The sequence below is a fragment of the Entelurus aequoreus genome, linkage group LG26, assembly GCF_033978785.1.
Source record: "Entelurus aequoreus isolate RoL-2023_Sb linkage group LG26, RoL_Eaeq_v1.1, whole genome shotgun sequence".
Taxonomy (NCBI): domain Eukaryota; kingdom Metazoa; phylum Chordata; class Actinopteri; order Syngnathiformes; family Syngnathidae; genus Entelurus; species Entelurus aequoreus.
Genome location: NC_084756.1, coordinates 17,435,105 through 17,507,193, shown reverse-complemented (window position 1 = coordinate 17,507,193; position 72,089 = coordinate 17,435,105). Strand labels below are relative to the sequence as shown.

The window sequence follows — 72,089 nt, the reverse complement described above, 5'->3', positions numbered from 1 at the left end:
TTGAATTTAAAAAATGTTCACAGGGGTACATCACTGAAAAAAGGTTGAGAACCACTGTCCTAAGGCAGTGGTTCTCAACCTTTTTTTAGTGCTGTGAACATTTTTTTAATACAAGTAGACCTCCATGTCTTCATAACAGGAATATCCTGAATTCTCAAGTTGCATATCACAATAGTCATCATCAGTGTTAACAACACAAGAGCTGCATGGATTTGCTGTTGATCAAGTCAAACTTCGTTCAGTGTAGCCGTAGTGCTTCCTTGACGCGTGCGATGTGAAAGTAGACTTAACTGTAAATCTTTTTTCACATTGACTGAAGGGGCACGTAACTGTCCTACCTTCGGTAATATGACTTTTCAAATGCAGGAGAAGGGCCCGTATATCATTGCACTTCGCGCTACATGAGACAATATTACAAGGTAAACCTTCTGCGCTATACATATCAGTCCTACTCTTGCCATATTTATGACGACGGCTGTGAGTTTTGAAGGCTGAGAAGTTGGTGGTAGCGGGGGTGTATTTTGTAGCGTCCCGAAAGAGTTAGTGCTGCAAAAGATTCTGGGTATTTGTTCTTTTGTGTTTATGTTGTGTTACGGTGCGGATGTTCTCCCGAAAAGTGTTTTTTATTTTTGTTTGGTGTGGGTTCACAGTGTGGCGTATATTTCTAACAGTGTTAAAGTTTTTTATACTGGCACCCTCAGTGTAACCTGTATCGCTGTTGATGAAGTATGCGTTGCATTCATTTGTGTATGCGTGCTGTAGCTGCACATATCTTGTGACTGGGTCTGAATGATGTTAGAATTGGGTGTACAAGATATGACTGTTGAACATCTTGTTCGATAATGAAAGTTGCCTCAGCTCAAAGCCTGAGCCCCGACATTAAAGAACTAGCATCTAAAAAAAGATGCCAGGTATCTGGCTTGGGCACATCAAATTAGATCAGTGTGTTGCAAACTGAGCAGTTTAAAGTCCTGTTTGGTTGTTTTATTCATTGTTATTTTATTTTCAAATTTATTAGCCTGTGGATAAAGTTAATGTTGATATATACCTCAGAAGGCTGCAAATAGAAAAGAGGCATTCAATTTTTATTTAAATTATATTTGATATGCAATTGATATCTTTTAATGATTATTATTATTATTTGAAACTCCATTTTGCATGTCACTATAAAGTTATATAAGCCTTGCTTGTTCAATATTCAATGCAAAACTTGTTTGGGTCCCTATTAAAAGGTTAATTTGTTCAACCTTGGCCCGCGGCTTTGTTCAGTTTTAAACTTTGGCCCACTCTGTATTTGAGTTTGACACCCCTGGTGAAGGTGAAGCTCTGTCATCCTGGAGGCCACAGGGAAGACCCAGGACACATTGGGAACATTATGTCTCCCGGCTGGCCTGGGAACGCCTCAGGATCCCCTGAGAAAAGGTCCTAGGTGAGGGATCAGACAAAGAGCAGCTCAAAGACCTTTATGAAAAGTACAAATCGAGGACCTAGATTTTTTCTCGCCCAGGCGCAGGTCACCGTGGCTCCCCTGTGGAGCCAGGCGCAGAGGTGGGGCACGATGGCGAGCGACTGGTGGCCGGGCCTGTCTCCATGGGGCCCTGCCGGGCTCATTTCGAAGAGGCAACGTGGGTCAACCCTCCAAAGGGCTCACCACTCATGGGCCCATTGAGGTCATAGAGGTCGGATGCAGTGTGAACTGGGCGGCAGCCGAAGGCAGGGCACTTGGCGGTCCGAATAATCGGCTACATAAGCTCGCTCTTGGGACGTGGAACGTCACCTCGCTGGGAGGGAAAGAGCCTGAGCTGGTGCGCGAGGTGAAGAAGTTCCGGCTAGATATAGTTGGACTTACTTCGACGCACAGCAAGGGCTCTGGAACCTGTTCTCTCAACAGGGGCTGGACTCTCTTCTACTCTGGCGTTGCAAGCAATGAGAGGCTGGGGTGGCAATTGTTGTTGCTCAAAGCCTGCACGTTGGACTTTAACCCAGTAGACGAGATGGTAGCTTCCCTCCGCCTTCGGGTTGGGTGACGGGTCCTGACTGTTGTTTGTGTTTACGCACCAAACAGCAGCTCAGAGTACCCACTCTTTTTGGATTCCCTTGAGGGAGTACTGGAGAGTGCTCCCTCGGGTGATTCCCTTGTTCTGTTGGGGGACTTCAATGCTCATGTTGGCAAGGACAGTGAAACCTGGAGAGTCGTGATTGGGAAAAATGGCCACCCGGATCTGAACCCAAGTGGTGCTTTGTTATTGGACTTTTGTGCTCGTCACGGATTGTCCATAACAAACACAATGTTCAAACATAAGGAAGAACTTTGAACATGTCACGAGGGAGGTGCTGGACATTGAGTCTGAGTGGACCATGTTCCGTGCCTCTCTTGTCGAGCCTGCTGATTGGAGCTGTGGCCGCAAGGTGTTTGGTGCCTGTCGTGGCGGTAATCCTAGAACTCGCTGGTGGCCACCAGCAGGGAGGGATGCCGTCAAGCTGAAGAAAGAGCCTATCGGGTCCTTTTGGCTCATGGGACTCCAGAGGCAGCGGGCATACCGACAGGCCAAGCAGTCCCTGGGGAATCTGTGGTGGACTCTCCTATTTCTGGGGCTTAGGTTGCCTAGGTAGTTAAAAAACTCCTCTGTGGCAAGGCCCCGGTGGTGGATGAGTTCCTTAAGGCTCTGGATACTGTGGGGCTGTCTTGGTTGACAAGACTCTGCAACATCGCGTGAACATTGGGGGTGGTACCTCTGGATTGGCACACCGGGGTGGTGGTTCCTCTCTTTAAGAAGGGGAACCGGAGGGTGTGTTCCAACTATCGTGAAACACACTCCTCAGCCTTCCCGGTAAGGTCTATTCATGTGTACTGGAGAGGAGGAAACTCGGATCCAGGACGAACAGTGTGGTTTTCGTCCCGGTCGTGGAACGGTAGACCAGGTCTATACTCTCGGCAGGGTCCTTGAGTGTGAAGCGACTGGGATGAGAATCAGCACCTCCAAGTCCAAGTCCACGCAGGAAAGGGTCGAGTGCCATCTCCAGGTTGGGGAGGAGATCTTGCCCCAAGTGGAGGAGTTCAAGTACCTAGGAGTCTTGTTCACAAGTGAGGATAGAGTGGATCAAGAGATCCACAGGCGGATTGGTGCGGCGTCTTCAGTATTGAGGACGCTATATCGATCCGTTGTGGTGAAGAAGGAGCTGAGCCAGAAGGAAAAGCTCTCAATTTACCGTCGATCTACGTTCCCAGCTTTGGGTTATGACCGAAAGGACAATCGGCCGAAATGCGTTTCCTCTGCCGGGTGGTGGGTCTCTCCCTTAGAGACAGGGTGAGAAGCTCTGTCATCCGGGAGGAACTCAAAGTAAAGCCGCTGCTCCTCCACATTGAGAGGAGCCATGAGGTGGTTCGGGCATCTGCTCAGGATGCCACCCGAACGCCTCTAGGGAGGTGTGGCAGGAGGCCACGGGGAAGACCTAGGACACATTTTCCCCGGCTGGCCTGGGAACGCCTCGGAATACCCCAAGAAGAGCTGGACGAAGTGGCTGGGGAGAGGGAAGTCTGGGATTTTCTGCTCAGGCTGCTGCCCCCGCAACCCGACCTCGGATAAGCGGAAGAAAATGGATGGATTTAGAATGACAGTTATACTGTCAGATTGAGTACAAAAACTAACTAAACCTTACCCAATATAATGTTTCTAGTAAAACTCACAAAGATACATATCTCCAGGCATTATTAGCCATTTTGCATGTGTGGTTTAGGAGTTATGTTTAAATAAATAACTGTCAGATTGAGTGTGACTGTAAACTGTCATAGTGAGTAAAACCCTTATTTTGTATTTGCAAACCTTACAAAAACAACTAAATCTAGTTAAACTCACACAGATACAATATTACAGGCATTTTTAGACATAATGCATGTTTGGTTTTAGAGTAATGTTTATATAACTTTCATATTTAGTATGACAGTTATACTGTCATATTGAATAAAAACAACAACTAACTTGTGTCTTTGCAAACCTTACAAAATACCATTTTTCTAGTAAAACTAACTAAGATACATGCTCCAGGCATTATTAGCTATTTTGCATGTGTTGTTTGAGTTACGTTTAAATAACTGTCATATTGAGTGTGACAGTATACTGTCATAAAACCCAATTTTTGTATTTGCAACCCTGATTCTGGTAAAACTCACATATATACAATATTACAGGCAGTTTTGGACATAATGGTTTGGTTTTGGAGTTATGTTTATATAACTTTCATATATAGTATGACAGCTAAACTGTTATATTGAGTAAAATAACTAACTTGTGTTTGTCATAAAACCCAATTTTTGTATTAGCAAACCATACAACTGATTCAAATAAAACTCACATGGATTCAATATTACAGGCATTTTCAGACATTTTGCATGTTTGGTTTAGGAATTATGTTGTAATACATTTGTATTGCTTTTTTCACATTATCTCAGGATTTTTAGAACATTACTGTCATATTGAGTAAAAAAATAATGTTTGTGTTTGCAAGCCTTAAAAAAAGCATATGTTTCCAGTAAAACTCCCAAAGATGCATTATTTCAGGCATTATTAGCCATTTTTCAGGTGTGGTTTAGGAGTTATGTTTAAATAACTGTCATATTGAGTGTGGCGTTATACTGTCATATTGAGTTAAAAAAATCTAATTTGTGTCTTTGCAAACCTTACAAAAGAAAATGTTTCTAGCAACACTCTCAGAGATAATTTTTTTCACGCCATTAGACATGTTTCATGTGTATTTAGGAGTTATAATTAAATAACTTTCATATTGAGTGTTAAAGTTATAATGTCATTATGTGTAAAACCTAATTTTTGTATTTGCAAACCTTACAAAAACAATTGATTCTAGTAAAACTTACATAGATTCAATATTACAGGCATTTTTAGACAATTTACATGTTTGGTTTAAAAATTGTGTTTGAATACATTTGTATTGCTTTTTTCGCATTATCTCAGGATTCTAAGATAATTACTTTCATATTGAGTAAAACACTACTTTTTGTTTTTGCAAACCTTACAAACTCACATAAATACATTATTACAGACATTTTTAGACATGACACATGTTTGGTTTTGGAGTTATGTTTATATATTTTTTATATTTAGTATGACTGTTACACTGTCATATTGAATAAAAAAAACTAGCTTGTGTCTTTGCAAACTTTACAAAAGATCATTTTTCTAGTAAAACTAACAAAGATACATGTCTCCAGACATTATTACCCATTTTGCATGGGTTGTTAAGAAATTATGTTTAAAGACATTTTTATTGCTTTTTTCGCATTATCTCAGGATTCTTAGATCATTACTTTCATATTGAGTAAAACACTACTTTTTGTTTTTGGAAACCTTACAAACTCACATAAATACATTATTACAGATATTTTTAGACATGACACATGTTTGGTTTTGGAGTTATGTTTATATAACTTTTATATTTAGTATGACTGTTATACTGTCATATTGAATAAAAAAAACTAGCTTGTGTCTTTGCAAACTTTACAAAAGATCATTTTTCTAGTAAAACTAACAAAGATACATGTCTCCAGGCATTATTACCCATTTTGCATGGGTTGTTTAGGAATTATGTTTAAATACATTTTTATTGCTTTTTTCGCATTATCAGGATTCTAAAATCCTTACTTTCATATTGAGGAAAAAACTACTTTTTGTTTTTGCAAACCTTACAAACTCACATAAATACATTATAGGCAATTTTAGACATGACACACGTTTGGTTCTGGAGTTATGTTTATATAACTTTCATATTTAGTATGACTGTTATACTGTCTTATTGAAAAAAAACAACTAGCTTGTGTCTTTGCAAATTTTACAAAAGATACATTTTCTAGTAAAACTAACAAAAGATACATGTCTCCAGGCATTATTACCCATTTTGCCTGGGTTGTTTAGGAGTTATGTTTAAATACATTTTTGTTGCTTTTTTCGCATTATCTCAGGATTCTAAGATCATTACTTTCATATTGAATAAAAAAAAACTGGCTTGTGTCTTTGCAAACTTTACAAAAGATCATTTTTCCAGTAAAACTAAAAAAGATACATGTTTCCAGGCATTATTAGCCATTTTGCATATGTTGTTTAGGAGTAATGTTTAAATACATTTGTATTGCTTTTTTCGCATTATCTCAGGATTTTAAGAACATTACAGTCATATTGAGTAAAAAAACTACTTTTTGTATTTGCAAGATTTAAAAAAGCATGTGTTTCGAGTAAAACGGCCAAGGATGCATTATTTCAGGCATTATTAGCCATTTTTCATGTGTGGTTTGAGTTATGGTTAAATAACTGTCATATACTGTCAGTTATGACATAGTAAGTAAAACTTAATTTATGTATTTGCAAACCTTACAAAATCATTTAAATCTAGTAAAACTCACATGGATTCAATATTACAGACATTTTTAGACATTTTGCATGTTTGATTTAGGAATTATGTTGGAATCATTTTTATTAATTTGTTCGTATTTTCTCAGAATTTTAGAACATTACTGTCATATTGAGTAAAAAAATAATTTTTGTGTTTGCAAGCCTTAAAAAAGCATATGTTTCGAGTAAAACTTACAAGAATGCATTATTTCAGGCATTGTTAATCATTTTTCATGTGTAGTTTAAGAGTTATGTTTAAATAACTGTCATATTGAGTGTGGCAGTTATACTGTCATATTGAGTAAAAAAAACTAACCTGTCTTTGCAAACCTTACAAAAGAAAATGTTTCTAGTAACACTCACAAAGATAATTTTTTTCACGCATTATTAGACATGTTTTATGTGTGGTTAGGAGTTATAAATAAATAATTGTCATATTGAGTGTTACAGTTTTAATGTCATTATGTGTAAAACCTAATTTTTGTATTTGCAAACCTTACAAAAACAATTGATTCTAGTAAAACTTATATAGATTCAATATTACAGGCATTTTTAGACATTTTACATGTTTGGTTTAAAATTTGTGTTTGAATACATTTGTATTGCTTTTTTCGCATTATCTCAGGATTCTAAGAACATTACTTTCATATTGAGTAAAAAACTACTTTTTGTTTTTGCAAACCTTACAAACTCACATAAATACATTATTACAGGCATTTTTAGACATGACACATGTTTGGTTTTGGAGTTATGTTTATATAACTTTCATATTTAGTATGACTGTTATACTGTCATATTGAATAAAAAAAACTAGCTTGTGTCTTTGATATCTTTACAAAAGATCATTTTTTTAAACTAACAACGTTACATGTCTCCCTAGGCATTATTAGCCATTTTGCATGTGTTGTTTAGGAGTTAGGTTTAAATACATTGTTATTGCTTTTTTCCCATTATCTCAGGGTTCTAAGAACATTACAGTCAAGTAAAAAACTACTTTTTGTGTTTGCAAAATGTAAAACTCAGTAAAACTCCCAATGATTCATTATTTCAGGCATTATTAGCCATTTTTTTGTGTAGTTTATGAGTTTAAATAACTGTCATATTCAGTGTGATTTTGTCATTGTGAGTAAAACCTAATTTTTGTATTTGCAAACCTTACAAAAACAACCGATTCTAGGAAAACTCACATTGATACAATATTACAGGCATGTTTGGACATATTGCATGTTTGGTTTTGGAGTTATATTTATATAACCTGCTTTCTGAGCCGCCACCTTTGTGGTTTGCGTGTCCCACTGATCCAGGAACTATGTTGTCCGGGGGCTTCTATGGTCTCCCAAGACAAACAGCTCCTAGGTGAGGGATCAGACAAAGAGCAGCTCAAAGACCTTTAATAAAAGTACATTTGAGGACCTAGATTTTTTCCTGGCCAAGATCTTCAGCTTTCATTGGATCGGTTCGCAGTGAAGCGACTGGGATGAGAATCAGCACCTCCAAGTCCGAGTCCATGGTTCTCGCCCGGGAAAGGGTGGAGTGCCATCTCCAGGTTGGGAAAGAGATCTTGCCCCAAGTGAAGGAGTTCAAGTACCTAGGAGTCTTGTTCACGAGTGAGGATAGAGTGGATTGTGAGATCTACAGGCGGATCGGTGCGGCGTCTTCAGTAATGAGGACGCTATATCGATCCGTTGTGGTGAAGAAGGAGCTGAGCTGGAAGGAAAAGCTTTCAATTTACCGGTCGATCAACGTTCCCATCCTCACCTACGGTCATGAGCTTTGGGTTTTGACCGAAAAGACAAGGTCACGGGTACAAGCGGCCGAAATGAGTTTTCTCCACCGGGTGGTGGGTCTCTCCCTTAGAGATAGGGTGAGAAGCTCTGTCATCTGGGAGGAACTCAGTGTAAAGCCGCTGCTCCTCCACATTGAGAGGAGCCAGATGAGGTGGTTCGGGCATCTGCTCAGGATGCCACCCGAACGCCTCCCTAGGTCCGAACTGCAGGAGGCCATGGGGAAGGATACATTGGAAAGACTATGGCTTGGGAACGCCTCGGGATCCCCCGAGAAGAGCTGGACGAAGTGGCTGGGGAGAGGGAAGTCTGGGCTCTCTGCTTAGGCTGCTGCCCCCGCAACCCGACCTCGGATAAGCGGAAGAAAATGGATGGATTTAGTATGACAGTTATGCTGTCATATTGAGTGTGACAGTATACTGTCATAAAACCCAATTTTTGTATTTGCAAAGCTGATTCTAGTAAAACTCACATCTATACAATATTACAGGCAATTTTGGACATAATGCACGTTTGGTTTTCGAGTTATGTTTATATAACTTTAATATATAGTATGACATCTATACTGTTATAATGAGTAAAAAAACTAACTTGTGTCTGTCATAAAACTCAATTTTTGTATTTGCAAACCTTACAAAAACAAATGATTCTAGTAAAACTCACATGGATTCAATATTACAGGCATTTTTAGACATTTTGCATGTTTGTTTTAGGAATTATGTTGGAATACATTTGTATTGCTTTTTTTCACATTATCTCAGCATTTTAAGAACTTACTGTCATATTGAGTAAAAAAAACTTTTTGTGTTTGCAAGCCTTAAAAAAACAACCGATTCTAGTAAAACTCACATTGATACAATATTACAGGCATGTTTAGACATCTTGCATGTTTGGTTCTGGAGTTATGTTTATATAACCTGCTTTCTGAGCCGCCACCTTTGTGGTTTGCGTGTCCCACTGATCCTAGGAGCTATGTTGTCCGGGGGCTTCTATGCCCCCTGGTAGGGTCCCCCAAGACAAACAGGTCCTAGGTGAGGAATCAGACAAAGAGCAGCTCAAAGACCTTTATGAAAAGTACAAATCGAAGACCTAGATATTTTCTCGCCCGGACGCGGGTCACCGTGGCTCCCCTGTGGAGCCAGGCCCAGAGGTGGGGCACGATGGCGAGCGACTGGTGCCCATGGGGCCCAGCTCGAAGAGGCAACGTGGGTCCCCCCTGCAATAGGCTCACCACTCATGGGCTGGGTCATAGAGGTCGGGTGCAGTGTTAGCTGGGCGGAAGCCGAAGGCAGTGCACTTGGCGGTCCGATTATCGGCTACATAAGCTCGCTCTTGGGACGTGGAACGTCACCTCGCGAGGTGGAGAAGTTCCCGGCTAGATAAAGCTGGACTCACTTCGACGCACAGCAAGGGCTCTGGAACCTGTTCTCTCAAGAGGGGTTGGACTCTCTTCCACTCTGGCGTTGCAAGTAATGAGAGGCTGGGTTGGCAATTCTTGTTGCCCCCCGGCTCAAAGCCTGCACGTTGGACTTAACCCAGAAGACGAGATGGTAGCTTCCCTCCGCTTTCGGGTTGGGTGACGGGTCCTGACTGTTGTTGGTGTTTACGCACCAAACAGCAGCTCAGAGTACCCACTCTTTTTGGATTCCCTTGAGAGTGCTCCCTCGGGTGATTCCTTTGTTCTGCTGGGGGTCTTCAACGCTCATGTTGGCAACGACTTTGAAACCTGGAGAGTCGTGATTGGGAAAAATGGCCACCCGGATCTGAACCCAAGTGGTGCTTTGTTATTGGACTTTTGTGCTCGTCACGGATTGTCCATAACAAACACAATGTTCAAACATAAGGGTGTCCATATGTGCACTTGGCACCAGGACGCCCTCGGCCGCAGTTCCATGATTGACTTTGTAGTTGTGTCATGGGATTTGCGGCCTCATGTTTTGGACACTCGGGTGAAGAGAGGGGCGAGCTTTCTACCGATCACCACCTGGTGAGCTGGCTGCGATGGTGGGGTAGGATCCCGGACAGACCTGGCAGGCCCAAACGCATTGTGAGAGTCTTTTGGGAATGCCTAGCAGAGTCTCCTGTCAGAGAGAGTTTCTTTTTCCACCTCCGGAGGAACTTTGAACATGTCACAAAGGAGGTGCTGGACATTGAGTCTGAATGGATCATGTTCCGTGCCTCTCTTGTCAAGCCAGCTGATTGGAGCTGTGGCCGCAAGGTGTTTGGTGCCTGTCGTGGCGGTAATCCTAGAACCCGCTGGTGGCCACCAGCAGTGCGGGATGCCGTCAAGCTGAAGAAAGAGCTTATCTGGTCCTTTTGGCTCATGGGACTCCAGAGGCAGCGGGCATACCGACAGGCCAAGCAGTGCCTGGGGAATCTGTGGTGGGCTCTCCTATTTCTGGGGCTGAGGTTGCCAAGGTAGTTAAAAAACTCCTCGGTGGCAAGGCCCCGGGGGTGGATGAGCTCCGTCCGGAGTTCCTTAAGGCTCTGGATGCTGTGGGGCTGTTTTAGTTGACAAGACTCTGCAACATCGCATGGACATCAGGGGCGGTACCTCTGGATTGGCAGACCGGGGTGGTGGTTCCTCTCTTTAAGAAGGGGAACCGGAGGGTGTGTTCCAACTATCGTAGATCACACTCCTCAGCCTTCCCGGTAAGGTCTATTCATGTGTACTGGAGAGGAGGAACCTCGCATCCAGGACGAACAGTGTGGTTTTCGTCCTGGTCGTGGAACGGTAGACCAGCTCTATACTCTCGGCAGGGTCCTTGAGTGTGCATGAGAGTTTGTCCAACCAGTCTACATGTGCTTTGTGGACTTGGAGAAGACATTCGACCGTGGCCACCCCGGGAAGTCCTGTGGGGAGTGCTCAGAGAGTATGGGGTATCGGCATGTCTGATTGTGGCGGGTCGCTCCCTGTATGATCAGTTTCAGAGCTTGGTCCGCATTGCCAGCAGTAAGTCGGACCCCTTTCCAGTGAGGGTCCAACCCTCGTGTTGGCTTCCCTTTGTCACCAAATGTGTTCATACATTTTATGGACAGAATTTCTAGGCGCAGTCATGGCGTTGAGGGGATCCGGTTTGGTGGCTGCAGGATTAGGTCTCTCCTTTTTGCAGATGATGTGGTCCTTATGGCTTTAACTGGCCAGGATCTTCAGCTCTCATTGGATTGGTTCGCAGCCGAGTGTGAAGCGACTGGGATGAGAATCAGCACCTCCAAGTCCGAGGTTCTCGCCCGGGAAAGGGTGGAATGCCATTTCGAGGTTGGGCAGGAGATCTTGCCCCAAGTGGATGAGTTCAAGTACCTGGAGTCTTGTTCATGAGTGAGGGAAGAGTGGATCGTGAGATGCACAGGCTGGCGGCCGAAATGAGTTTTCTCCGCTGGGTGGCGGGTCTCTCCCTTACTGTAAGAATTTTCACCGTTTAATTACAGTAACCTACTGGCAGCTTATGGTTCCAGTATAAAACTGTTTTTCTACAGCACACATACTGTGATTTATCACTACAGTTTATTACTGTAAAAAGTATCACAGTACTGTGCTGTATCAAATATACGCTTCACAGCATAATACTGTCATCTGTAGAGCGTCATTACACTGTTATTTTAGTGTATCTACTGTAATATCCATTAACTGTTAATTACAGTAAAATAATTGTAAGCACTATAGACTGAGCTTTACAGTATAATGCCACTAGAAGTTAATGAGTTGAACTTTTAATTTTCAAAATCAAAACCCCTGCAATCTGCTGGCATAAAAATGACTGGAGAAATGGCCTTGCAAGATTATGTTTTTATTAACCAATTATTTTAAAGTGCATCAAATACATTCAATGTACATTTAGTGCATTCTTCTTATTTTCAGTAAAGCATTTTAACATTTATAACATGTCCACTTAATTTCTAACTGGAGACAAAACACTGAACACGAGTCCAGTGTTTAGTTGTCGGCTACATAAAGCCCCACTCAAAGTCTGTGAGATGTTTTATAAGGGTGGCTACGTGAGCATTTACAGTTGCTGCCTTTTTCTGGACCAGCTTCCCGGTCTTCTTGGACACCACCTTTCCCTGGCTAGCCTTTGTTCCCCTCTCAGGGTTAACGCCAATGAATCGCCTAAAAAAGAGGGAAAGCATATTAGATATTCTGTTGTGATTGAAGATTACTTGTAGTCGATACAGAACCCCCCTCACATTGTTATTTAGGAATATGCACTGCACAAATATTAATATCAATTTTAGGATATATGTGAGCCTATACCATAACCACAGCTGTAGATGAGTGAATGCTCTAAAACCCATTAAGACAAATTCAGAGAGGAAGACAATGCTAAAGCCTCCCCAACCCCTCTCTCTATTCATGTTTTCTCTCCATCTACGGGACCGTGTATTTACGCTGATGTTTCCTGCTTTCACCCATTTAACATATCGTTACCTGCTCATTACCTATCTTCTCTGCATCCTGGGGTCACACTGGTGCTTCTTGCCTTTACCCATTCAACATATCTTTACCTGCACATTACCTACCTTCTCTGCATAGTGTGGTCACGCTGGTGCTTTCTACCTTTACCCATTCAACATATCTTTACCTGCACATTACCTACCTTCTCTATATCCTGGAGTCAAGCTGGTGTTTCCTGCCTTTACTCATTCAACATATCTTTACCTGCACATTACCTACCTTCTCTGTATCCTGGCGTCTAGCTGGTGTTTCCTGCCTTCACCCATTCAACATATCTTTACCTGCACATTACCTACCTTCCCTGCATCCTTGGGTCACACTGGTGCTTCTTTCTTTCACCATACAACATATCTTCACCTGCACATACCTACCTTGTCTGCATGGCCTCGACCACACCTGCGCTTCCTTCTTTCACCCATTCAACATACTTTCACCCGCACATTACCTACCTTCCCTGCATAGTGGGGTCACACTGGTGCTTCCTGCCTTTACCCATTCAACATATCTTCACCCGCACATTACCTACTTGCTCTGCATTCTCGGGTCAAGCTGGTGCTTCCTGCCATCATCCAGTCAACATATCTTTACCTGCAAATTATCTACTTTTTCTGCATCCTGGGGTCAAACAGGTGCTTCCTTCTTTGACCCAGTCAACATATCTTTACCTGCACATTACCTACCTTCTCTGTATCCTAGAGTCAAACTGGTGCTTCGGTCCCTAATAAGAAGGTCCACAAAGGAACAGAAGAGTCATTGATTTAAGGCACCAAATTGGGGAAATGACATGTCAAATTCCTGAACAGAGGTGAGAAATATAAAATAAAATATCCTAACAGTATTTTAACAGTATCAAGAGGATTTACCTTTGAACAAATTCCAATGTCCGAGGACCTTCCTCTTGGTATTCCAAGTTGAACACATAGTAGGTGGCAAGAAGGGCAGCAAGCCCTGAGATTAAGCTAGGTTGGACGCCTTTGCAGATGACATCACCTTCCATGCTGATCATCCAACGTTTTATTGTGACTTTGTCACCAGCAACTGGTACAGTCAAGAAATGCAGTTTATGTTCCTAAACAGTATCCAATATGGGTAGCATTTTAAAAGTATTTGGAATGGCCACCTCACTCGCTCTCTCTTTCCTCTGTTTACATCTAGTCTCCTAAGGCAGTGGTTCTCAAATGGGGGTACGCGTACTCCTGGGGGTACTTGAAGGTATGCCAAGGGGTACGTGAGATTTTTTTAAAATATTCTAAAAATAGCAACAATTCAAAAATCCTTTATAAATATATTTATTGAATAATACTTCGACAAAATATGAATGTAAGTTCATAAACTGAACAACTAATCAACTAGGCTATTCCATTCATTACCATAAAGCCAGAGTTTCCCCCATGCCATGATGGTTTGACCCTACCTGGCGGTGCCACACGGCACCAACTGTCAATCAACTATCCATGTAGAAAACAATGGAGGCTTGGTTAAAGCGTAGTGGACATGTTCCATAAATATTGATGTTAAAGATTTCTTTTTTTGTGAAGAAATGTTGAGAATGAAGTTCATGAATCCAGATGGATCTCTATTACAATCCCCAAAGAGGGCACTTTAAGTTGATTACTTCTATGTGTAAAAATCTTTATTTATAATTGAATCACTTGTTTATTTTTCAACAAGTTTTTAGTTATTTTTATATCTTTTTTTCCAAATAGTTCAAGAAAGACCACAACAAATGAGCAATATTTTGCACTGTTATACAATTAATAAATCAGAAACTGATGACATAGTGCTGTATTTTACTTCTTTATCTCTTTTTTTCAACCAAAAATGCTTTGCTCTGATTAGGGGGTACTTGAATTTAAAAAATGTTCACAGGGGTACATCACTGAAAAAACGTTGAGAACCACTGTCCTAAGGCAGTGGTTCTCAACCGTTTTTTAGTGCTGTGAACATTTTTTTAATGCAAGTAGACCTCCATGTCTTTATAACAGGAATATCCTGAATTCTCAAGTTGCATATCACAATAGTCATCATCAGTGTTAATAACACAAGAGCTGCTTGGATTTGCTGTTGAGCAAGTCAAACTTCGTTCAGTGTAGCCGTAGTGCTTCCTTGACGCGTGCGATGTGAAAGTAGACTTAACTGTAAATCTTTTTTCACATTGACTGAAGGGGCACGTAACTGTCCTACCTTCGGTAATATGACTTTTCAAATGCAGGAGAAGGGCCCGTATATCATCGCACTTCGCGCTACATGAGACAATATTACAAGATAAACCTTCTGCGCTATACATATCAGTCCTACTCTTGCCATATTTATGACGACGGCTGTGAGTTTTGAAGGCTGAGAAGTTGGAAAAAACTCTTGTGCATTTAGGGAAAGCACACTTAAACGATGCATTAGGCATACAACTATGACTTCGCATGTGTCTAACATACGCAAATACATTGCTGCAAGTCGTAGCACATATGTTGCAAGTTATCATCTTTTATGATGACTATGACAAAAAAGAAGAAAACTTAGCTAGCTAGCATGCGGCGGTACATGCGCGTGGTCAACGATAGTGTCTGTGATGCTGACATTTCGGACTTTATAAATATATATATAAAGTAATTCAAACAGAAAATGACACATCAAGGTACAAGTGACTCTTACCTTGTTATCAAAAACACACGATGCAGTAGGATGGATTTAGCAGGGTCGGCCAGGTGAAATGAAGCTCGGTTGGACGAATTGTGGGCGGACCCAAGAAACAAGTCTGAAAAATACTGAATTACACTGTAGGTTTTACAGTAACTTACTGCTGGTCGATATTTTTTGAAAAATGCAACAAAATTTACAGTACTTAACTGCATTTAAGAAGAACATGATAGGTTGATTGGCAACACTAAATTGGCCCTAGTGTGTGAATGTGAGTGTGAATGTTGTCCGTCTGTCTGTGTTGGCCCTGCGATGAGGTGGCGACTTGTCCAGGGTGTACCCCGCCTTCCGCCCGATTGTAGCTGAGATAGGCTCCAGCGACCCCGAAGGGAATAAGCGGTAGAACATGGATGGATGGATGGAGTATATAACTGTAATTTTATTTTTTATTTTTACAGTAATTTTGGCCCAAGGTGTAATTAGACTTGGCCCTTGAGGCAATATCAAATTAACACTAAAGCTGGACCGTTGATTATACATTGCCAACCCTCCCAGGAGTGGAGCTAGTCAAAACGAGTGCCGGCCCAGTTTCATGTCAGTGCAGCTTCTGCACCCACACACAATTGAATGCAACGCATACTTCATCAACAGCGATACAGGTTACACTGACGGTAGCCAAATAAAAAACTTTAACACTTTTAGAAATATACGCCACACTGTGAATCCACACCAAACAAGAATGACAAACACATTTCGGGAGAACATCCGCACCGTAACACAACATAAACACAACACAACAAATACCCAGAACCCTTTGTAGCACTAAATCTTCCGAGACGCTACAAGGTGTGTGTGTGTGTGGGGGGGGGGGGGGGGGGGGTTTGGTGGTAGCGGGGGTGTATTTTGTAGCGTCCCGAAAGAGTTAGTGCTGCAAAAGATTCTGGGTATTTGTTCTTTTGTGTTTATGTTGTGTTACGGTGCGGATGTTCTCCCGAAAAGTGTTTTTTATTTTTGTTTGGTGTGGGTTCACAGTGTGGCGTATATTTCTAACAGTGTTAAAGTTTTTTATACTGGCACCCTCAGTGTAACCTGTATCGCTGTTGATGAAGTATGCGTTGCATTCAATTGTGTATGAGTGCTGTAGCTGCACATATCTTGTGACTGGGTCTGAACAAGTGCCCCTGGCTGCAGATCGAGGAGGGGCTTATTTTCCCTCAATGTGGGCGGGTCTCAACGTTGAGCCCGCGGGCTCCATCTGGTGGCGGAGATCCGGCAGCACACATTCTCAAACGTCAATAAAGCTACTTTTAACTTGTCAAATGTATTTTTTTTACCATGAAAAAACAATAAAAAATATATATATATATAAACCATAGTATGAAAAAAGGTTCATGTATTTGATAGACTTAGACATTCCTACTTTTAACTTGTCAAATGTATCTGCCATCTTTTTTGTAGTTTTATTCCTTTTTTATTATCTTCATTATTTTCTGTATTGATCCTACACTATTATTGTGTTTTTTTTGTTACTTCTGATATGGCCTTGCCACGGTTTATTTGCTTATTTATTTATTTATTTTTTGTGTCTTTTTATTTTGTATTGTTTTACATCTGATCAACTTCTGTGACTTTCCTTTTCTTTTTTAAGTGTGAACGGTGGAGAGGTCCTCGAGAGGTGATCTTGGGATCACTTCCTGAGGATCCTTGATGCCGAGGAATGTTCATCCACTATGGTCTGGATAGTCTGTAGCTGATCCTGAGCCAGAGCGGGATGGATGGATATATATATATATATATATATATATACAATATCTGGGTATCTTTTCTAATACTGTTTATACTGTAAACCTTGAATTGTTAAAGTTTAAGTGCACCTCTCTCCTCAAGTGTGCATGTGAGTGGGTATGAGTGGATGTGCGATTGTATGAAGGTTTTGCGTGACCAAAGTATGACTGTTAAATGTGATTTTAACTGTAAAATTCAATACAAATATTTGCAAAAAAAAACACAAAAAAAACTTGTCAAATGTATTTTTTTTTACCATGTAAAAACAATTTAAAAAATATATATATAAACCATAGTATGGAAAAAGGTTCATGTATTTGATAGACTTAGACATTCCTACTTTTAACTTGTCAAATGTGTTTTTTTTTTACCATGAAAAAACAATTAAAAAAAATATATATCTAAACCATAGCATTTCCATAAGAGTATAGACACATATTATTTTGCACACTCAATTATATTAGCAAAGTCAAATAAACCAAAGACAGAAGACTTTGCATCATTGATTTTATTTTTCACCCCAGGCTAAAAATGTTTGATCTGTAAAGAAAAAAAAATGTTGTAGCCTAGCCAAATACATTCCTTAAGCTCCCATAAATGTTTAACAATGGCAAGTATCAAGGTATTTTTCTGGCCCATAACAAGCAACCCTGTTCCTTGTTTCCAGTTCTGTTTATTTTCCACTGTCTAGAAAGGAAACAGATTGCGGTTCTTATAGGCACAATATCAATGCAAGATGTAAAACTAAGGTAATTGAAATAAGTGGAGGAATTACGCTTTAGTCTAGCAATAGTTGACTACAAGATTAATTAATCACATGACCTCTCACCTGTAGCCCTCCTTGCACTCGTCGCCGTTTTCTGTCCTGCAATCGGTCTTCTTCAGACCTTAGTGATTTAATGACAACATACATTCACTATGAAAACATTCATGTTGGTCTGTTGACCGTGAGTAAAACATTTTTTTTGTGATTTGTGATATTCAAAGCACTTACGGCATGGGGAAGTTCTGCAGGAGAGCGAGACACCACCATCTCCTAATTTGCAGCATGTTTTCCTTTGAAGAAGGAAATGCAGGAAGATGTTAATATCCATCCATCCATCCATTTTCTACCGCTTATTCCCTTCGGGGTCGCGAGGGGCGCTGGAGCCTATCTCAGCTACAATTGGGCGGAAGGCGGGGTACACCCTGGACAAGTCGCCACCTCATCGCAGAGATGTTAATATGTTGTAAAAAAAAAATAACCCCTTGTACACTAAGCATAATGTGTCACGATTTACACATACCTCTCTGAAATCACAATTGGCCCCCATTACAATGTACAGAGTGTACTGTAAGCCAAGAGGTACTGCTTAATATAATGTCAGGCGTATTCCCAAGGATACATTTTTTTCAATACAAATTAATGTGGTTTTAATGTAGCAAGCAAACATTTTGACAGACAACAGCAATGCTATAACATGCTGATTTGGTCTTACCATCAAAACAAACACGCCACAGTTGTTGGAGCACCCTTGCTTTGTTAGGCCCTGAGGTGTGAACAATGTATTTTAATAAAAGTATGGCAAGAAAATAGTAAAAAGTTAGCAAATGCTATTATGTAATGTCTCACCTGGACATCATTCACACCAAGCTCTCTCCAGGGGCCAGAAGAGAGGCTGTGAGCAACGTGTCTGTACAAATAATAAGCGAAATAAAAGTCACTCAACTTCAATCAACTTTTGATTGAAAAGCACGCATAAACGCTTGGAACAAAGCCTGAACTGAATAAGGAAAAGTGCTTTGAATATCACAAATCACAAAAAAAATGTTTTACTCACGGTCAACAGACCAACATGAATGTTTTCATAGTGAATGTATGTTGTCATTAAATCACTAAGGTCTGAAGAAGACCGATTGCAGGACAGAAAACGGCGACGAGTGCAAGGAGGGCTACAGGTGAGAGGTCATGTGATTAATTAGTCTTGTAGTCAACTATTGCTAGACTAAAGCGTAATTCCTCCACTTATTTCAATTACCTTAGTTTTACATCTTGCATTGTTATTGTGCCTATAAGAACCGCAATCTGTTTCCTTTCTAGACAGTGGAAAATTAACAGAACTGGAAACAAGGAACAGGGTTGCTTGTTATGGGCCAGAAAAATACCTTGATATTTGCCATTGTTAAACATTTATGGAAGCTTAAGGAATGTATTTGGCTAGGCTACAACATTTTTTTTTTCTTTACAGATCAAACATTTTTAACCTGGGGTGAAAAATAAAATCAATGATGCAAAGTATTCTGTCTTTGGTTTATTTGACTTAGCTAATATAATTGAGTGTGCAAAATAATATGTGTCTATACTCTTTTGGAAATGCTATGGTTTGTATATAATTATTATTCTTTTTTTTTCATGGTAAATGCTATGGTTTATATATATATATATATATATATATATATATATATATATATATAAATATATATATATATATATATATATATATATATATATATATATATATATATATATATATATATATATATATATATATATATATATATATATATATATATATATATATATATATATATATATATATACATATATATATATATATATATATATATATATATATATATATATATATATATATATATATATATATATTTTTTTTTTTTTTTCATGGTAAAAAAACACAATTGACAAGTTAAAAGTAGGAATGTCTAAGTCTATCAAATACATGAACCTTTTTCCATATTAAGTCATTGTGCTGTGCCGGATCTCCGCCACCAGATGGAGCCCGCGGGCTCAACGTTTTGCCCGCCCACATTGAGGGAAGATAAGCCCCTCCTCGATCTGCGGGCTGCAGCCAGGGGTTACTCGGTCTGAATGATGTTAGAATTGGGTGTACGAGATATGACTGTTGAACATCTTGTTCGATAATGAAAGTTGCCTCAGCTCAAAGCCTGAGCCCCGACATTAAAGAACTAGCATCTAAAAAAAGATGCCAGGTATCTGGCTTGGGCACATCAAATTAGATCAGTGTGTTGCAAACTGAGCAGTTTAAAGTCCTGAATGGTTGTTTTATTCATTGTTATTTTATTTTCAAATTTATTAGCCTGTGGATGAAGTTAATGTTGATATTTACCTCAGAAGGCTGCAAATAGAAAAGAGGCATTCAATTTTTATTTAAATTATATTTGATATGCAATTGATATTTTTTAATTATTATTATTATTATTTGAAACTCCATTTTGCATGTCACTATAAAGTTATATAAGCCTTGCTTGTTCAATATTCAATGCAAAACTTGTGTGGGTCCCTATTAAAAGGTTAATTTGTTCAACCTTGGCCCGCGGCTTTGTTCAGTTTTAAACTTTGGCCCACTCTGTATTTGAGTTTGACACCCCTGGTGAAGGTGAAGCTCTGTCATCCTGGAGGCCACGGGGAAGACCCAGGACACATTGGGAACACTATGTCTCCCGGCTGGCCTGGGAACGCCTCGGGATCCCCTGAGAAAAGGTCCTAGGTGAGGGATCAGACAAAGAGCAGCTCAAAGACCTTTATGAAAAGTACAAATCGAGGACCTAGATTTTTTCTCGCCCAGGCGCAGGTCACAGTGGCTCCCCTGTGGAGCCAGGCGCAGAGGTGGGGCACGATGGCGAGCGACTGTCTCCATGGGGCCCTGCCGGGCTCATTTCGAAGAGGCAACGTGGGTCAACCCTCCAATGGGCTCACCACTCATGGGCCCATTGAGGTCATAGAGGTCGGATGCAGTGTGAACTGGGCGGCAGCCGAAGGCAGGGCACTTGGCGGTCCGATTATCGGCTACATAAGCTCGCTCTTGGGACGTGGAACGTCACCTCGCTGGGAGGGAAAGAGCCTGAGCTGGTGCGCGAGGTGAAGAAGTTCCGGCTAGATATAGTTGGACTCACTTCGACGCACAGCAAGGGCTCTGGAACCTGTTCTCTCAAGAGGGGATGGACTCTCTTCCACTCTGGCGTTGCAAGCAATGAGAGGCTGGGGTGGCAATTGTTGTTGCTCAAAGCCTGCACGTTGGACTTTAACCCAGTAGACGAGATGGTAGCTTCCCTCCGCCTTCGGGTTGGGTGACGGGTCCTGACTGTTGTTTGTGTTTACGCACCAAACAGCAGCTCAGAGTACCCACTCTTTTTGGATTGCCTTGAGGGAGTACTGGAGAGTGCTCCCTCGGGTGATTCCCTTGTTCTGTTGGGGGACTTCAATGCTCATGTTGGCAAGGACAGTGAAACCTGGAGAGTCGTGATTGGGAAAAATGGCCACCCGGATCTGAACCCAAGTGGTGCTTTGTTATTGGACTTTTGTGCTCGTCACGGATTGTCCATAACAAACACAATGTTCAAACATAAGGAAGAACTTTGAACATGTCACGAGGGAGATGCTGGACATTGAGTCTGAGTGGACCATGTTCCGTGCCTCTCTTGTCGAGCCTGCTGATTGGAGCTGTGGCCGCAAGGTGTTTGGTGCCTGTCGTGGCGGTAATCCTAGAACTCGCTGGTGGCCACCAGCAGGGAGGGATGCTGTCAAGCTGAAGAAAGAGGCTATTGGGTCCTTTTGGCTCATGGGACTCCAGAAGCAGCGGGCATACCGACAGGCCAAGCAGTGCCTGGGGAATCTGTGGTGGACTCTCCTATTTCTGGGGCTTAGGTTGCCTAGGTAGTTAAAAAGCTCCTCTGTGGCAAGGCCCCGGTGGTGGATGAGTTCCTTAAGGCTCTGGATACTGTGGGGCTGTCTTGGTTGACAAGACTCTGCAACATCGCGTGAACATTGGGGGTGGTACCTCTGGATTGGCACACCGGGGTGGTGGTTCCTCTCTTTAAGAAGGGGAACCGGAGGGTGTGTTCCAACTATCGTGAAACACACTCCTCAGCCTTCCCGGTAAGGTCTATTCATGTGTACTGGAGAGGAGGAAACTCGGATCCAGGACGAACAGTGTGGTTTTCGTCCTGGTCGTGGAACGGTAGACCAGGTCTATACTCTCGGCAGGGTCCTTGAGTGTGAAGCGACTGGGATGAGAATCAGCACCTCCAAGTCCAAGTCCATGGTTCTCGCGCAGGAAAGGGTCGAGTGCCATCTCCAGGTTGGGGAGGAGATCTTGCCCCAAGTGGAGGAGTTCAAGTACCTAGGAGTCTTGTTCACGAGTGAGGATAGAGTGGATCGAGAGATCCACAGGCGGATTGGTGCGGCGTCTTCAGTATTGAGGACGCTATATCGATCCGTTGTGGTGAAGAAGGAGCTGAGCCAGAAGGAAAAGCTCTCAATTTACCGTCGATCTACGTTCCCAGCTTTGGGTTATGACCGAAAGGACAAGCGGCCGAAATGCGTTTCCTCTGCCGGGTGGTGGGTCTCTCCCTTAGAGACAGGGTGAGAAGCTCTGTCATCCGGGAGGAACTCAAAGTTAAGCCGCTGCTCCTCCACATTGAGAGGAGCCATGAGGTGGTTCGGGCATCTGCTCAGGATGCCACCCGAACGCCTCTAGGGAGGTCTGGCAGGAGGCCACGGGGAAGACCTAGGACACATTGGAAAGACTATGTCCCCGGCTGGCCTGGGAACGCCTCGGAATACCCAGAGAAGAGCTGGACGAAGTGGCTGGGGAGAGGGAAGTCTGGGATTTTCTGCTCAGGCTGCTGCCCCCGCAACCCGACCTCGGATAAGCGGAAGAAAATGGATGGATTTAGAATGACAGGTATACTGTCAGATTGAGTACAAAAACTAACTAAACCTTACAAAATATAATGTTTCTAGTAAAACTCACAAAGATACATATCTCCAGGCATTATTAGCCATTTTGCATGTGTGGTTTAGGAGTTATGTTTAAATAAATAACTGTCAGATTGAGTGTGACAGTAAACTGTCATAGTGAGTAAAACCCTTATTTTGTATTTGCAAACCTTACAAAAACAACTAAATCTAGTTCAACTCACACAGATACAATATTACAGGCATTTTTAGACATAATGCATGTTTGGTTTTAGAGTAATGTTTATATAACTTTCATATTTAGTATGACAGCTGTACTGTCATATTGAATAAAAAAAACAACTAACTTGTGTCTTTGCAAACCTTACAAAATACATTTTTTCTAGTAAAACTAACTAAGATACATGCTCCAGGCATTATTAGCCATTTTGCATGTGTTGTTTGAGTTATGTTTAAATAACTGTCATATTGAGTGTGACAGTATACTGTCATAAAACCCAATTTTTGTATTTGCAACCCTGATTCTAGTAAAACTCACATATATACAATATTACAGGCAGTTTTGGACATAATGCATGTTTGGTTTTGGAGTTATGTTTATATAACTTTCATATATAGTATGACAGCTAAACTGTTATATTGAGTAAAAAAACTAACTTGTGTTTGTCATAAAACCCAATTTTTGTATTAGCAAACCATACAACTGATTCAAATAAAACTCACATGGATTCAATATTACAGGCATTTTCAGACATTTTGCATGTTTGGTTTAGGAATTATGTTGTAATACATTTGTATTGCTTTTTTCACATTATCTCAGGATTTTTAGAACATTACTGTCATATTGAGTAAAAAAATAATGTTTGTGTTTGCAAGCCTTAAAAAAAGCATATGTTTCCAGTAAAACTCCCAAAGATGCATTATTTCAGGCATTGTTAGCCATTTTTCAGGTGTGGTTTAGGAGTTATGTTTAAATAACTGTCATATTGAGTGTGGCGTTATACTGTCATATTGAGTTAAAAAAAAGTAACTTGTGTCTTTGCAAACCTTACAAAAGAAAATGTTTCTAGCAACACTCACAAAAATAATTTTTTTCACGCTATTAGACATGTTTCATGTGTATTTAGGAGTTATAATTAAATAACTTTCATATTGAGTTTTAAAGTTATAATGTCATTATGTGTAAAACCTAATTTTGTATTTGCAAACCTTACAAAAACAATTGATTCTAGCAAAACTTACATAGATTCAATATTACAGGCATTTTTAGACAATTTACATGTTTGGTTTAAAAGTTGTGTTTGAATACATTTGTATTGCTTTTTTCGCATTATCTCAGGATTCTAAGATCATTACTTTCATATTGAGTAAAACACTACTTTTTGTTTTTGCTTTAAATACATTTTTATTGCTTTTTTCGCATTATCCCAGGATTCTAAAATCCTTACTTTCATATTGAGGAAAACACTACTTTTTGTTTTTGCAAACCTTACAAACTCACATAAATACATTATTATAGGCAATTTTAGACATGACACACGTTTGGTTCTGGAGTTATGTTTATATAACTTTCATATTTAGTATGACTGTTATACTGTCTTATTGAATAAAAACAACTAGCTTGTGTCTTTGCAAACTTTACAAAAGATACAATTCAAAGAAAATGAGAAAAAAAACAGCACAATATTTCGCATGATTAAGAATTCCAGTCCAAAAACATGGAAGGCTGTTTTTTTTTGTTTGTTTGTTTGTCGCCACCACCACATCAAGTTGTGGCACGATGGCGATTGACGGGCCTGTCCCCATGGGGCCCAGCCGTGCTCAGCTCGAAGAGGCAACGTGGATCCCCCCTCCAGGGCTCACCACTCATGGGCTGGGTCATAGAGGGTGCAGTGTGAGCTGGGCGGCAGCCGAAGGCAGGGCACTTGGTGGTCCGATTATCGGCTACATAAGCTCGCTCTTGGGACATGGAACGTCACCTCGCTGGGAGGGAAGGAGCCTGTCTTTGCAAACCTTACAAAAGAAAATGTTTCTAGTAACACTCACAAAGATAAATTTTTTCACGCATTATTAGACATGTTTCATGTGTGGTTAGGAGTTATAAATAAATAATTGTCATATTGAGTGTTACAGTTTTAATGTCATTATGTGTAAAACCTAATTTTTGTATTTGCAAACCTTACAAAAACAATTGATTCTAGTAAAACTTATATAGATTCAATATTACAGGCATTTTTAGACATTTTACATGTTTGGTTTAAAATTTGTGTTTGAATACATTTGTATTGCTTTTTTCGCATTATCTCAGGATTCTAAGAACATTACTTTCATATTGAGTAAAAAACTACTTTCTGTTTTTGCAAACCTTACAAACTCACATAAATACATTATTACAGGCATTTTTAGACATGACACATGTTTGGTTTTGGAGTTATGTTTATATAACTTTCATATTTAGTATGACTGTTATACTGTCATATTGAATAAAAAAAACTAGCTTGTGTCTTTGATATCTTTACAAAAGATAATTTTTTTAAACTAACAACGTTACATGTCTCCCTAGGCATTATTAGCCATTTTGCATGTGTTGTTTAGGAGTTAGGTTTAAATACATTTTTATTGCTTTTTTCCCATTATCTCAGGGTTCTAAGAACATTACAGTCAAGTAAAAAACTACTTTTTGTGTTTGCAAAATGTAAAACTCAGTAAAACTCCCAATGATTCATTATTTCAGGCATTATTAGCCATTTTTTTGTGTAGTTTATGAGTTATGTTTAAATAACTGTCATATTGAGTGTGATTTTGCCATTGTGAGTAAAACCTAATTTTTGTATTTGCAAACCTTACAAAAACAACCGATTCTAGGAAAACTCACATTGATACAATATTACAGGCATGTTTAGACATATTGCATGTTTGATTTTGGAGTTATATTTATATAACCTGCTTTCTGAGCCGCCACCTTTGTGGTTTGCGTGTCCCACTGATCCAGGAACTATGTTGTCCGGGGGCTTCTATGGTCTCCCAAGACAAACAGGTCCTAGGTGAGGGATCAGACAAAGAGCAGCTCAAAGACCTTTATTAAAAGTACAATTGAGGACCTACATTTTTTCTCGCCCGGACGCAGGTCACCGTGGCTCCCCTGTGGAGCCAGGCCCAGAGGTGTGGCACGATGGCGATTGACGGGCCTGTCCCCATGGGGCCCAGCCGTGCTCAGCTCGAAGAGGCAACGTGGATCCCCCCTCCAGGGCTCACCACTCATGGGCTGGGTCATAGAGGGTGCAGTGTGAGCTGGGCGGAAGCCGAAGGCAGGGCACTTGGTGGTCCGATTATCGGCTACATAAGCTCGCTCTTGGGACATGGAACGTCACCTCGCTGGGAGGGAAGGAGCCTGAGCTGGTGCATGAGGTGGAGACGTTCCCGGCTAGATATAGTTGGACTCACAGCAAGGGCTCTGGAACCTGTTCTCTCAGAGGGGCTGGACTGAGCTGAACTTTCATCACTTGCAACGCCAGAGTGGAAGAGATTCCACACTGGCGTTGCAACTAATGAGAGGCTGGGATGGCAATTCTTGTTGCCCCCCGGCTCAAAGCCTGCACGTTGGACTTTAAACCCAATAGACGAGATGGTAGCTTCCTTCAGCCCTCGGGTTGGGTGACGGGTCCTGATTGTTGTTTGTGTTTACACACCAAACAGCAGCTCAGAGTACCAACTCTCCCTTGAGGGAGTACTGGAGAGTGCTCCCTCGGGTGATTCCCTTGTTCTGCTGGTGGACTTCAACGCTATGTTGGCAACGACAGTGAAACCTGGAGCGTCGTGATTGGGAAAAATGGCCACCCGGATCTGAACCCAAGTGGTGCTTTGTTATTGGACTTTTGTGCTTGTCACGGATTGTCCATAACAAACACAATGTTCAAACATAAGGGTGTCCATATGTGCACTTGGCACAAGGACACCCTCGGCCGCATGATTGACTTTGTAGTTGTGTCATGGGATTTGCGGCCTCATGTTTTGGACACTCGGGTGAAGAGAGGGGCAGAGCTTTCTACCAACCACCACCTGGTGGTGAGCTGGCTCCGATGGTAGGGGAGGATGCCGGTCAGACCTGGCAGGGCCAAACGCATTGTAAGGGTCTGCTGGGAACACCTAGCAGAGTCTCCTGAAGAACTTTGAACATGTCCGGAAGAACTTTGAACACGTCACGAGGGAGGTGCTGGACATTGAGTCTGAGTGGACCATGTTCCGTTCCTCTCTTGTTGAGCCAGCTGATTGAAGCTGTGGCCGCAAGGTGTTTGGTGCCTGTCGTGGCGGTAATCCACCAGCAGTGAGGGATGCTGTCAAGCTGAAGAAAGAGCCACCGGGTCCTTTTGGCTCATGGGACTCCAGAGGCAGTGGGCATACCGACAGGCCAAGCGAGACCTCCTCAGTCCCACCAACACGTCTTCCTATGAGGAAACAGTGCCTGGGAAGTCTGTGGTGGGCTCTCCTATTTCTGGGGCTGAGGTTGCCAAGGTAGTTAAAAAGCTCCTCGGTGGCAAGGCCCCAGGGGTATGAGCTCCGTCCGGAGTTCCTTAAGGCTCTGGATGCTGTGGGGCAGTCTTGGTTGACAAGACTCTGCAACATTGCGTCTACATCGGGGGCGGTACCTCTGGATTGGCAGACCGGGGTGGTGGTACCTCTCTTTAAGAAGGGGACCGGAGGGTGTGTTCCAACTATCGTAGATCACACTCCTCAGCCTTCCCGGTAAGGTCTATTCATGTGTAATGGAGAGGAGGAACCTCGGATCCAGGACGAACAGTGTGGTTTTCGTCCTGGTCGTGGAACGGTAGACCAGCTCTATACTCTCGGCAGGGTCCTTGAGTGTGCATGGGAGTTTGCCCAACCAGTCTACATAAGTTTTGTGGACTTGGAGAAGACATTCGACCTTGGCCCCCGGTAAATCCTGTGGGGAGTGCTCAGAGAGTATGGAGTATCGGCATGTCTGATTGTGGCGGGTGTCTCCCTGTATGATCAGTGTCAGAGCTTGGTCCGCATTGCCGGCAGTATGTCGGACCCCTTTCCAGTGAGGGTTGGACTCCGCCAAGGCTGCCCTTTGTCACCGATTCTGTTCATAACTTTAATGGACAGAATATCTAGGCGCAGTCATGGCTTTGAGGATCCCCTCAACGCCATGACTGCGCCTGGTTTGGTGGCTGCAGGATTAGGTCTCTGCTTTTTGCAGATGATGTGGTCCTGATGGCTTCAACTGGCCAAGATCTTCAGCTTTCATTGGATCGGTTCGCAGTAAAGCGACTGGGATGAGAATCAGCACCTCCAAGTCCGAGTCCATGGTTCTCGCCCGGGAAAGGGTGGAGTGCCATCTCCAGGTTGGGAAAGAGATCTTGCCCCAAGTGAAGGAGTTCAAGTACCTAGGAGTCTTGTTCACGAGTGAGGATAGAGTGGATTGTGAGATCTACAGGCGGATCGGTGCGGCGTCTTCAGTAATGAGGACGCTATATCGATCCGTTGTGGTGAAGAAGGAGCTGAGCCAGAAGGAAAAGCTTTCAATTTACCGGTCGATCAACGTTCCCATCCTCACCTATGGTCATGAGCTTTGGGTTATGACCGAAAGGACAAGGTCACGGGTACAAGCGGCCGAAATGAGTTTCCTCCGCCGGGTGGTGGGTCTCTCCCTTAGAGATAGGGTGAGAAGCTCTGTCATCTGGGAGGAACTCAGTGTAAAGCCGCTGCTCCTCCACATTGAGAGGAGCCAGATGTGGTGGTTCGGGCATCTGCTCAGGATGCCACCCGAACGCCTCCCTAGGTCCAAACGGCAGGAGGCCATGGGGAAGACCTAGGATACATTGGAAAGACTATGGCCTGGGAACGCCTCGGGATCCCCCGAGAAGAGCTGGACGAAGTGGCTGGGGAGAGGGAAGTCCGGGCTCTCTGCTTAGGCTGCTGCCCCCGCAACCCGACCTCGGATAAGCGGAAGAAAATGGATGGATTTAGTGTGACAGTTATACTGTCATATTGAGTGTGACAGTATACTGTCATAAAACCCAATTTTCGTATTTGCAAACCTGATTCTAGTAAAACTCACATCTATACAATATTACAGGCAATTTTGGACATAATGCACGTTTGGTTTTCGAGTTATGTTTATATAACTTTAATATATAGTATGACATCTATACTGTTATAATGAGTAAAAAAACTAACTTGTGTCTGTCATAAAACTCAATTTTTGTATTTGCAAACCTTACAAAAACAAATGATTCTAGTAAAACTCACATGGATTCAATATTACAGGCATTTTTAGACATTTTGCATGTTTGGTTTAGGAATTATGTCGGAGTACATTTGTATTGCTTTTTTTCACATTATCTCAGCATTTTAAGAACTTACTGTCATATTGAGTAAAAAAAACTTTTTGTGTTTGCAAGCCTTAAAAAAACAACCGATTCTAGTAAAACTCACATTGATACAATATTACAGGCATGTTTAGACATCTTGCATGTTTGGTTTTGGAGTTATGTTTATATAACCTGCTTTCTGAGCCGCCACCTTTGTGGTTTGCGTGTCCCACTGATCCTAGGAGCTATGTTGTCCGGGGGCTTCTATGCCCCCTGGTAGGGTCCCCCAAGACAAACAGGTCCTAGGTGAGGAATCAGACAAAGAGCAGCTCAAAGACCTTTATGAAAAGTACAAATCGAGGACCTAGATATTTTCTCGCCCGGACGCGGGTCACCGTGGCTCCCCTGTGGAGCCAGGCCCAGAGGTGGGGCACGATGGCGAGCGACTGGTGCCCATGGGGCCCACCTCGAAGAGGCAACGTGGGTCCCCCCTGCAATAGGCTCACCACTCATGGGCTGGGTCATAGAGGTCGGGTGCAGTGTTAGCTGGGCGGAAGCCGAAGGCAGGGCACTTGGCGGTCCGATTATCGGCTACATAAGCTCGCTCTTGGGACGTGGAACGTCACCTCGCGAGGTGGAGAAGTTCCCGGCTAGATAAAGCTGGACTCACTTCGACGCACAGCAAGGGCTCTGGAACCTGTTCTCTCAAGGGGGGTTGGACTCTCTTCCACTCTGGCGTTGCAAGTAATGAGAGGCTGGGTTGGCAATTCTTGTTGCCCCCCGGCTCAAAGCCTGCACGTTGGACTTAACCCAGAAGACGAGATGTTAGCTTCCCTCCGCTTTCGGGTTGGGTGACGGGTCCTGACTGTTGTTGGTGTTTACGCACCAAACAGCAGCTCAGAGTACCCACTCTTTTTGGATTCCCTAGAGAGTGCTCCCTCGGGTGATTCCCTTGTTCTGCTGGGGGTCTTCAACGCTCATGTTGGCAACGACTTTGAAACCTGGAGAGTCGTGATTGGGAAAAATGGCCACCCGGATCTGATCCCAAGTGGTGCTTTGTTATTGGACTTTTGTGCTCGTCACGGATTGTCCATAACAAACACAATGTTCAAACATAAGGGTGTCCATATGTGCACTTGGCACCAGGACACCCTCTGCTGCAGTTCCATTATTGACTTTGTAGTTGTGTCATGGGATTTGCGGCCTCATGTTTTGGACACTCGGGTGAAGAGAGGGGCGAGCTTTCTATCGATCACCACCTGGTGAGCTGGCTCCGATGGTGGGGTAGGATCCCGGACAGACCTGGCAGGCCCAAACGCATTGTGAGAGTCTTTTGGGAATGCCTAGCAGAGTCTCCTGTCAGAGAGAGTTTCTTTTTCCACCTCCGGAGGAACTTTGAACATGTCACAAAGCAGGTGCTGGACATTGAGTCTGAATGGATCATGTTCCGTGCCTCTCTTGTCAAGCCAGCTGATTGGAGCTGTGGCCGCAAGGTGTTTGGTGCCTGTCGTGGCGGTAATCCTAGAACCCGCTGGTGGCCACCAGCAGTGCGGGATGCCGTCAAGCTGAAGAAAGAGCTTATCTGGTCCTTTTGGCTCATGGGACTCCAGAGGCAGCGGGCATACCGACAGGCCAAGCAGTGCCTGGGGAATCTGTGGTGGGCTCTCCTATTTCTGGGGATGGAGGTTGCCAAGGTAGTTTTAAAAGCTCCTCGGTGGCAAGGTGGATGAGCTCCGTCCGGAGTTCCTTAAGGCTCTGGATGCTGTGGGGCTGTTTTAGTTGACAAGACTCTGCAACATCGCGTGGACATCAGGGGCGGTACCTCTGGATTGGCAGACCGGGGTGGTGGTTCCTCTCTTTAAGAAGGGGAACCGGAGGGTGTGTTCCAACTATCGTAGATCACACTCCTCAGCCTTCCCGGTAAGGTCTATTCATGTGTACTGGAGAGGAAGAACCTTGGATCCAGGACGAACAGTGTGGTTTTCGTCCTGGTCGTGGAACGGTAGACCAGCTCTATACTCTCGGCAGGGTCCTTGAGTGTGCATGGGAGTTTGTCCAACCAGTCTACATGTGCTTTGTGGACTTGGAGAAGACATTCGACCGTGGCCACCCCGGGAAGTCCTGTGGGGAGTGCTCAGAGAGTATGGGGTCTCGGCATGTCTGGTTGTGGCGGGTCGCTCCCTGTATGATCAGTGTCAGAGTTTGGTCCGCATTGCCAGCAGTAAGTTGGCTGCCCTTTGTCACCAAATGTGTTTATACATTTTATGGACAGAATTTCTAGGCGCAGTCATGGCGTTGAGGGGATCCGGTTTGGTGGCTGCAGGATTAGGTCTCTCCTTTTTGCAGATGATGTGGTCCTTATGGCTTTAACTGGCCAGGATCTTCAGCTCTCATTGGATTGGTTCGCAGCCGAGTGTGAAGCGACTGGGATGAGAATCAGCACCTCCAAGTCCGAGGTTCTCGCCCGGGAAAGGGTGGAGTGCCATCTCGAGGTTGGGCAGGAGATCTTGCCCCAAGTGGATGAGTTCAAGTACCTGGAGTCTTGTTCATGAGTGAGGGAAGAGTGGATCGTGAGATGCACAGGCTGATCGGTGCGGCGTCTTCAGTAATGAGGACGCTATATCGATTTGTTGTGGTAAGAAGGAGCTGCGCCAGAAGGAAAAGCTCTCAATTTACCGGTCAATCTACGTTCCCATCCTCACCTATGGTCATGAGCTTTGGGTTATGACCGAAAGGACAAGATCACGGGTACAAGCGGCCGAAATGAGTTTTCTCCGCTGGGTGGCGGGTCTCTCCCTTACTGTAAGAATTTTCACCTTTTAATTACAGTAACCTACTGGCAGCTAATGGTTCCAGTATAAAACTGTTTTTCTACAGCACACATACTGTGATTTATCACTACAGTTTATTACTGTAAAAAGTATCACAGTACTGTGCTGTATCAAATATACGCTTCACAGCATAATACTGTCATCTATTTAGCGGCATTACACTGTTATTTTAGTGTATCTACTGTAATATCCATTAACTGTTAATTACAGTAAAATAATAGTAAGCACTATAGACTGAGCTTTACAGTATAATGCCACTAGAAGTTAATGAGTTGAACTTTTAATTTTTCAAAATCAAAACCCCTGCAATCTGCTGGCATAAAAATGACTGGAGAAATGGCCTTGCAAGATTATGTTTTTATTAACCAATTATTGTAAAGTGCATCAAATACATTCAATGTACATTTAGTGCATTCTTCTTATTTTCAGTAAAGCATTTTAACATTTATAACATGTCCACTTAATTTCTAACTGGAGACAAAACACTGAACACGAGTCCAGTGTTTAGTTGTCGGCTACATAAAGCCCCACTCAAAGTCTGTGAGATGTTTTATAAGGGTGGCTACGTGAGGATTTACAGTTGCTGCCTTTTTCTGGACCAGCTTCCCGGTCTTCTTGGACACCACCTTTCCCTGGCTAGCCTTTGTTCCCCTCTCAGGGTTAACACCAATGAATCGCCTAAAAAAGAGAGAAAGCATATTAGATATTCTGTTGTGATTGAAGATTACTTGCAGTCGATACAGAACCCCCCTCACCTTGTTATTTAGGAATATGCACTGCACAAATATTAATATCAATTTTAGGATATATGTGAGCCTATACCATAACCACAGCTGTAGATGAGTGAATGCTCTAAAACCCATTAAGACAAATTCAGAGAGGAAGACAATGCTAAAGCCTCCCCAATCCCTCTCTCTATTTATGTTTTCTCTCCATCTACGGGACCGTGTATTTACGCTGATGTTTCCTGCTTTCACCCATTTAACATATCGTTACCTGCTCATTACCTATCTTCTCTGCATCCTGGGGTCACACTGGTGCTTCTTGCCTTTACCCATTCAACATATCTTTACCTGCACATTACCTACCTTCTCTGCATAGTGTGGTCACGCTGGTGCTTTCTACCTTTACCCATTCAACATATCTTTACCTGCACATTACCTACCTTCTCTGTATCCTGGAGTCAAGCTGGTGTTTCCTGCCTTTACTCATTCAACATATCTTTACCTGCACATTACCTACCTTCTCTGTATCCTGGCGTCTAGCTGGTGTTTCCTGCCTTCACCCATTCAACATATCTATACCTGCACATTACCTACCTTCCCTGCATCCTTGGGTCACACTGGTGCTTCTTTCTTTCACCATACAACATATCTTCACCTGCACATACCTACCTTGTCTGCATGGCCTCGACCACACCTGCGCTTCCTTCTTTCACCCATTCAACATACCTTCACCCGCACATTACCTACCTTCCCCGCATAGTGGGGTCACACTGGTGCTTCCTGCCTTTACCCATTCAACATATCTTCACCCGCACATTACCTACTTGCTCTGCATTCTCGGGTCAAGCTGGTGCTTCCTGCCATCATCCAGTCAACATATCTTTACCTGCAAATTACCTACTTTTTCTGCATCCTGGGGTCAAACAGGTGCTTCCTTCTTTGACCCAGTCAACATATCTTTACCTGCACATTACCTACCTTCTCTGTATCCTAGAGTCAAACTGGTGCTTCGGTCCCTAATAAGAAGGTCCACAAAGGAACAGAAGAGTCATTGATTTAAGGCACAAAATTGGGGAAATGACAAGTCAAATTCCTGAACAGAGGTGAGAAATATAAAATAAAATATCCTAACAGTATTTTAACAGTATCAAGAGGATTTACCTTTGAACAAATTCCAATGTCCGAGGACCTTCCTCTTGGTATTCCAAGTTGAACACATAGTAGGTGGCAAGAAGGGCAGCAAGCCCTGAGATTAAGCTAGGTTGGACGCCTTTGCAGATGACATCACCTTCCATGCTGATCATCCAACGTTTTATTGTGACTTTGTCACCAGCAACTGGTACAGTCAAGAAATGCAGTTTATGTTCCTAAACAGTATCCAATATGGGTAGCATTTTAAAAGTATTTGGAATGGCCACCTCACTCGCTCTCTCTTTCCTCTGTTTACATCTAGTCTCCTAAGGCAGTGGTTCTCAAATGGGGGTACTTGAAGGTATGCCAAGGGGTACGTGAGATTTTTTAAAAATATTCTAAAAATAGCAACAATTCAAAAATCCTTTATAAATATATTTATTGAATAATACTTCGACAAAATATGAATGTAAGTTCATAAACTGAACAACTAATCAAGTAGGCTATTCCATTCATTACCATAAAGCCAGAGTTTCCCCCATGCCATGATGGTTTGACCCTACCTGGCGGTGCCACACGGCACCAACTGTCAATCAACTATCCATGTAGAAAACAATGGAGGCTTGGTTAAAGCGTAGTGGACATGTTCCATAAATATTGATGTTAATGACTTCTTTTTTTGTGAAGAAATGTTGAGAATGAAGTTCATGAATCCAGATGGATCTCTATTGCAATCCCCAAAGAGGGCACTTTAAGTTGATTACTTCTATGTATAAAAATCTTTATTTATAATTGAATCACTTGTTTATTTTTCAACAAGTTTTTAGTTATTTTTATATCTTTTTTTCCAAATAGTTCAAGAAAGACCACAACAAATGAGCAATATTTTGCACTGTTATACTATTTAATAAATCAGAAACTGATGACATAGTGCTGTATTTTACTTCTTTATCTCTTTTTTTCAACCAAAAATGCTTTGCTCTGATTAGGGGGTACTTGAATTTAAAAAATGTTCACAGGGGTACATCACTGAAAAAAGGTTGAGAACCACTGTCCTAAGGCAGTGGTTGTCAACCTTTTTTCAGTGCTGTGAACATTTTTTTAATGCAAGTAGACCTCCATGTCTTCATAACAGGAATATCCTGAATTCTCAAGTTGCATATCACAATAGTCATCATCAGTGTTAATAACACAAGAGCTGCTTGGATTTGCTGTTGATCAAGTCAAACTTCGTTCAGTGTAGCCGTAGTGCTTCCTTGACACGTGCGATGTGAAAGTAGACTTAACTGTAAATCTTTTTTCACATTGACTGAAGGGGCACGTAACTGTCCTACCTTCGGTAATATGACTTTTCAAATGCAGGAGAAGTATATCATCGCACTTCGCGCTACATGAGACAATATTACAAGGTAAACCTTCTGCGCTATACATATCAGTCCTACTCTTGCCATATTTATGACGACGGCTGTGAGTTTTGAAGGCTGAGAAGTTGGAAAAAACTCTTGTGCATTTAGGGAAAGCACACTTAAACGATGCATTAGGCATACAACTATGACTTCGCATGTGTCCAAGATACGCAAATACATTGCTGCAAGTCGTAGCACATATGTTGCAAGTTATCATCTTTTATGATGACTATGACAAAAAAGAAGAAAACTTAGCTAGATAGCATGCGGCGGTACATGCGCGTGGTCAACGATAGTGTCTGTGATGCTGACTGTGACGCTATGTCATTTCGGACTTTATAAATATATATATAAAGTAATTCAAACAGAAAATGACACATCAAGGTACAAGTGACTCTTACCTTGTTATCAAAAACACACGATGCAGTAGGATGGATTTAGCAGGGTCGGCCAGGTGAAATGAAGCTCGGTTGGACGAATTGTGGGCGGACCCAAGAAACAAGTCTGAAAAATACTGAATTAACTTACTGCTGGTCGATATTTTTTGAAAAATGCAACAAAATTTACAGTACTTAACTGCATTTAAGAAGAACATGATAGGTTGATTGGCAACACTAAATTGGCCCTAGTGTGTGAATGTGAGTGTGAATGTTGTCTGTCTATCTGTGTTGGCCCTGCGATGAGGTGGCGACTTGTCCAGGGTGTACCCCGCCTTCCGCCTGATTGTAGCTGAGATAGGCTCCAGCGCCCCCCGCGACCCCGAAGGGAATAAGCGGTAGAAAATGGATGGATGTATGGAGTATATAACTGTAATTTTATTTTTTATTTTTACAGTACAGCTAGTCAAACGAGTGCCGGCCCAGTTTCATGTCAGTGCAGCTTCTGCATCCACACACAATTGAATGCAACGCATACTTCATCAACAGCGATACAGGTTACACTGACGGTAGCCAAATAAAAAACTTTAACACTTTTAGAAATATACGCCACACTGTGAATCCACACCAAACAAGAATGACAAACACATTTCGGGAGAACATCCGCACCGTAACACAACATAAACACAACACAACAAATACCCAGAACCCTTTGTAGCACTAAATCTTCCGGGACGCTACGAGGTGTGTGTGTGTGTGGGGGGGGGGGTGGTTTGGTGGTAGCGGGGGTGTATTTTGTAGCGTCCCGAAAGAGTTAGTGCTGCAAAAGATTCTGGGTATATGTTCTTTTGTGTTTATGTTGTGTTACGGTGCGGATGTTCTCCCGAAAAGTGTTTTTTATTTTTGTTTGGTGTGGGTTCACAGTGTGGCGTATATTTCCAACAGTGTTAAAGTTTTTTATACTGGCACCCTCAGTGTAACCTGTATCGCTGTTGATGAAGTATGCGTTGCATTCATTTGTGTATGTGTGCTGTATCTGCACATATCTTGTGACTGGGTCTGAATGATGTTAGAATTGGGTGTATGAAATATGACTGTTGAACACTTTGTTCGATAATGAAAGTTGCCTCAGCTCAAAGCCTGAGCCCCGACATTAAAGAACTAGCATCTAAAAAAAGATGCCAGGTATCTGTCTTGGGCACATCAAATTAGATCAGTGTGTTGCAAACTGAGCAGTTTAAAGTCCTGAATGGTTGTTTTATTCATTGTTATTTTATTTTCAAATTTATTAGCCTGTGGAAAAAGTTAATGTTGATATTTACCTCAGAAGGCTGCAAATAGAAAAGAGGCATTCAATTTTTATTTAAATTGTATTTGATATGCAATTTATATTTTTTAATGATTATTATTATTATTTGAAACTCCATTTTGCATGTCACTATAAAGTTATATAAGCCTTGCTTGTTCAATATTCAATGCAAAACTTGTTTGGGTCCCTATTAAAAGGTTAATTTGTTCAACCTTGGCCCGCGGCTTTGTTCAGTTTTAAACTTTGGCCCACTCTGTATTTGAGTTTGACACCCCTGGTGATGGTGAAGCTCTGTCACCCTGGAGGCCACGGGGAAGCCCCAGGACACATTGGGAACACTATGTCTCCCGGCTGGCCTGGGAACGCCTCAGGATCCCCTGAGAAAAGGTCCTAGGTGAGGGATCAGACAAAGAGCAGCTCAAAGACCTTTATGAAAAGTACAAATCGAGGACCTAGATTTTTTCTCGCCCAGGCGCATGTCACCGTGGCTCCCCTGTGGAGCCAGGCGCAGAGGTGGGGCACGATGGCGAGCGACTGGTGGCCGGGCCTGTCTCCATGGGGCCCTGCCGGGCTCAGCTCGAAGAGGCAACGTGGGTCAACCCTCCAATGGGCTCACCACTCATGGGCCCATTGAGGTCATAGAGGTCGGATGCAGTGTGAACTGGGCGGCAGCCGAAGGCAGGGCACTTGGCGGTCCGATTATCGGCTACATAAGCTCGCTCTTGGGACGTGGAACGTCACCTCGCTGGGAGGGAAAGAGCCTGAGCTGGTGCGCGAGGTGAAGAAGTTCCGGCTAGATATAGTTGGACTCACTTCGACGCACAGCAAGGGCTCTGGAACCTGTTCTCTCAAGAGGGGCTGGACTCTCTTCCACTCTGGCGTTGCAAGCAATGAGAGGCTGGGGTGGCAATTGTTGTTGCTCAAAGCCTGCACGTTGGACTTTAACCCAGTAGACGAGATGGTAGCTTCCCTCCGCCTTCGGGTTGGGTGACGGGTCCTCACTGTTGTTTGTGTTTACGCACCAAACAGCAGCTCAGAGTACCCACTCTTTTTGGATTCCCTTGAGGGAGTACTGGAGAGTGCTCCCTCGGGTGATTCCCTTGTTCTGTTGGGGGACTTCAATGCTCATGTTGGCAAGGACAGTGAAACCTGGAGAGTCGTGATTGGGAAAAATGGCCACCCGGATCTGAACCCAAGTGGTGCTTTGTTATTGGACTTTTGTGCTCGTCACGGATTGTCCATAACAAACACAATGTTCAAACATAAGGAAGAACTTTGAACAAGTCACGAGGGAGGTGCTGGACATTGAGTCTGAGTGGACCATGTTCCGTGCCTCTCTTGTCGAGTCTGCTGATTGGAGCTGTGGCCGCAAGGTGTTTGGTGCCTGTCGTGGCGGTAATCCTAGAATTCGCTGGTGGCCACCAGTAGTGAGGGATGCCGTCAAGCTGAAGAAAGAGCCTATCGGGTCCTTTTGGCTCATGGGACTCCAGAGGCAGCGGGCATACCGACAGGCCAAGCAGTGCCTGGGGAATCTGTGGTGGACTCTCCTATTTCTGGGGCTTAGGTTGCCTAGGTAGTTAAAAAGCTCCTCTGTGGCAAGGCCCCGGCGGTGGATGAGTTCCTTAAGGCTCTGGATACTGTGGGGCTGTCTTGATTGACAAGACTCTGCAACATCGCGTGAACATTGGGGGCGGTACCTCTGGATTGGCACACCGGGGTGGTGGTTCCTCTCTTTAAGAAGGGGAACCGGAGGGTGTGTTCCAACTATCGTGAAACACACTCCTCAGCCTTCCCGTTAAGGTCTATTCATGTGTACTGGAGAGGAGGAAACTCGGATCCAGGACGAACAGTGTGGTTTTCGTCCTGGTCGTGGAACGGTAGACCAGGTCTATACTCTCGGCAGGGTCCTTGAGTGTGAAGCGACTGGGATGAGAATCAGCACCTCCAAGTCCAAGTCCATGGTTCTCGCGCAGGAAAGGGTCGAGTGCCATCTCCAGGTTGGGGAGGAGATCTTGCCCCAAGTGGAGGAGTTCAAGTACCTAGGAGTCTTGTTCACGAGTGAGGATAGAGTGGATCGAGAGATCCACAGGCGGATTGGTGCGGCGTCTTCAGTATTGAGGACGCTATATTGATCCGTTGTGGTGAAGAAGGAGCTGAGCCAGAAGGAAAAGCTCTCAATTTACCGTCGACCTACGTTCCCAGCTTTGGGTTATGACCGAAAGGACAAGCGGCCGAAATGCGTTTCCTCTGCCGGGTGGTGGGTCTCTCCCTTAGAGACAGGGTGAGAAGCTCTGTCATCCGGGAGGTACTCAAAGTAAAGCCGCTGCTCCTCCACATTGAGAGGAGCCATGAGGTGGTTCGGGCCTCTGCTCAGGATGCCACCCGAACGCCTCTAGGGAGGTGTGGCAGGAGGCCACGGGGAAGACCTAGGACACATTGGAAAGACTATGTCCCCGGCTGGCCTGGGAACGCCTCGGAATACCCCGAGAAGAGCTGGACGAAGTGGCTGGGGAGAGGGAAGTCTGGGATTTTCTGCTCAGGCTGCTGCCCCCGCAACCCGACCTCGGATAAGCGGAAGAAAATGGATGGATTTAGAATGACAGTTATACTGTCAGATTGAGTACAAAAACTAACTAAACCTTACACAATATAATGTTTCTAGTAAAACTCACAAAGATACATATCTCCAGGCATTATTAGCCATTTTGCATGTGTGGTTTAGGAGTTATGCTTAAATAAATAACTGTCAGATTGAGTGTGACAGTAAACTGTCATAGTGAGTAAAACCCTTATTTTGTATTTGCAAACCTTATAAAAACAACTAAATCTAGTTAAACTCACACAGATACAATATTACAGGCATTTTTAGACACAATGCATGTTTGGTTTTAGAGTTATGTTTATATAACTTTCATATTTAGTATGACAGTTATACTGTCATATTGAATAAAAACAACAACTAACTTGTGTCTTTGCAAACCTTACAAAATACCATTTTTCTAGTAAAACTAACTAAGATACATGCTCCAGGCATTATTAGCTATTTTGCATGTGTTGTTTGAGTTACGTTTAAATAACTGTCATATTGAGTGTGACAGTATACTGTCATAAAACCCAATTTTTGTATTTGCAACCCTGATTCTGGTAAAACTCACATATATACAATATTACAGGCAGTTTTGGACATAATGGTTTGGTTTTGGAGTTATGTTTATATAACTTTCATATATAGTATGACAGCTAAACTGTTATATTGAGTAAAAAAACTAACTTGTGTTTGTCATAAAACCCAATTTTTGTATTAGCAAACCATACAACTGATTCAAATAAAACTCACATGGATTCAATATTACAGGCATTTTCAGACATTTTGCATGTTTGGTTTAGGAATTATGTTGTAATACATAATACAATACAAATAATTTTTGTGTTTGCAAGCCTTAAAAAAAGCATATGTTTCCAGTAAAACTCCCAAAGATGCATTATTTCAGGCATTATTAGCCATTTTTCAGGTGTGGTTTAGGAGTTATGTTTAAATAACTGTCATATTGAGTGTGGCGTAATACTGTCATATTGAGTTAAAAAAACTAACTTGTGTCTTTGCAAACCTTACAAAAGAAAATGTTTCTAGCAACACTCACAAAGATAATTTTTTTCACGCTATTAGACATGTTTCATGTGTATTTAGGAGTTATAATTAAATAACTTTCATATTGAGTGTTAAAGTTATAATGTCATTATGTGTAAAACCTAATTTTTGTATTTGCAAACCTTACAAAAACAATTGATTCTAGTAAAACTTACATAGATTCAATATTACAGGCATTTTTAGACAATTTACATGTTTGGTTTAAAAATTGTGTTTGAATACATTTGTATTGCTTTTTTCGCATTATCTCAGGATTCTAAGATCATTACTTTCATATTGAGTAAAACACTACTTTTTATTTTTGCAAACCTTACAAACCCACATGAATACATTATTATAAGCAATTTTAGACATGACACACGTTTGGTTCTGGAGTTATGTTTATATAACTTTTATATTTAGTATGACTGTTATACTGTCATATTGAATAAATAAAAAAACTAGCTTGTGTCTTTGCAAACTTTACAAAAGATCATTTTCTAGTAAAACTAACAAAGATACATGTCTCCAGGCATTATTACCCATTTTGCATGGGTTGTTTAGGAATTATGTTTAAATACATTTTTATTGCTTTTTTCGCATTATCTCAGGATTCTAAAATCCTTATTTTCATATTGAGGAAAAAACTACTTTTTGTTTTGCAAACCTTACAAACTCACATACATACATTATTACAGGCATTTTTAGACATAACACATGTTTGGTTTTGGAGTTATGTTTTGATAACTTTCATATTTAGTAGGACTGTAATACTGTCATATTTAATTTTAAAAAACTAGCTTGTGTCTTTGCAAACTTTACAAAACATCATTTTTCTAGTAAAACTAACAAAGATACATGTGTCCAGGCATTATTACCCATTTTGCATGGGTTGTTTAGGAATTATGTTTAAATACATTTTTATTGCTTTTTTCGCATTATCTCAGGATTATAAGATCATTACTTTCATATTGAGTAAAAAACTACTTTTTGTTTTTGCAAACCTTACAAACTCACATAAATACATTATTACAGGCATTTTTAGACATGACACATGTTTGGTTTTGGAGTTATGTTTATATAACTTTCATATTTAGTATGACTGTTATACTGTCATATTGAATAAAAAAAAACTAGCTTGTGTCTTTGCAAACATTACAAAATATCATTTTTCTAGTAAAACTAACAAAGATACATGTCTCCAGGCATTATTACCCATTTTGCATGGGTTGTTTAGGAATTATGTTTAAAGACATTTGTATTGCTTTTTTCGCATTATCTAAGGATTCTTAGATCATTACTTTCATATTGAGTAAAAAACTACTTTTTGTTTTTGCAAACCTTACAAACTCACATAAATACATTATTACAGGCATTTTTTGACATGACACACAAATCACATTTGTGGGGTCAATTAAACGCTCAAAATGGCCAGAAAAAGAGAACTTTCATCTAAAACTCGACAGTCTATTCTTGTTCTTAGAAATGAAGGCTATTCCACAAAATTGTTTGGGTGACCCCAAACTTTTGAACGGTAGTGTATATACGTATACATTTGTATGTGTATATGTATGTGTATGTAAATATATATATATATATATATATATATATATATATATATATATATATATATATATATATATATATATATATATATATATATATATATATATATATATATATATATATATATATATATATACATATATATATATAAACATTTATATATGGGGCGGCGTGGCGAAGTTGGTAGAGTGACCGTGCCAGCAATCGGAGGGTTGCTGGTTACTGGGGTTCAATCCCCACCTTCTACCATCCTAGTCACGTCCGTTGTGTCCTTGGGCAAGACACTTCACCCTTGCTCCTGATGGCTGCTGGTTAGCTCCTTGCATGGCAGCTCCCGCCATCAGTGTGTGAATGTGTGTGTGAATGGGTGAATGTGTAAATACTGTCAAAGCGCTTTGAGTACCTTGAAGGTAGAAAATATACAAGTATAACCCATTTATCATTTATATATATGTATATACATATACACATATATGTACACAAAAAGTTTAAACACACCTTCTCATTTCAATGCGTTTTCTTTATTTTCATGACTATTTACATTGTAGATTGTCACTGAAAGCATCAAAACTATGACACCTGTGAAGTGAAAACCATTTCAGGTGACTACCTCTTGAAGCTCATGGAGAGAATGCCAAGAGTGTGTAAAAACAGTAATTATAGCAAAGGGTAGCTATTTTGAAGAAACTAGAATATAAAACATGTTTTCAGTTATTTCACCTTTTTTTGTTAAGTACATAACTCCACATGTGTTCATTCATAGTTGTGATGCCTTCAGTGACAATCTACAATGTAAATAGTCATGAAAATACAGAAAACACATTGAATGAAAAGGTGTGTCCAAACCATATATATGTTATGGTGTTTACCATTTATATAAAAAAATACAAAAATATAATATATTTGAACAACACAAAACAAAAATGGAAAAAATGCCAATCTCATTACGCTGGTATCAACCTGATACTACCTTTGGTATCAACATGATCGATACTTGAGTCGCCCCGCCCAGTCCTCTGTGCGTGTACATTAGCGCTGCTGAGACGTTACTACGGGAGATGTGTTGTACAAATGGAATACGTAAAAGTACACCAGTGTTCAGGTATGATGAAGATTTTACTCCGACTCAATGACGATGGTGAAGATGAAGATTGGTTCTAGCGCCTTTGATCTTTTCACCGGCGACAATTAAGGCGGCCGTCGTTATTTTTCAATGTAGACGTTAAAATCTGTATAGTGCGAGTATAATATGTGTATAGGAATGCTTTTCATTCAAATGCCGCGCCAGAGTAATAACCAGCTTGTTTGTGTCATGGTGTTGTTTTGCAGCAACAATGTGCACACAATGGAAGCACACACAACATTGTCGGATCAACAACACCCAAGCCAAAAAGATGAGGTACGTTGAGAGGAGGAGTACAATAATATTTAATAAACAACACGACATTTCAATTGACTATTGATGACTAGAAATATATATTTTTTAAAACAATAAGCAGCAAATTATTATTGGTTCGCTAACATGAAGTTTTTTGAAGAATGTATTCCAGTTGACAAATGAGGCCTAGCGACACAAATCACACTTCTCTGATTGGCTGATAGAGTCACGTGATTCGGTCCACACCAATACAGATATTTGACCAATATTTTTCTGTCGTTTACATGCAAAATGTTATCCTAAAAACACAGTTTTTCCAAAACTGGGTGAAGATTTTGTAACAAATGAATCATAAACAGGGTTTTTAAGCTCGATCCATAAAACTATAAAATGTATAGTACATAGCTTGAGAAAAATAAACATAAGTGGGACAAATTTTCTGGCATAAAATACGTGTTAAAAAAAATACAAAATTAAGTTGGGGACACATTTTATGGCAGCACAGAAATATGCTGAAATATTATGTTTCCCCTACTAACCTACTTTTGTAATTGATAAAATGTGTCCCAATTCACAAGTTGTGTACAATGTCAAGTCTGTACATATAATCCACATGATGTTAGTACATAGCTTGAGGAAAATAAACGTAAGTGGGACACATTTTCTGGCATAAAATATGTGTTTAAAAAATAAATAAATAAATTAGGTTGGGGACACATTTTATGGCAGCACAGAAGTATGCTAAAATATTATGTATCACCTACTAACTTTTTTTTGTCATTAATAACACAAGTACAAATTCACAAGTTTTGTTGTTGATGATGCTAAGTAGCTACAGAATAAAACACATGATGTTAGTTCATCAATTGAGGAAAACAGGGGGTAGGGGTTGGGGACACATTTGATGGCAGCACAGAAATATGCTGAAATATTTTGTCTCCCCTACTAACCTACTTTTGTAATTGATAAAATGAGTCCAAATTCGCAAGTTGTGTACAATGTCAAGTCTGTACATATAATCCACAGGATGTTAGTACATATCTTAAGAGACGTACATGGGACACATAGTTTGTAGCATAAAATACCGGTAAGTGTTTGTTTTTTTTTTTAATTTACGTGGAATTGAGTCTACTCTGTAGTGTTTGTTCCCACTATAATCAGAATCAGAAATACTTTATTAATCCCTGAGGGGAAATTAAGATTTTCAGCACAATCCCATTTAAAATCAGACAAACATTACAGGGAGACAGAACAGGATCAAACATTAGGGAAACAGAACAGGATCGCTGGCGGGTCTGCCAACTTCCGTCGCACCTTACAAAAAAGGTGAGAAACAGGTAAATAAGGGCATGGGTCAAATGCAGAAGACAAATTTCACCACACCTAGTGTGTGTGTGAAATTTAACTTGAACTTTAATAGTACGGTTATTATAGAAATACAGCTGTAAATCTGTCGCGATGCTGAATTAGCAATTATCTCTATGGGCTTTTGAGTAGAGGCGGTCGCCATGCTGCTATATCGAACTACAACTTTTAGAAAATACATGTTGACTCGATGCTGGACAAGCGTTTAGCAGAGACACAGTGTAATTGTGTCCATGAGGTCGTTCAGTTCATCAAAATAGAACAAGCAAACACCTGCAGGTGTAACGGCGATCACGTTGATGACCAGCTACTGAAGCATGTATGCCTACTGTATGTATCTTCCAGGCGTCTAATTGGACAAAATGAACATTACGTCGACGTTTTTATTGATATTTCTGGAGTGGTGAAAATGTTGATGTGGCCTGAATGCACTTTTTCTTGCAGTACTCAGGCAAAGTCCAAACGTGTGTTTTTGGGGGACAACAATGAGGCTGCCGTCCTGCAGGTTCCCCAACAACGCAAGCAGCAGCGGAGCAGCAGCAGCAGCAGCAGGAGGAGCAGAGACACAGTCCATGTTTCCCATCCTGATGTCGGGGAAGAGCACGCCACAAACACACAAAGAGTCAGTGCAGTCGTTGACAGCGACTCGGACTTGTCTGACACTGAGAGATCTTCTGTGTTGCCTTCAGGTGGACTTCCTCCGCAGCTTGAGCTGCGACCGGAGGTCATCCTGACAGAAGACCGTTCCCCTCGAGGTGTCCCACGCGGTCCTAAGGGGTACGGCTTCCCCGATGTGCTTCCTCCACCGTTTAACTCATGGAGCGTCGGCCAGCTGTCCGTGTTCTACAGCGCGGAGAAGCGTGGAGCCCTGCGGCGTAAGCCCATCGGCCCGCTGGAGAGGTTCTTGGATAGGCTGCTGGAATTGGAGCGGAGACGTTTTGAGACCGTTCTGGAGGAGCGCGGGGATCGCCCTGCTGCGTCCGCGGCACGGAACTGCTGTGGGTCGGCTAAGAATGCGACGTCACGCCTCAGCTCTCCAAAGCGTATCCTTCAATGTCAGCGTGCCTTCCCTCTTACCTTCCTCTCCTCGCTGGCCCCTCCTTCCGCCGCGCTCTCCGGCTGTGCCTGCACACAGTGCCAGCTCCACTACGCTTCTTGCGCCCTTTTGTGCTGCCGCTCTCAGCACCGCCCGCCGGGGCCTCGAGGCACCGCGTCTCTTCCCAAAAGAAGTTGCAGCGAGAGTCGCGCGCACGCAGAAGAAACGCCACCACCTGCGAGGTTAAACGGCTCTGTGACCACCAACGGCCACATGATGAGGATGCAAGCTCTGGGGAACATTCGCCATCCCGTCCAAGCTGCGAACTGCAAACCCGTTAGGTGCACGAGTGCCACGAGGAGAGGGAAAGAGCATCCGACAGCTTTCACGGGCAACACATCAGATCTGACGAGGGGAAGGAGTGTCTCAGAGCGCAGGAAGAGTGCAGAGAAGCAGCCGTACCTGAGTAAAAGTACGAATACTTTCCAGGAAAATGACTATGTAGAACTCAGTTTCTTGACTTGAATACAACCAGGAGGATCAAAAGTATGTACCGGATTTTTCGGACTATAAGTCGCAGTTTTTTGCATAGTTTGGCCGGGGGTGCGACTTATACTCAGGAGCAACTTATGTGTGAAATTATTAACACATTACCGTAAAATACCAAATAATATTATTTAGCTCATTCACGTAAGACACTAGACCAGTGGTTCTTATCCTGGGTTCGATCCAACCCTAGGGGTTCGGTGAGTCGGCCTCAGGGGTTCGGCGGAGGTCAAGACACACCCGACTCATCGTGTAAATACAATCTTCTCCCTATCGGCGTATTATGGATACGGCAACAGCTGACTGGTTTGCAGGTGTGTAATTTGTTGTGAGTTTATGCACTGTGTTGGTTTTGTTCTTTGAACAAGGTGATGTTCATGCACGGTTCATTTTGTGCACCAGTAAAAAAACATGGTAACACTTTAGTATGGGGAACATATTCACCATTAATTAGTTGCTTATTAACATGCAAATTAGTAACATATTGGCTCTTAACTAGTCATTATTAAGTACTTATTAATGCCTTATTTAGCATGGCCTTATTATAACCCTAGCCCTCTAACCCTAACCCTAACCAAATAACTCTAAATTAAGTCTTTATTACTTAGAATATGTTCCCCTAGTGTCCAAATAACTCTAAATTAAGTCTTTGTTATACTTAGAATATGTTCCCCATACTAAAGTGTTACCAAAAACATATAACTTTGTCTTGAATTTGAAAAAAAAAACATTTTATTTTTCACTAAAGAAGGGTTCGGTGAATGTGCATATGAAACTGGTGGGGTTCGGTACCTCCAACAAGGTTAAGAACCACTGGACTAAACGTATAAGATTTCATGGGATTTAGCGATTAGGAGTGACAGATTGTTTGGTAAACGTATAGCATGTTCTATATGTTATAGTTATTTGAATGACTCTTACCATAATATGTTACATTAACACACCAGGCTCGTTCTCAGTTGGTTATTTATGCCTCATATAACGTACACTTATTCAGCCTGTTGTTCACTATTCTTTATTTATTTTAAATTGCCTTTCAAATGTCTATTTTTGGTGTTGGGTTTTATCAGATACATTTCCCCAAAAAATGCGACTTATACTCCAGTGCGACTTATATATGCTTTTTTCCTTCTTTATTATGCATTTTCGGCAGGTGCGACTTATACTTCGGAGCGACTTATACTCCGAAAAATGCGGTATTTAGATGACACAAGTTTATTGTGTAACTCAGGGGTGTCAAACGTACGGCCCGAGGGGCGGATCACGCCCGGGTACAGGTTTCATCCAGCCCGCGGGATAAGTTTGCTAAGTATAAAAATGAACCTGAATGTTTAAATGAAAGAAACAGCTGTTCTAAATGTATCCACTGGATGTCGCAATAGCAATTTGTAGAGGATGCTACATATGTACAAAATAAACCACATGATGTTAGTACATCAGTCAAGGAAAATGATCAAGCTACATAAATACACATGTTGAATAGACTTTAGTATATATAAAGACTTTATATATACTAAAGTCCTTGTTGACTTCACTCAGCCTCCATTCATCCGTCATAGACTCGAGGTCTTTAAAGGCAACATGTGGTCTAAAACAATAGGGCAGTATAGCTCGGTTGGTAGAGTGGCCATGTCAGCAACTTGAGGGTTCCAGGTTCGATCCCCGCTTTCGCCATCCTAGTCACTCCCGTTGTGTCCTTGGGCAAGACACTTAACCCACCTGCTCCCAGTGCCACCCACACTGGATTAAATGTAATTTATATATTGGGTTTCACTATGTAAAGCGCTTTGAGGTACTAGAGAAAAAGCGCTATATAAATATAATTCACTTCACTAAATAACATCCTGCAATTTGATTTTTATATAATTTTGTATCTTGATTGAAAATTAATACCATTGAGTTGACTGATGAACATTATCACATAATTTGTTAAGAAAATATAAATAACGACAAGTAAAATATTAACCGCAACATGTAAGTGTAAAAAAAACAACAACAACGTTATGATTGTACATTTAAGTTAAAGTTAAAGTATCAATGATTGTCACACACACACTAGGTGTGGCAAAATTATTCTCTATTTGACCCATCACCCTTGATCACCCCCTGGGAGGTGAGGGGAGCAGTGGGCAGCAGCGGTGGCCGCGCCCGGGAATAATTTTTGGTGATTTAACCCCCAATTCCAACCCTTGATGCTGAGTGCCAAGCAGGGAGGTAATGGGTCCCATTTTTATAGTCTTTGGTATGACTCGGCCGGGGTTTGAACTCACAACCTACCGATCTCAGGGCGGACACTGTAACCCAGTGGTTCTTAACCTTGTTGGAGGTACCGAACCCCACCAGTTTCATATGCGCATTCACCGAACCCTTCTTTAGTGAAATATAAAATTGTGTTTTTTTTCAAATTCAAGACAAAGTTATATGTTTTTGGTAACACTTTAGTATGGGGAACATATTCTAAGTAACAAAGACTTAATTTAGAGTTTTTTGGACACTAGGGGAACATATTCTAAGTAACAAAGACTTCATTTAGAGTTATTTGGTTAGGGTTAGGGTTATAATAAGGCCATGCCGTTTAAAGCATTAATAAGTACTTAATAATGACTAGTTAAGAGCCAATATGTTACTAATTTGCATGTTAATAAGCAACTAATTAATGGTAAATATGTTCCCCATACTAAAGTGTTACCATGTTTTATTACTGGTGCACAAAATGAACCGTGCATGAACATCACCTTGTTCAAAGAACAAAATCAACACAGTGCATAAACTCACAACAAATTACACACCTGCTAATCAGTGTGACTTCTGCTGTTGCCGTATCCGTAATACGCCCGATAGGGAGAAGTTTTTATTTACACGATGAGTTGGGTGTGTCTTGACCTCCGCCGAACCCCTGAGCCCGACTCACCGAACCCCTAGAGTTCGATCGAACCCAGGTTAAGAACCACTGCTCTAACCACTAAGCCACTGAGTAACAAGTTTGTGCTTGTTCTATTTTTAAACAAAGAAAACAATCTGAAGTTGTCTTTATTTTTAAGTTATCGTGCCGTGATTTTACTAATCCGGCCCACTTGGGAGTAGATTTTTCTCTATGTGTCCCCCCCCATCTAAAATGAGTTTGACACCCCTTGTGTAACTACTCCACTCAGGGTGTGTCTCGATCATCGTGCACTCGTGTACTTACACATTATTTTGAGTGCACAAGTGTGTTACACTGGAAGTATGGCAACATGCATTAAGTCAGTCGGTCAGTAATAGACACTTAGCACCCTTTAAGAAATGCATCTTAGCTGTGTACAAACAGAGGGACTCTGTGTGTTCACACTATTTACTGACAATTAAAACATTTTTTTAAGCACTTTACATTTCTTTACATTAAAAGGCTGCACTCATATCCATTTAAACAATTGTTTAGAGATACTTTGGTGTAATTATTCATATTTTTCAGTGCATCCATACACGTGGTGGTGGCGGCAGAATATTGCAAACTTGCATACAGTTACATTATTATACATATTATACATCACATAGTTACAGTTTCTCATTACAGCATGTCTGAACAGGAGTAGGAAGAAGCAGAGCTTATTTAATCGTACCCCTTTTCGTATCATAGCAATTACTAATACATTGAGTACTACTCATTCCGTAACAACAATGAATAAATACATTTAGAAAATTAGACCCCGAAAGGGACAATTGGTAGAAAATGGATGGATGGACAAATTAGTAAGTAAACGAATAAATAGCAATAAATAAAGTTCTTATGAATAAATACTGAAGTTGATTCACATTATGAGATGAATAAGATCTCCTTTTATTATAATGTAAAACATAAAAGGGACAAGCGGTAGAAAATTGATGTATATATACATTTATTGGACCAAAAGTTATATTTTATTAAGAAATCATACATTAATTATTTTTAAAAACTATTTAAAAAAAAATCAAATGTACAGTATAGAATATATCAAAACAATTATAAACAAATACAAGAATTACATATAAATATAATACCTCCCAGATCCTGTAATGACAGTCCATTGTCACCCTGGTGACAGACAGCGACCGTTTTAAAATGTCTCCCTTGATATATAATGTTTGTTTTGTATGTCATTTTCAATATTATATTGTTATTGAAATTAAGATGACTAAAAATAAAAATAAAATGGTAACACGATTGTGCACAAACATAACTGCCGTAAAACAGATGTCGTAAAATAAGTCAACAGGAAGTGACGTCGGGTGCGCCGCGCATGCGCCAACTCGACTATGTTTCCGGTACGGACGATGCGGTGACAAACAAATGTAAAAAAAGAGTATAAAAGACATATATACGATTATCTACGCCTGCTATACATTTATAAAACAAAGGCGTAGTAGAAGAGGAAGTAAACGGTGAACAAGAAGCAAAAGAAGAAAGTATACACCGGATCCCAGATGGACGCGGAGTCTCAGCGAGTAGTGAAGTATTTATCAGAGGTGGAAGAGGCAGCTGAAGATGTCCTTACAACTAAACAACAGGTGGAAATAATATAATTATACTATTCTAGTTCATATGAGCCTTTGACCTTATTTTATGCTAGAACACGATGTAAGTTAAAAATAATAAATTGGCATTTATATATTAGATTTCAACGTGTTTTAGACCATTGATGGTGAATTAAAACTTATTTTTCCTTTTTAACGGTCATTTCATTAAAGTCCACTTTGTTCAGCGACACTTACGTATAATTAGGATGCAACGGCGCAGTTGTCTCTAAAACCATTATTCATCATGTCTAATTTAGAGTAGTTATAATTGTATTCAGGACCGTTGCTAGAAATTCTGGACGAATAATATCGGTGTGGGCCCCTGTTCTGTCGAATTTGGCTGCTTCCTCGAATAAACCTACAAACCCCGTTTCCATATATGAGTTGGGAAATTGTGTTAGATGTAAATATAAACGGAGTGGGAGGGAGCAGGTGGTAGAGGTGAACGGCACCGTGCCCCCCCCCCCCCCTCGGTGAGCTGTGGAGTCCCTCAAGGCAGTATATTGGGACCTTTACTGTTCCTAATATACATTAACGACTTGTCATTGGCACGCGACTGTGAATTGTTTTTGTTTGCGGATGACTCTGCCCTGCTGGTATCCGATAAGGACAAGTCACAGGTGGAGAAAATCCTCAGTGCTGAGCTCTGTAGAACTTGCACCTGGCTCGCTGACAACAAGCTATCCATACACTTGGGTAAAACGGAATCCATCCTGTTTGGGTCCCACATCAACCTTAAGAAAGTCAATGACTTCACTATAAAAGTGGGTGACATTGTTATCACCAGGAAAGATGAGGTCACCTACCTAGGTTCCATTCTAGAGGCTAACCTTTCCTGTGATAAAATGGCAACCAAGGTAATCAGAAAGGTTAATCAACGAACGAGATTTCTCTACAGAATCTCCTCTCTGGTCAACAAAAGCACCATGAGGATTCTGGCGGGAACTCTCGTTCAACCCTTTTTCGATTACGCATGCACCTCCTGGTACCCTAGCACCTCCAAAACCCTCAAATCTAAACTCCAAACATCTCAGAACAAGCTAGTCGGGTTACTTCTAGACCTCCACCCCAGATCCCACCTCACTCCTACCCACTTCTCCAAAGTGGGCTGGCGGAGGACAGGGTTAAACAACTTGCACTGAGCCTAGTCTATAAAATCCACTACACCTCCCTGATACCGAAGTACATGTCAAACTACTTCCTTAATACTTCCTTAACGTAAATGACCGCCATAACCACAACACCAGGGGGAGCTCCACTAACCATGTTAAACCCAGATTCCGAACTAACAAAGGTCTTAACTCATTCTCTTTCTATGCCACATCAATGTGGAATGCGCTCCCAACAGGTATAAAAGAAAGGGCATCTCTATCCTCCTTCAAAACCGCAATAAAAGTTCACCTCCAGGCAGCTACAACCCTAAACTAACACCCTCCCCGGATTGCTAATAATCAAATGTAAACAATCAAATGCAGATACTTTTTCTTATGCCTTCTGATCTCTCTCTCTCTCTCTCTCTCTCTCTCTCTCTCTCTCTCTCTCTCTCTCTCTCTCTCTCTCTCTCTCTCTCTCTCTCTCTCTCTCTCTCTCTCTCTCTCTCTCTCTCTCTCTCTCTCTCTCTCTCTCTCTCTCTATGTCCACTACTTGCTGTCCATATCCTACCCCCCCTCCACACCCCTGATTGTAAATAATGTAAATAATTCAATGTGATTATCTTGTGTGATGACTGTATTATGATGATAGTATATATGATAGTATATGTCTGTATCATGAATCAATTTAAGTGGACCCCGACTTAAACAAGTTGAAAAACTTATTCGGGTGTTACCATTTAGTGGTCAATTGTACGGAATATGTACTTCACTGTGCAACCTACTAATAAAAGTCTCAATCAATCAATCAAAGAGTACAATGATTTGCAAATCCTTTTCAACCCATATTCAATTGAATGCACTACAAAGACAAGATATTTGATGTTCAAACCATAAACTTTATTTATTTTTTGCAAATAATAATTAACTTAGAATTTCATGGCTGCAACACGTGCCAAAGTAGTTGGGAAAGGGCATGTTCACCACTGTGTTACATGGCCTTTCCTTTTAACAACACTCAGTAAACGTTTGGGAACTGAGGAGACACATTTTTTAAGATTCTCAGGTGGAATTCTTTCCCATTCTTGCTTGATGTACAGCTTAAGTTGTTCAACAGGCCGGGGGTCTCCGTTGTGGTATTTTAGGCTTCATAATGCGCCACACATTTTCAATGGGAGACAGGTCTGGACTACAGGCAGGCCAGTTTAGTACCCGCACTCTTTTACTATGAAGCCACGTTGATGTAACACGTGGCTTGGCATTGCCTTGCTGAAATAAGCAGGGGCGTCCATGGTAACGTTACTTGGATGGCAACATATGTTGCTCCAAAACCTGTATGTACCTTTCAGCATTAATGGCGCCTTCACAGATGTGTAAGTTACCCATGTCTTGGGCATTAATACACCCCCATACCATCACAGATGCTGGCTTTTCAACTTTGCGCCTATAACAATCCGGATGATTATTTTCCTCTTTGGTCCGGAGGACACGACGTCCACAGTTTCCAAAAAAAATTTGAAATGTGGACTCGTCAGACCACAGAACACTTTTCCACTTTGTATCAGTCCATCTTAGATGAGCTCGGGCCCAGCGAAGCCGACGGCGTTTCTGGGTGTTGTTGATAAACGGTTTTCGCCTTGCATAGGAGAGTTTTAACTTGCACTTACAGATGTAGCGACCAACTGTAGTTACTGACAGTGGGTTTCTGAAGTGTTCCTGAGCCCATGTGGTGATATCCTTTACACACTGATGTTGATGGAGTACAGCCTGAGGGATCGAAGGTCACGGGCTTAGCTGCTTACGTGCAGTGATTTCTCCAGATTATCTGAGCCCTTTGATGATATTACTGACCGTAGATGGTGAAATCCCTAAATTCCTTGCAATAGCTGGTTGAGAAAAGTTTTTCTTAAACTGTTCAACAATTTGCTCACGCATTTGTTGACAAAGTGGTGACCCTCGCCCCATCCTTGTTTGTGAATGACTGAGCATTTCATGGAATCTACTTTTATACCCAATCATGGCACCCACCTGTTCCCAATTTGCCTGTTCACCTGTGGGATGTTCCAAATAAGTGTTTGATGAGCATTCCTCAATTTTATCAGCATTTATTGCTACCTTTCCCAACTTCTTTGTCACGTGTTGCTGGCATCAAATTCTAAAGTTAATGATTATTTGCAAAAAAAAAACTGTTTATTAGTTTGAACATCAAATATGTTGTCTTTGTACCATATTCAACTGAATATGGGTTGAAAATGATTTGCAAATCATTGTATTCTGTTTATATTTACATCTAACACAATTTCCCAACTCATATGGAAACGGGGTTTGTATAAGTAGCTTTCTCACGCTATAATTGTGGACATGCATACTGGAAGAAGATCCAATGAAAGAAATTTAATTTAAAATCACCACTTACTTGTAGGGCCGGGCGATATGGACGAAAAAGTATATCTCGATATATTTTTACTTTTAAACTGGATATTCGATATATATCTCTATATATTTTCCGGTGAAAATATTTATATAAAGAATTTTGAGCGATATTCACTGAAATTGAAGTGAATGACAACTGTACTGTAAACACTTTTATAAACCCAGTTAGTCAAGATGGGTATTAACAGCACAGAAAATAAACTGTTTAAGTAGCACAGAATTACATAACATAAATAAAATAGAAAAATATTATTTCTACGTACAATAAATAACATAGCTGTGCAAATAATACAAAATGTATCAAACTCAGATACAAAATACATTTGCAGGCAGGCACTTTTTAATTCCCAGTGGACGATGTAATGGACTGTCACACACGTACGGTTCTGGTCAGCGCCAAGTAAGTGACTTGACTTAATTGTGCGGCTATGATCTTCCTCACTTCGCCATACATTTTTGGCAGCATTTCTCGTGCGAAATATGCCCGGCTTGGCAACTGGAGAAAAGTTTTGATTTGGGCTTACATGGTAAACAACTCAAATGAATGTTTTATCCAGATGCATACATTTGTCCAAATGTGGCCAAGTAGACACATTGTGGGTTTCCTGGATGTTGTCTACATCGCTAAAAGAAAAATCTAAGGAAGAGAGTCCCTCTGCCAACTTCCACTAGTTTTTTAAATATATAAATCGCCCGCTTGAAAATTCCCTCTTCTCTCTCGTCATTTGACCAACCAATCATGGATGTTCTTATACGTGCAAGCACATCTTGGAAGGAGGAAGGGGGTGGGGGTTTAGTAGGTCATGGAGTGTTGAGAGGAAGTGGGAAGCGGGGGAGAACAAGGAACACAACAAATAAGCGGTGTTTGGTCATTTTAACGTGAAATAAATTATATCGATATTACGATCTTTTCTTAATTCATATCTTGTTTAAAAATATATCGATATATCTTACAAACTTGATATATCGCCCAGACCTACTTACCTGTACACGAGGCAGCTGCTTTTTGTTCGAGTTTTCAATGAGTATTAACCAGGGCTGGGCCGATGATACAATATCAATATATATCGACCGACCCCTGAATCATACCTATAATTAAAGCAACAACATTTGAAACTTTTTTCTAATTAATTGATTAATTGTTGTAGCCATATTCATGTGACCTGTTGTGTTGCGTGCGTTTGCGTTTAAGATGGTTGACCTGGACATGAAGAGAAACAAGAACAGAGAAGCACTCAATGCCTTGAAAGATGAAACATGTTCAGGTTAGTGGTCCTTTGTCTTTCAACTGGACATAAAAGATGTCACACCCTTAATGCTCAATTTCCGAGTTGTTGTCCCTTGCAGAAAAAGTGAAGGTTTGTTTTGGAAACATGTTCATCAAATTCCCCAAGTCCAAAGCAAGAGAAGTCATCCAGAAAGGTAAAGTGTGAACTGTAAATTGTCTTGGTGTTCATACGAGATGGAGAGCTTTTGGTTTCTCATCTGCAGACCAGGAAGTGCTGGACAAGGAACTCAATAAGCTTCACACCACACTAAAAGCTAAAGTCAACGAGCTCAATGAGATGCAAGGTAAGAACAGTAAACAACAAGATCTCCAGTAAGTCAGCGCTCACACTTCCTTTGAACGGTTTTATTACGTTTTCTCAAGCTGTAATGTGGAGGTAAATATTTACCCATATATATATTATGATACCTCCCCAAAATGAAATACCGTATTTTCCGGACCATAGGGCGCACCGGGTTATAAGGCGCACTGCCAATAAATGGTCTATTTTTGATCTTTTTTCATATATAAGACGCACCGGATTATAGGGCACATTAAAGGAGTCATACTATTATTATTTTTTTCTAAATGTAAAAGACTTCCTTGTGGTCTACATAACATGTAATGGTGGTTCTTTGGTCAAAATGTTGCATAGATGATGTTTTACAGATCATCTTCAAGCCGCTTTCTGACAGTCGCTTCAGGATGCGCCGTTTTGTGGACGGTCTTATTTATGTGGCTCACCTTCGATAGCGTCTTTTCTCCGTCATCTTTGTTGTAGCGTGCAAGAACGGGAGTGGAAGAAGTGTCAAAAGATGGAGTTAACTGTTTTAATGACATTCAGACTTTACTTCTATCAATAACGGAGCAGCATCTCCTCATCCGGAAACAACAACACCGGAAATGTGTCCCGTGAAAAACCGTCCGACCAGAACTCTCTAATAACTAAAGTTCCTTGGGTGAATAATGTAAACTCACTACAACGGTATGTTTTAGCGCTTTCATGGCGAGTCTACTGACAGATATAAGTAAGAACTTTACACTACTTTATATTAGAAATGGCAACAGCGAAGAATGAATTTCCCATAACAAGAAGATCGAGAAAAAGAAGAAGCTAATCGACTACGGTATCGGTACGGACTACAAAGGCAGGCACATGCAATTTTTCAGGATTTATGCAGAACCCAAATACAGATCAGCAGGTACCGGAAGGTAAGAAAAGTTGCTTTTGCATAACATTGCGAAACATATGCCAGATAATCTGTCTTACCTTATACGCCACACCATAATAATACTCCTATGTTGAAGCACATCAAGCGGAGCGGCTTCATAGCTTACCAAAGTCGTACTAAAACATGTTGCTAGATTTTTGAGCGCCGTGTGTAATGTTCTATATTTTCAATGGAACATATAAAATGTTGGTGTTGTTTACTTGAGTCATACTGCCATCATAGTGCAGTCTACACGTATCTCTTATGTTTGACTGCCATCTACTGGTCACACATCATTACACCATGTACCAAATGAAATTGCTTCGAGGTCGGTAAGCAAAACCAGATTTATTCCGTACGTTAGGCGCACCGGGTTAGGCGCACTGTCGAGTTTTGAGGAAAAAAAGGATTTTAAGTGCGTCTTATAGTCCGGAAAATACGCTACTATTGAGAAACAGATCATATTTATTTATCAATGAATGAGAACACTAATACTGAAAGATCCCTCTACCTCTCACGCCTCTCCAAGAGAACTCAATTTTAACTCCCCCCCGCCCCAATATAAATACTGTTGACGACCAGATCATATTTATTTAATATTGAATAAAGACAATAATACTTGAAGTACCTGATGTCTCTCACGCACCCCCCTCAAAAGAAAATCATTTTTTCACACCTCTCTGTAATTGAAATACAATTGAGAACCAGATCATATTTATTTATTCATTCCCCTGTTTCTCACGCCCCTCCAAGAGGACAGCATTTTGTAATACCCCCAAATACTATTGACTATATGAATAAAGACACTATTTGAGAAGTACTGCACTTAGTACTGCAACTTAGCAGCTTTTTATAGCAAAGACTATCATTCTTCTACCACTAAAATCACTGAACAAATATGTTTGTTTACCCTTAACCACTTGCATATATTTGTACTTTTTCACATTTTGATTTGCTATTATATTTTTTAAATTCAGCTTACCAAACATGTCTTTTATAATGTATGTCTTTATTTGTTATGTGGACTTGATGAAAACTGGTGCACTTTAAATGAAGCTGCTAAAATACTGTAACTTGACTGCCCACTGATTTGTAACTCAAATACCTTGTATATATTGTACTTGTATTTTTAATCCTGTATAATTTTAATTGTGGATGTTATTGCGCCATAAAAGGACTACAGATGGAAATTAGCATGGTGCTAAATCTGGTTCAGCCATCTTCTTAATGTAACTCCACATTGTCCTTCAAATAAACAAATACAAACAAACAAGAAGCAGGGAGAGTCCACAAACATACAGTAGTTGCGTTTCCATTACAGTTTTTCGCAAAATGAAAGCAATATTTCTAAAATTTTCGACAAAGTACTTGTGCAATTTGTAGGTGTTTTATGTCATGAGCCGTAATTCTCGTAAAATCTCATCCGGCGAAGACTCCACTTTTAGGAACATATTGCAGCCACAGCTGTTGCGGTGCTGTCATTAGATGACAAAGGCAGCGGGTGATCGCTCAAAGGCAACGTCCTTACGGCACCCCTTGACATTGTTCGAGCATGTGGGTCTCTCCAAGCCTGCGGCTCTCTCTCCGGCCGACCGATCGGAAGCGAGACAAGACAAGACAACCCGTCTGTCCCAGTTGTCCTGCGTTGGTGTTTATATGTGACCAGCTGTAAATGCGAAAAAAGTGTTTCCATCATGCTTTTGCGGAACATTTCAATATCGAAACGCCTCAAAAAACACCTCATGAGAGCGCAAAAAAGTTTTAGCGTTATTTGAGATTTTTTTTTAAATATGGGTGTTTCTATTACCAGTTTCTTATTGTGATATTTAGGTTTTGCGCATTTCTAGGGGTAATGGAAACGCAAAGTGTGGTAGCATTGCGCCCCCTCTCCCCTCCCCCAGAGAGTCCACCCAGATCATTTTGTTTATAATAATGACTAGAATTGAAGTTTAACAATTCATTCTACAACACAGAAGTAAGTACAAACAATAGAAATGGCAGCACACATACAGTCATGGCCAAAAATATTGGCACCCCTGCATTTCTGTCAGATAATGCACCTGTCAAGATCCGTGGCCCGGATCATGTTTTGTTTAGGTTTTGTTCTGTTAGTTTTGGACTCCCTCAGTTCCTGTTTTGTGCACCCCTGGGTTTGTTTTGCTTACCATGGGTGCTGATTGGTTTCAGCTGCCTCTGATTAGTGTCCGTGTATGCTCACCTGCTGCCGGGCACTAATCAGAGAGCTTTTTATTCACTTTGCTCGTCACACACTGTCTGGTTTCGTTGTTTGCTGTATGCAACTGTTACGTTTGGTTATTCCTGTTTCCTAATTCATGATTCCGGTGCTAAGTTGTTACCTTAGCTTCCCGTGTGTTCGGCATGCGTTCCTTTTGTTTGTTTCCTGCCTGTTTGTACTGTGTATGATTTATGGACAATAAATCATATTTCTACCTGAACGCTTCGTCCGGAGTTCCGTCTGCATCCCGGGAGAACAACCCACGCAGTAAGATGCGACCCCCACGTGACAGCACCACTTCTCCCAGAAAATTGTTGAAGTTACAAATGCTTTGGTATTCACATGTTTATTTCTTTTGTTTGCATTGAAACAAAATGAAAAACACCCCAAAAAAGCCAAATCTGATATTATTTTACACAGAACTCCAAAAATGGACTGGACAAAATGATCAGCACCTTTTCAAAATTGTAAGAAATAGTTGTATTCTAAGCATGTGACGCTCCTTTAATTTGTAATTAAACTCACCTGTAACAAGTAACTGGTGCTGGCAACATAAAAATCACACTTGCAGCCAGTTAAAATGGAGAAAAGTTGACTCTACCCTTGTGTTGTGTGTACCACACTCAGCATAGAGAAAAGAAACAGGAGCAAATAACTCAGAAGATTTGAGAACCAAGATTGTGGGGTAGCGGGGGGTGCTGGAGCCTATGTCAGCTTGTAATTTCAACAATTTTCTGGGAGAAGTGGTGCATTATCTGACAGAAATGCAGGGGTGCCTATATTTTTGGCCATGACTGTAGCAGCACTGTGAGAGAATGAACCAAGCTAGCTAAAGGTCGAAGCAGTGTCTAAAATGGACACAGTCATCATCTGCTTTTGTCCGCCTTGGTTGCTATACCTTTGCAAAGATCGAAAATAAAAGTTAACGTAACGTGTGCGAAGGACACTCACCCCCTTCTTTGCTCTCCGGAAACTAAATGAGATGCAATGTGTGTGTATTTGCAAGGATAGAAACACAGGGTGCATTCATGTTATGTCCCTAAACATAATGTATAAGACAAGATCTGATGTATAGTTCACCCTGTCCAAAGGTGGGAAAATATTCCTCTAACACAGTGGTTCTTAACCTGGGTTCGATCGAACCCTAAGAGTTCGGTGAGTTGGCTCAGGGGTTCGGCGGAGGTCAAAACACACCCGACTCATTGTGTAAATAAAAACTTTTCCCTATCGGCGTATTACGGATACGGCAACAGCAGAAGTCACACTGATTTGCAGGTGTGTAATTTGTTGTGAGTTTATGCACTGAGTTGGTTTTGTTCTTTGAACAAGGTAATGTTCATACATGGTTCATTTTGTGCACCAGTAATAGAACATGGTAACACTTTAGAATGGGGAACATATTCACCATTAATTAGTTGCTTATTAACATGCAAATTAGTAACATATTGGCTCTTAACTAGTCATTATTAAGTACTTATTAATGCCTTATTCGGCATGGTCTTATTATAACCCTAACCCTCTAACCCTGGCCCTAACCAAATAACTCTAAATTAAGTCTTTGTTACTTAGAATATGTTCCCCTAGTATCCAAAAAACTCTAAATTAAGTCTTTGTAATTTACAATATGTTCCCCATACTAAAGTGTTACCAAAAACATATAACTGTGTCTTGAATTAGAAAAAAAAAACATTTTATTTTTCACTAAAGAAAGATTCGGTGAATGCGCATATGAAACTGGTGGGTTTCGGTACCTCCAACAAGGTTAAGAACCACTGCTCTAACAGGAGCAAAGTTACTGTAGTTCCTAGGCATGTTGACGTTACAATCAAACATATTCTAATGGATACAATTCACCAGTTGGTCACATCATGAACAATATAAAACAAACCCTATCCAAAATCTAAAGTCACCACATTGAAATATATCACTTTCAAAGAGGAGTTAGCTTGTTTGCATGGATTAGTGAATAGATCAAGTGCACTGTTGAAGCTAATATTTCACAGTCCTTAGACCAAACAAATCTGAGCAGATGTGCCAAGTCCTCGTCTGCTATCAAGTGACTGATGTCTTTTCTGTTTTTGTAGGGAAACCTGAGCTGAGAGGCTACAAGCTTTCACCTCTGTCCACCGACGAAATGAAAGCCATTAATAGTCTTTTAAAGAGGTGACCATGACATCCTCGAACTGACTTGCTGTTTTTCATTCACATCCTGATCATGACTGTTTTCTTAAAGACTCTCTGTAATCAAGTATTCATGTACATAGAGCAGGCAAAACAAGTACACGGGTACCTCGGTTTTTCGTATTAATATCTTACAAAATGTTAAATGAAAAAAACGAATCGTACAAAATCCAAAGTGATTTTTCCCATAAGAAATCACTTGAATTCAATCAGTGTTCTAGACACCCAAATATATTTTATAAAACATAATGTTAGATTTACATGCATCAAATTTGAAATACATATAAATGATTAATTAAATGTATTAGTGAACATTTAACATCACTTGTATCTTTTATTGAAGATTCTTGTTAGCAAAGACGGCGATGAGTGGAGAGGTAGAGAAGAGCCACTTCACTACAAGTTATCTCTTGAACTCCATAGTGCTTCTCACCTTCTTTATCAAAGTGCTGGCACACACAACTTTCTTTGCCCCATGGTGGATTATTTTACAGTTGTACTCAATAAATATAAAAGTACAGAAACTGAGTCCCCGGTGCGTGGAATTCTTTGTTCGGATTCTCCATTCCACAGACTCATATGCAGGCTAACAGACTTGTTTTACACAATCTGACCAAGACAGTATACTAAAACCCGGGCAACATTTTTGTCAAAAACTGAATCATACAAAAATATATTTTTTAATGTTTGTTTTTTTCATTTTTAGAATGTCATGCATTTTTTGTTATAATTTTAGTGATCATGGCTTACAGTTTTTGAAAACCACAACTTTTCTCAGATTTTGATTTCAAGGTCTTCATAAATCATAATAATCCAAACTACATCAAAAATAGGCTTAAAATGTCATGAGTTGGAATAATTGAACCTTTGCATGATATTCACATTTTTGTAGTTTCACCTGTACATTACCATATACTGTATATTCTTCCAGCATTACAACTTATATGACTGGTTTAGTGCGACAAACTAGTCTGAAGTGCTAACAGCGGATATTACTATTATTGTTTACACTCAGAACAGCCATCTTTAAAAGTCAACTACGGGGTGGTGAGGACTATCCGACTTTACCTGTATGAATTCCGACCTTTTCCATTCTTTTAGAATATCAGAGGAGGTTTACATATTCTTCGACAGTAAGCTGCTTCCCCTGAGACTTAGATTCTGTACCGGAAGCCCTCGAAAACGCAGAACGTTTGTACGACATCGTAAGACTTAAAATCAATTTAAATGCAGTGTCTACACAGAAACACTACAGTACTGCTAATGGTGCGTTCCATTAACCTCGGAAGTTGGAAGTCGAAGCTGAGAAAGACATAACCTGAGTTAATGACGTACCAGTTACAAAATTGGATATCAATATGGCCACAACCATGAAAGCTATTATTGGGCTTTCCTTATCTGAATATAAACAACTTATGGACAAATATGCACTCCTGCGACCTTCACACATGGTGGATTTATTATAATTCTTCCTTAGCATTTTTTTAACTCCCAAACCGTTCATCCGATTGATCCCGTTCAAGCGTCAAAACGTTCAGCGCTTTCAGGACATGCGGGCTCATTCAACAAATGTTTCCAAATATTACAGATTTTACAGTAAATCATAATTTTCATGTTTTTTTGCCCTTTTTTTCTTTCAACTACTCCCTCCACATTTTTCAACTAATTCAATCCATTCCACCATTAAAACATTCATCTTGATTACGACAATAAAACTTGGTCTTTTTTTTAACCCCCCAAAAATCCCAGTTTTTACAGTATTCATGATTTTCCTAAATATTGGACAATACAATTGGGACTCATCCCACCGTTCCTCACTTACAATTGCCTTTTTTCTCCCTGAAAATAACCTTGAAGGCAAGTAAATACTCAACATGATCTTAAAACATATTTAAACACATTTAGTCTGAAATGAGAAAAAATGCAATACTTACGCAGGAATGCATTCTGGGTAAAGATGTCATTTTGATCTATTGCATTAAAGTTTAACATTGGCAGCCACCTTTGTCTCTCTATTAATAATCACTTTATTGGCTCATTTGCAGTATGTTAATGTTAGTTTATTTAAGTACTATAACTTAATTTTTTTTGTGCTATAGTAATATACTTTATTGGGAACTTCGCATTTAAGTAATCATGTTTAGGTTAATATATATCAGCAACATATGCTATGGTGCAGTGTGTCATGTAGGTGATATGGATTCAAGCACAAGATGGATCTCCTGTATCAGTGTAAGTTATGGTATCAACTTGTTTTTCTCTAAATGTTGGCTGGTATGCAAGTAAATGTTTCATACAATCAGGTATCATATTCTATTGTAAAGTAAGATGTTCATTTATCCCCAAAAATGTGTACAAATGTTCTGTTGCAGCAAAGATCTCGGTGTAATCAATCAATTCAACAATTGAATCTCTCCCTTTAACAACAAAAGTCTGGACGTCATCTTGACCGCTGGGATGTTTGGCCGAATGGATAACACATCTGCCTTTCACCCAGGTAATGTGGGTTTAAGTCCTGGAGGGTCCAAATGCATAAATATTTTTTATATGATTTTACATCTTTGAGTCATATAGTTTAAAGTCAACTTTTACGACATACATTTATCATTTCTATAGACAGAGTACATTTCAGTTTACTTTCCGATCTTCAACATTAAATCGATTTCAACATTGAAATAATTTTCTACTATTAAAGTATTTCAATATTAAACATTTTTCACCTTCTATATAGTCCACTAGCATTTCAACCAGCATTCTTCAATTATGTAAACATTCCTGAACATATTTTATTGTAAAAAATACGTTCTCCTCAGTTCCCAAACGTTTAGTGAGTGTTGTTAAAAGGAAAGGCCATGTAACACAGTGGTAAAAATGCCCCTGTGCCAACTTTTTTTATCGTGTCTTTGCAGTCTATTCAATTGAATATAAGTTGAAAAGGATTTGCAAATCATTGTATTCTGTTTTTATTTACCATTACACAACGTGCCAACTTCACTGGTTTTGGGGTTTGTATATTATATATGTATGTTTAGGTGTATATATGTATATATACATGTATGTAGTCTCTCTCTCTCTAATTTTGTTATGCAGTTGTGCCTGTGTCATAGCTTAGGCACACTCTGTTAATGATATAGATACACATTTTTTTGATATATTGCAATTAATTAAAAATAAGAACATGTATAATATTGGATCCTTTATTTGTATTATACACATTACTCCTTTTACATAAATATTTGATTTTGGTATGATATTTGCATTTTTGCTTGCGTCATACCTTTGCTATATGTTGGTGTTGACAATGCGGATTAAAGCTCGATGATGAGCTTGCCTTCATCGTCACTGCTGCTGGTGTCTTCTGTGTACTCCTGGCAGCTCGGCAAAGGTCTTGCTCCCCCGGACCAGCATTCGGCCGCTGGATCCACCAAAAAGACCGTGTGGCGTTGGCCGGCGTCTCCGTGAGAGTGGATGCTCTGCAACGAGCTTTCAGGTGCAGCTTGGTCTTGGTCATCAGTTCTTGGTCGCAGTAACGTCTTAGCTTGGTTCACACTTGTACCTTCTAAAAGGTTATTTTCTCCTGTCAAAGTATGGCGTGGACTGAAGTCACCACATAGACAAACGTGGCCGATGTCTGTGGACTGCTGGGTTTTGGCAACAGTCGAGGGATTTGGTGTCTGTGGAGAAGTTTGCAATTCAGATTTGACAAAAAAACAAGACGCCGTGTTATCGTCCACATTAGGGCTTGGCTTTTCAGCGGACGTGGTTTCATTCTGGTCTTGTAATATCTGCGTTAGCCTGGCGTTGGCCTCACTTTGTACCAAAGATTGTGTCGATTCGACAGACACGGCCAGACTTGAATGCATTTCTTGCAGGTTTGGTTGCTCCGACAAAGAATCGCTGTGCATTTCTAATGTTCGCTGTGGAAACTCCGAAGGCTTGACATGAAAGTTCCTATGGAAATCAGCATTGTTAGCCGTGTTTGTAGCTCGCTGACGCTCTTGTCCAGAGATTCCACCGTGCTGTTCTGCGAGCTCGGACTCCACCTTGACCGCCGCCTCTCGTTCCTGTTTATACAAAATTAAACACAGGTGTAATGTCACCATAACCCTGTGATATCTCATCTAACTGAATATTTATGTACAAAACCCAAAATCAGGGAAGTTGGCACGTTGTGTAAATGGTAAATAAAAACAGAATACCATGAAGCAAATCCTTTTCAACTTATATTCAATTAAATAGACTGCAAAGACAAGATATTTAACATTCGAACTAGAAAAACTTAATTTTTTGCAAATATTAGCTCATTTGGAATTTGATGCCTGCAACATGTTTCAAAAAAGATGGCACCTGTCGCAAAAAAGACTGAGAAAGTTGAGGAATGCTCATCGAACACTTATTGGGAACATCGCACAGGTGAACAGGTGGGTGCCATGATTGGGTATAAAAGCAGCTTCCATGAAATGCTCAGTCATTCACAAACAAGGATGGGGCGAGGGTCACCACTTTGTCAACAAATGTGTGAGCAAATAGTCGAACAGTTTAGGAACAACATTTCTCAACGAGCTATTGCAAGGAATTTAGGGATTTCACCATCAACGGTCCGTAATATCATCAAAAGGTTCGGAGAATCTGGAGAAATCACTGCATGTAAGCAATGATATTACGGACCTTCTATCCTTCAGGCGGTACTGCATTAAAAAGCGACATCAGTGTGTAAAGGATATCACCACATGGGCTCAGGAACACTTCAGAAAACCACTGTCAGTAACTATAGTTCGTCGCTACATCTGTAAGTGCAAGTTAAAACTCTCCTATGCGAAGCCAAAGCCATTTATCAACAACACCAAGAAACGCCGCCGGCTTCGCTGGGCCCAAGCTCATGTAAGATGGACTGATGGAAAGTGGAAATGTGTTCTGTGGTCTGATGAGTCCACATTTTAAAAAAATTTTGGAAACTGTGGACGTCGTGTCCTCCGGAACAAAGAGGAAAAGAACCATCCGGATTGTTATAGGCGCAAAGTTGAAAAGCCAGCATCTGTGATGGTATGGGGGTGTATTAGTACCCAAGGCATGGGTAACTTACACATCTGTGAAGGCACCATTAATGCTGAAAGGTACATACAGGTTTTGGAGCAACATATGTTGGCATCCAAGCAACGTTATTATGGACGCCCCTGCTTATTTCAGCAAGACAATGCCAAGCCACGTGTTACAACAGCACGGCTTCATAGTAAAAGAGTGCGGGTGCTAGACTGGCCTGCCTGTAGTCCAGACCTGTCTCCCATTGAAAATGTGTGGCGCAATATGAAGCCTAAAATACCACAACGAAGACCCCCGGACTGTTGAACAACTTAAGCTGTACATCAAGCAAGAATGGGAAAGAATTCCACCTGAAAAGCTTCAAAAATGTGTCTCCTCAGTTTCCAAACGTTTACTGAGTATTGTTAAAAGGAAAGGCCATGTAACACAGTGGTAAAAATGCCCCTGTGACAACTTTTTTGCAATGTGTTGCTGCCGTAAAATTCCAAGTTAATTATTTGAAGAAAAAAATAATAATTGAAGTTTCTCAGTTCGAACATTAAATATCTTGTCTTTGCAGTATATTCAAATGAATATAAGTTGAAAAGGATTTGCAAATCATTGTATTCTGTTTTTATTTACCATTTACACAACGTGCCAACTTCACTGGTTTTGTAGGTTTAGAGAACAAATACATTTTCATCAACAAAAATACCTTATTGACAGTATCTTCTGTGTGTCTGCAATTAGACACAGCTGTCCTCCACTGTCTTGCAGGCAATGTTTTGACTTCAATCCTCTTCTGTCCTCTTCTGTCTCCTGTGTCACCCCCTGACATGTCCACATATCGGTGGTTTGCGTCTGGGCTGTCAAATCTTCTCCATCCTGCGCTCTCCGGTCCTTCAGAGGTGTCTCGCTCACGTGTCAGCTGTTTCGTCTGGGATGGACAGACCTCCATGTTGGTTCCCCTCACGTGCCCTAAAGTACGATAACACATGGAAATATATTTGTCAACAAAATACATGCGTGCATATGTGGTAAATTCCTATTTTTCATATGCCTTGAACCCTGCGGCTTATAAAACGGCGCAGCTAATTTATGGATTTTTCTGTGCTGAACGCCTCAATGCAAATAATTTTCATAAAACACATGCAATGACACTGAAAATGTTTGTGCTATGGCGCCATCTTTTGGACGAGTTCGCTCACTGCAAGTGCTGCTGAGCGAATGTCGACAGTGCTTCTTGCGGTTTATTGCTTTGAACCAGAAGTACAAGTGCTGCTCTGTCTTCTAATCGTTAATAGCGTTTCTACTCGTGTGGATTCTTCATTTATCACTCCAAGTAACATTTGTAAGATTTACAGTACAACTAAAACAATTCATACTTACAACAATGTCTCATGTGGAGTGTTTTTTGTGCATTGTACGTGCTATTGTATTGTAATGAAGCTAGCGTTGTCACACGTTTACAAGTGTCTGTATAAGTATTATTAACTTAAGACTGGCGTTCTTTTTGTGTTGTTCCAGTTTCACAAATTCCTCAGAAAATTCACCAAAACGTCACTGTGGACTTATTGAATTATTTTAGATGGTTGGAGAGCTAGCTTCCGCAGCTCGTGGGTCCATGAGGATGACTTCTGTTTTGTTTGTCAGCCGTTTTACTGCCGTGTTACGGACACCGTTTGGAAACAATTAAGGTATGTAAATAAACATGGGTCAAATGCAGAGGACAAATTTCACCACACCTAGTGTGTGTGACAATCATCACCAAATTTACAACATTTTGCTCTTTAAATAAACATTTCTGCTTGCTCCCCTTATCCAAAAAACATGCCTTTTTAAAAAGAAATACTAACTTTTAGATAATAAATATTGTATGAAAAACAATACAATAGAATGTAGTACAAACAAGTCCAGCCCTTTTATGAAGTAATGTAATAATAATGTACAGCATTTATTTTGGAGAGTAGACTTCTACAGTATCTCCTTCCTTCCATCAAACACACTATCAGCAGCTTCTCTATATTTTCGTAGATAAATGTCTGCCATTTAAATATTATTTCCACGTCCTGGGCTGGCGTTTTTGACACATTCTGCTTTGCTATGGCGCTATTTGCTACGCTCCAACTGCTACACCAAGTTTACTTGCTACAGATGCAGGCGTGTTATTGATGATTTGTTTTTTTAATTTAATGAATACCATCCACTTCTTCTTCTTCAAACTGTTCTATACATTTACTTTTTTCGTTCCCGTGCTTAGAAAACTATAGTCATGTCCATATCTAGCCATAAGCTAATACTCCAACTTAACACGTAGGCTGGGGCGTATGTATCCGTGGCTCAAAAAAAGCTAAGCTATCGGAACAAAACATCCATATCTAAACTTTGTGTTATAAGTGACAAAGCAAATTAGTATATAACATTTTATATATCTACTGTAGCTTAACTCGGGGGTCAGCAAGCTGTGGCTCTCGAACCACATGCATCTCTTTAGTGCTGCCCTATTGGCTCCCTGTAGCTTTTTCAAACATTTGCATACTTGCCAACCCTCCCGTTTTTAGCGGGAGAATCCCGGTATTCAGCGCCTCTCCCGACAAACTCCCGGTATTGAGGCCACGCCCCCTCCAGCTCAATGTAGACCTGAGACTGAATGGGGACAGCCTGTTCTAACGTCCGCTTTCCCACAATATAAACAGCTTGCCTGCCCAATGACGTCATAACATCTAGGGCTTTTAGAGAGTAGAGTGCACAACTGCGCACACAAGGAAACGAAGCAGAAGAACGAGGAAATTACAGACATGGCGACGCCGTCGATGAGCAAGATGAAGAAATACGCTTGCAAGTTCCAAAACGAATGGAAACAAGAATTTCAGTTCATCCAGGACAGTTCGAAGGGGAAGGTGTATGTTGCCTGTAAATTTTGTAGAACAGACTTCTCCATTGAACACGGTGCCCGAAATGATATACTCATCATGAACGGAGAAGTTAAACAGGACAATACTGCCATCTAATGGATAGCCACCGGAACACTGAAATTCAAGTATTTTTTTTCTTTTTTCTATGTAAATAAAATAAATATATATATATATAGCTAGAATTCACCGAAAGTCAAGTATTTCATATATATATATATATATACAGTGTTGGGTTAGTTACTGAAAACCAGTAACTAGTTATAGTTACTAGTTACTTCATTTCAAAAGTAACTCAGTTACTTACACCAAAAAGTAATGCGTTACTTTGAAAAGTAACTATTTAGTTACTTATTTTTTTCTTATTTTTTTTTTAAAGCTCCCATTAATGCCCTTTAGCCTTCATTTCAGTACTGTTATTGCACTGCAGAATAATACAATGTGTTGATCAACTTGACATGCATTTGCATCACTGAACTCTGCTAAGCAATGTGCTCTACATACAACACACAAAGACAAAGATATGTTACAAAGGCCAATTTGTTTCTGGCCAGAACAAATTGACAAAACTATTTTAAATAGCTGCAACATAACATACATAAGTAACAAACAGCATAATAACAACATAGCTGTAAACCAAATAAGTACTTTAACTTTATTTTTACATACACAAAGCCTAACCAGGCATTTTTTCCTCAAAGAATTCTGACACAAAATCATGTCTGAAGCTCAGAACACTCTACACATTTCCCCAGTTTTAGTTTAGAGATAAGGAAAGATTGGCCTGGCCCACTAGGATCCCTCTTTATGTTTGTGAACTTTATAGTCTATACATTTGGAGTGATGTGATAGTCAAACACTAGAAGTCTAGGATGAAAGAGTATATAAGAGAATTGACAGCAACGTTCCCTCTAAGGTGCGCACCTGTGCAATTGCGCACTGCTCAATCGTCCTCTGCGCACGGCAAATTTATGCCACGCACAAAATCAAATAAAAAAATAAGCGCATAACAATTTTCAACACGACATGGACACGACAGAGAAAACAGTTTTTGTCATCCATCCATCCATTTTCTACCGCTTATTCCCTTCAGGGTCGCGGGGGGCGCTGGAGCCTATCTCAGCTATCATTGTTCAAATATTGTAACGTCTGTCGAGACGCTTTGAGGACATGAATTCCATCCATCACTTTACTGAGCAAAACTCTATATTGTCGGCCAAAAACACATCACCAAAACATTAGTAACAAAAATGATATCTAGCAAAAGTGGTCATTTTCTGCAGTACAAACCAGACCAAAAGCAACTTTGTTAGAGCAACAGCAGCCGCTCGCTCTTTCTCACTTGCGCCAACACATGCACATATGGCACTTAGCCAGTGATGCGTTTACAGCCACAAAAAGTCGGACAACTCCAACACCACACATAAAGTGTCATTCAAGGTCCTTACACTATGATTTACCAATCAAATGTGTGCTTATTCTAGTGTCATTTATTAGGAATCTTAATTTATAAATAATAATCATGAAATGCTATTAGTATATTAAATAAATACTCATAAAAATATATTTTTTACAAACAGGAAGTTGCAGGAATGTACACATGATCCCCTGCTTACATCTCATTGTGCAACATGTGAATGTTTTAATGGGAACTAAATGCAATGTCTGAAAGGGGTACAAATTATTTCCAAAGCAGGACCTCCACCCAGACAAACAATACAAGTACGGTACACAGTTCATGAAAAACAATATTTGTTGTTATTGTCATTATAAGTGGGCCTAAACACTTATGTTAGAAAAGTAAATGACTGCTGTCATTTGATTATAATAATAAGAGAATGTTGTATGTCTATCTGTGTTGGCCCTGCGATGAGGTGGGGACTTGTCCAGGGTGTACACCGCCTTCCGCCAGAATGCAGCTGAGATAGGCTCCAGCGACCCCGAAAGGGACAAGCGGTATAAAATGGATGGATGGATGGAGATGTAAGTTGTTATTTAGTCAGGTTTGGGACAGGTGTGCTGCTGGTGTAGCCACAGTGTGCACGTCTGACGTTGCTCACATGGGCTCCACTCAATGCTCACGGACTTTTTGCGTTTGCTCACACATGAACAATTAGAGGGAACATTGATTTGACAGAGTGTGTGCCTTCAGTGCTGAATGATGAACAGAGGCAGAGTTAATCCTTAAGTGGTGGAGGGAAAGTGGCATCGGAGTCTCTGTCTCTCTTTACTAGCTACGTCGAAGCAAAGTTGCTTATGTAGCTTGTTGCAGCACTCAGCAGATTTGAATTGCTGTTTTGGGCAGTAGATGGGATCTTTGATCCAAAGCACAATTTACATTTAACTAAAATGTTATTTTCTTTGTGCTCGACAAAAGAATAGTAGTGAAAATATCTCTAACAAACTCGACTGCAGCTCCGCCATGATCAGACACGCCCCCCTCCTCTCTCTCCCCCCACACTCATAGACACACACACAGAGCGCACGTCTCTCTTCTCCGGTTTGTGACACAAGAAGAATCAGAACTACGACACTAACACACTTCATACTACATTAAAAGTCATGTAAAATAACGCAGTAACGCATCATGTAGTAACGGTAACTGAGTTACTGAAAAATAAAAAATAACGCGTTAGATTACTAGTTACCGCCGAAACTAACGGCGTTACTTTGTAACGCGTTAGTCCCAACACTGTATATATATATGAAATACTCGAGTTGGTAAATTCTAGCTGTAAATAACCACGTCCCCAACCACTTGGACACACACATCTATACTTTTGGCCATTTTAAGTCA

The 72,089-nt window shown here is 40.9% G+C and overlaps 2 protein-coding genes across 9 annotated transcripts; both read left to right on the top strand.

Moving 5' to 3' along the window:
* Positions 1–43,106: 43,106 nt before the first annotated feature.
* Positions 43,107–48,777, top strand: LOC133643066 (protein FAM217B-like). The gene is made up of 3 exons (XM_062037477.1): positions 43,107–43,186; positions 43,414–43,483; positions 45,272–48,777. The coding sequence occupies exons 1-3, from the start codon at positions 43,156–43,158 to the stop codon at positions 46,386–46,388; spliced, it is 1,218 nt and encodes a 405-aa protein (XP_061893461.1). The 5' UTR covers positions 43,107–43,155; the 3' UTR covers positions 46,389–48,777.
* A 1,841-nt stretch (positions 48,778–50,618) lies between these two features.
* pdrg1 (p53 and DNA-damage regulated 1) lies at positions 50,619–67,825 on the top strand. 8 transcript variants are annotated; one of them, XM_062037505.1, is made up of 8 exons: positions 50,619–50,933; positions 55,659–55,731; positions 55,814–55,888; positions 55,958–56,038; positions 61,265–61,343; positions 63,794–63,858; positions 64,737–64,851; positions 67,131–67,312. In XM_062037505.1, the coding sequence occupies exons 1-8, from the start codon at positions 50,850–50,852 to the stop codon at positions 67,213–67,215; spliced, it is 657 nt and encodes a 218-aa protein (XP_061893489.1). In that variant the 5' UTR covers positions 50,619–50,849; the 3' UTR covers positions 67,216–67,312. The 8 variants fall into 8 exon arrangements, with proteins under 8 accessions (XP_061893489.1, XP_061893487.1, XP_061893488.1 ...); XM_062037506.1 differs by having other exon boundaries at positions 50,620–50,933; positions 67,287–67,824; XM_062037507.1 differs by having other exon boundaries at positions 50,620–50,933; positions 67,158–67,230.
* The last annotated feature ends 4,264 nt before the right edge of the window (positions 67,826–72,089 follow it).

Coding starts and splice junctions, on each gene's coding strand:
- pdrg1 (XM_062037503.1), top strand. CDS start 50,850: ATGGACGCGGAGTCTCAGCGAGTAGTGAAGTATTTATCAGAGGTGGAA. Junction 50,934..55,658: donor TCCTTACAACTAAACAACAG/GTGGAAATAATA, acceptor TTTGCGTTTAAG/ATGGTTGACCTGGACATGAA. Junction 55,889..55,957: donor AAGAGAAGTCATCCAGAAAG/GTAAAGTGTGAA, acceptor TCTCATCTGCAG/ACCAGGAAGTGCTGGACAAG.
- LOC133643066 (XM_062037477.1), top strand. CDS start 43,156: ATGGAATACGTAAAAGTACACCAGTGTTCAG. Junction 43,187..43,413: donor AAAAGTACACCAGTGTTCAG/GTATGATGAAGA, acceptor GTTGTTTTGCAG/CAACAATGTGCACACAATGG. Junction 43,484..45,271: donor ACCCAAGCCAAAAAGATGAG/GTACGTTGAGAG, acceptor TTTTTCTTGCAG/TACTCAGGCAAAGTCCAAAC.